The sequence below is a fragment of the Tiliqua scincoides genome, chromosome 10 (genome assembly GCF_035046505.1).
Source record: "Tiliqua scincoides isolate rTilSci1 chromosome 10, rTilSci1.hap2, whole genome shotgun sequence".
Lineage (NCBI taxonomy): Eukaryota > Metazoa > Chordata > Lepidosauria > Squamata > Scincidae > Tiliqua > Tiliqua scincoides.
The window spans coordinates 25,479,774-25,551,036 of NC_089830.1; the positions used below are offsets into that span (position 1 = coordinate 25,479,774).

At 47.2% G+C, this 71,263-nt stretch overlaps 2 protein-coding genes and 2 pseudogenes across 4 annotated transcripts; 2 read left to right on the top strand and 2 right to left on the bottom strand.

Moving 5' to 3' along the window:
* Window positions 1-5,485: 5,485 nt before the first annotated feature.
* On the bottom strand, window positions 5,486-13,084 carry ZNF574 (zinc finger protein 574). Of its 3 annotated transcripts, none has more exons than XM_066638443.1 (3): window positions 13,057-13,084; window positions 11,487-11,609; window positions 5,486-8,898 (listed from the first exon to the last, which is right to left on the bottom strand). In XM_066638443.1, the coding sequence occupies exon 3, from the start codon at window positions 8,873-8,875 to the stop codon at window positions 6,188-6,190; it is 2,688 nt and encodes an 895-aa protein (XP_066494540.1). In that variant the 5' UTR covers window positions 8,876-8,898; window positions 11,487-11,609; window positions 13,057-13,084; the 3' UTR covers window positions 5,486-6,187. The 3 variants fall into 3 exon arrangements, with proteins under 3 accessions (XP_066494540.1, XP_066494541.1, XP_066494542.1); XM_066638444.1 differs by lacking the exon at window positions 13,057-13,084 and adding an exon at window positions 12,572-12,638; XM_066638445.1 differs by lacking the exon at window positions 13,057-13,084 and adding an exon at window positions 11,901-12,040.
* Window positions 13,085-25,306: 12,222 nt separating this feature from the next.
* POU2F2 (POU class 2 homeobox 2) lies at window positions 25,307-53,083 on the bottom strand. Its single transcript, XM_066638587.1, has 16 exons — window positions 53,056-53,083; window positions 43,342-43,407; window positions 42,833-42,867; window positions 41,922-41,972; window positions 37,662-37,781; window positions 35,985-36,185; window positions 35,112-35,217; window positions 34,007-34,098; window positions 33,432-33,593; window positions 32,405-32,546; window positions 31,691-31,839; window positions 31,090-31,266; window positions 30,165-30,231; window positions 28,289-28,460; window positions 27,844-27,917; window positions 25,307-25,656 (listed from the first exon to the last, which is right to left on the bottom strand). Exons 1-16 carry the CDS (start codon window positions 53,081-53,083, stop codon window positions 25,307-25,309), a joined length of 1,992 nt encoding a protein of 663 aa, XP_066494684.1.
* LOC136662006 (5S ribosomal RNA) lies at window positions 35,491-35,607 on the top strand (annotated as a pseudogene).
* LOC136662043 (5S ribosomal RNA) lies at window positions 35,690-35,804 on the top strand (annotated as a pseudogene).
* Window positions 53,084-71,263: the final 18,180 nt, after the last annotated feature.

A 71,263-nucleotide genomic window follows, 5' to 3' on the forward strand; every position in this document is an offset into this window, starting at 1 on the left:
ACTCTCACTATTCATTCGCCCTTGTCCTTGCATTCTCTTGTGGTGTAGGTGTGTTGAAGGGGTGAGATTTCAAAAGAAATCACATAGTACAGAATGAAGTGATGAAATTTGCAATCACAGAACGTGGAAACAGCCATCACCGCAGAAGGCCTTAGAAGGGAATAAGGCTAGTTTGTCGGTGGCTATTACCCATAAGGAGGTAAATGAAACCTCTGGTTTCTTACCAACTACTGGTTGCTCAGGATGGAGGGAGTACCAGCCAGGTAATGCCGTTGGCTGAGGGGTGCAGATGTCAGAACCATCTCTTGGATTATGACTGAACACAAGTCCACATCTATACTTGAGCAACTACAGAACTCACAAAGCTCTTAAGACAGAATCAAAAGTTGTTGTTTTGGTTGTGGTTCAGGAGTGTTAACCTTGGTCTTGGATCAAGGATCCCAAGGAGAAGTTGGTGTCCTCTGGCTCCGTGAGAGGGGGACAGGAGGCTTGAGAGTTCAATGAGAGGGGGTGTTGTATGTTGTAATAATTTAACAGCGAAATGTGAGTAACTGAATACCGAGTGAAGTGTGTGGCCGAGGTTGTGTGGTTTGTGGGTCAACCCTGCTGAAGGGCAATATGTTTGACATCTCAAGGGAGTTGGGGGGTAAGAGTTCACTTGTTAGCCGCCTTGAGTGCTCTTTTCTGGAGTGGAAAGGCGGGATATAAATTCTGCAAATAAATAAAAACCACCAATTCACATCGACAACAGCAAATCACCAGAAATGCACCAGTAGGTCCCAATGTATCTTCTGCATTTCTCCTTCACTGAGGTTTGTTCAGTGGGCATGTGAAACAGGGTCTTTTTCAGCCGCAGCTTCCCCAACTATGGGACACCCTTCCTAGAGATGCCCGACTGACCCCATCGTACCTGCTTTCAAACAAGTAGTGAAAATCCATCAGGCTTTATGTTGTCTCATTTTCATCATTCTTTCTGCTTGGTTTGTCACAGCTGGTTTTATCGATTCCTCACCTATATTGGTTTACGTACTCTGATAGTTAACTGCAGTCGTTTGGGGCTGTCAAGGTAGCTCACAACTATTTTAAATAAAGGACCCATGGCAGGGAAGTGGGGGGGGGGAGAAAGAGAGAGAGAAAAGATAGTGTGGCTATGCCCACTGGGAAGTTTTATTCCCTCTATTCAAACAAGCACTATCATAAAATCATAGTTAGAAGGGACCTAAAAGGTCATCTAATCCAACCCCCTGCTTGTGGCAGGAAATTCTCCTAGAGGATCTCCAGCAGGTACTTGCCAACCCGCTGCTTAATTATCTCTAGTGAGGGAGAATCCACCACCTCCCCCAGCAATGTTTCACTGCCAAACTGCCCTTACATTCAGGAATATTTTCCTGATGTCCAACTGGAATCTCTTCTCTTGCAATTCATACCTGCTGGATCTAGTTCTACTTTCAGAAGGAGTTGAGAACAAATTTGTTCCTTCTTCCATATGACAGCCCTTCAGGTATTTGAAGAGCGCCATCGAATCCCAGCTCAGCCGTCTCTTCTCCAGGCTGAACATACCAAGTTCCCTCCATCTTTCCTTGTAGGGCTTGTTCTCCATCCCTGATCACCCTCGACACTCTCCTGTCCTCTCCACTAAAGATCAATCTGGCCTCAACTAGATATAAAAGCTCATTTATAATTCCTCTCTTAATGTTGACCTTGTCAAACTGATTTCCTTCCTTTCCCCGACCTTGTGCATTTTGCCCAAGAAACAAGATGAAAATATAATGTTTATGCTCCATCAACTGTCATGACATCCTCCCCCTGAAATCCTGGGGAGTGCAGTTTGGTGAGGGTGCTAAAGGTGCACCCAGATATCCCTCTGGTCTAACCCCATGCTACAAGTCCCAGGATTCCTGAGGGAGAAGGAATAAAAAACTAAACAGTTCTACAGTATAGATATGCTTTGAGAAAGACCAAAGAAAAACAACAACAACAAAACGGTGACTTTTGTTGGTGGTTGCAGATCAAGGTAGATCCTGGGTCTGAAAAGGTTGGAGACAACTGTTGCATGACACCTGGCACCATCTGGAGGGAGCTGCTGTAGGTCACCTGTGGTCCAATGATTGCAGACAGCATTATGACCTCTCTGCACTTGGAGCTTAACTCCAGGCTTAATTGCTCGGAGCAATAATCCCCAAACCTTGCAATTCATTAAATAATGAGAGCCCAACAAGCCCATCCACAGCAGAAGCTGCCTGCCAAGACCCTGCATGCATTCACTGCACCGACCCTGCCTCCTCCTGCAGTGATGGGTTTCCATGTCGCTGCCCCACATGTGGTCAGGACATTTGATTGCTCCTCCTGCCACCTGCTCACATGAGGCTGTCTGCTGCACTTCTGCTCCAAACTGCTGCCCAAGGCTTGCCTCCTCCGAGTCAGGAGCCACGCTCCATTGCTTGACTCCCACAGAGGATGAACTCCTCTGGCAATGGATACCATGTTGAACATAGTTCACAAGTGAACATGCAAAGTTGCCTCCCACCAAGTCTGGTCCATCAAAGGCAGAATTTGATACATTGATATCCCACCTTCTTCCACCAAAGTGCTACATGTAGTATCCATGTAGGATTACATACTCTCAGACTGTGTCCTAGTATAGGCTACACACCAGTTATTTTCGACTTCTCAAGAGCTGGAGCCTCCCCACCGACAACTACAATCCACAACACAGAACCCACCTTAGGAGACCAGCCGGGAGCTGAGAGGGGTGGGCAAGTGAGCAGCTACAGTTCTTCTTTTTCTACCAGGCAGCTACTGTGTTGCACCTTTTTCTTTCAGGCGAACTGGAGAGGGGGAAGAGAATGGAGCGGCAACAGTATTACCTTGGCTTTGGAAGGGAAAGAAGTGAGGCAAGGCAGAAGGCAGAAGGAGATGTGGCAGGTGGGAGAAAGCCTGATCTCAGGAAGAAAGAAAAATGCCTCCTTAACTGCACAATTAATATCGCATTAGCAGATCTTTTAACATGCACACTGTTGACCTGGAAGGTGTGTTCCGCCTTCCAGAGGTGGAGTCCTGGTGGCATTGAGAACACAGCTAAGCTGAAGAAGCAGCACAGCAGCAATTCTGTGGCCAAGTGGAGAGAAACAACCAGAACAAAATCCTTCCTTGAGCTGTTGTGACATCACCAAGAAAGGCTCATCAAACAAGCACCAAGGAGAAAGTGCTCCTGGATCCTGGGAGAATGGAGACTGTTCTAATGCACACTGAGGTGACCGAGGAGCAGGGCAGCTTGTGTCCCCAGCACCATGGCCAGCTCCTTGGGCAGCAGAACACTGGTGTTCTCCTAGGCTAGGGAAAGGCTCTTGGCATAAAAGCTCTTGGCATAAAAGCATGGCCCCAGCGTGACTCACAGACTCCTCGCCTCCCATCTGCACACACCCCATGCATGACTATGTGGAGATGAGCGGGTGGATATGGGAGGAAGGACACCTGCTCCAAGGGCCCCAGGCAGCCTGAGAAAGAAACTGCAGCTGGGTCTTCTTTGCTTCAGTGGTCTGTTACAGGAGAAGGAAGATAGCCATGTGGAAGGCTGTACGAAGACAAACAGCAAGAAGCAAAACCTGAGTTACAACTGAGTTTGCCCTTGCCGGAGAAGGCCCACGAACTATGTCACAGCCCACAACCAACACCACAGATTCCTTTCTTTTTAAAAGAAGGTAAGGAACTTTCTACCTCTCGTAGCCGCATTAAACAGTATTTATTTATTTAAGCCCACAAAGGCAAGCACTTTGTACCCAACAGCTGCCTCTGGTGGCTAGGGGATGGAACTTTACTTCGCTTTTCCTCTCAACACCCTTTCTCTCTGGGCCTAGACAACCATTTCCTGATTGAAATGTTCTGCTGGCAAGCCTCCCACACCGAAGGGAGAAAGAACTGTCCAACTCCTGCAGAATAAAAGATGCAAGTTCAGGAAATGCATGCAAATTTGCCAACTAATTTATTCCAACCCCTCAATTCAGACTCCCTGATCAAAGTAATTCAAGGTTTTTTGTTGCACGCAATTATCGCCTCCCTGCATGCAAGATAAACCAAGAGGAATATAGAGCAGGAGAGGAAGGATCTTATTCACTTTTCCCTAAAACCACCTCCGCAGGCAGCACTTGCAAGTGAAGCCAGGGCCCCACTTCATTGACTTATTTTGCCATGTCAACTACTTTGTGAGCTACTCTTTGTTGAAAAGCAGTATATAAATATTAGTAACCTCCTTGAACACCCCCCGATTTTGTGCTGTATTTGCCTTTTCCTTACAGAACGCAGAGGCCCTGAAGGTACCAATTGCTGTTAAAATGGAGTCTCTCCACCCTCAGTATATTATCTGAAGCTGATAGTAGAATACCAGGGGACATCTACCTCCATTGTGCCCTCCTTGTGACCTCTCTTGGGGCATTGGCTAGGAGGCAGATTGGTGGGCCAGGTAGATCTTTGAACCAATCCAGCAAGTCAGTATGAACTACCCCACCTAGTGGACATGATGCAAAACTGCAACTTCTAATGTCAGGGAAAGCAGAAGGAATGCAAGGGTCTCTCTCTCTCTCTCAGTTCCATATAAGTAGCTCTGCAGGAATAAAACCATCCTAAACAGTGAATTCCCCTCCTAAAGTCCCCAGCTTCAAACTATACTGGTCTAACAGACTGGGATGTCTATATACTGAACCCCTCCTCATACTCCGCCACTTCTTTTCCTCTGACACGGTAAATCAATCAAGTCACACTCTTGCTGGGAACAAGCTGAGGAGCCACAGCTCAGTAGCAAGGCACCTGCTTTGCTGGGTTCAATCCTGACTTCTCAAGGTAGGGCCAGGAAATAGCACAGACATCTTCCCCAAATGTGAAACCCCGGAGAACCACTTCCAGCCAGCTACTAAGTTGAGCTGGACACAAATGGCTTAACTCAGGAAAAGTTAGGCTCATTCATGGATACTCAGTTTTACTTTGTGGTGCCAGGTCTGTAGCCTATGCATGTCTACTCAGAAGCAAGTCCCATTATATTGAATGGAGCTCACTCCCAGGAACATGTACATAGGACTGAAGTCTTGGGTCAATTTTTAATCAATTAAAATTGTATAACTTCTGAAAAGTAAGGATGTTTTCAAGCTTATGCCTGCAGATGTTGCAAGAAGAATAATCTCAGAATCCATTCCTGTGCAGGTGATAGAGGAATGACCTTCAAAGGAGGTGTAAATACTTGTACTTAATTTTGTTTTACTCTTCTGCCCAACTAACCTAGGGTGACTTTTCAACTGCTCAGAGATTTCGAACCAATTAAATGTCATCCCTCTAACAAAAATGGAATTGATCAATTAAAGGGAAAAATGAGTTACACATTCATTCAATCATCTGGCAGTCCTACCCTTATGCCCACTGCCCTACACAGGGATCATCACCACACACGCTGGATCTTTCTCCACCTCACTTTAAAAGAACACACTTCAGGAGAATGAGAGCTTCGATTTCAGTTTAATTTTCATACGAAATAACAAAATGCTCCCACAGCCATAGGGAGGAATCCAGTTAGCAAGAAATTAAATCAATAAGCTGTTATGGATCGAGGGAGTGACTGGGTGGGAGATATCTGGGAGGCCAACAGCAAACAGGGAGGGACTCCCATAGTGAATTCGGGAAATCCAGTCAAGATATATTTACAAGCTGGACTATACCTCAGCAGGGAAGCTTGTTCCCTGCAGTTCTCTGTGAAGCAAAATAAAAACCCATTTAGCATTAGAGGGGCTCAGCTGCAGTGGGGCATTCCTGGGTAAGGGACTGCCCAAGTTGTAAAAGAAAAGCCAGATTTCATACAGCTGAAGAGGTAAGAACTGGCCAGCCCAGCAGAGTTGGAGAATCAGTTCCCAAGATGGTATGGAGTGCCTGAGCTGACAGCACTGCTGCCCTGGGGAAGTGGGGGGGGGGGGCAGTGGGAAATGGCAGCCATCCATTCCACCTGCAGGAGTGGGAAAGAAAATGATGATACAATCACATTCCAGAATGAGCCAACTGGAACAGACAGGATGTGAACAGCAGGAGCATACAGAAAAGCTAGCCAGTGTTGCAGCTACACCAGAGCCTCCTTGGGGGAGCCAGAGAGCAGCAGCTCCCAGTCCATGCAGCACAACCAGCTGCCCCTCCTTACTCCCCCCAGCCCAACTCAAACACCCCCAATCTGGACATTCTCCACCTGGATGTTCTCAAAGTGAACACCACCATCACTTGGGTAGATTTCGATGGTCTCCACCACGGGGATGGTCTCCATTATGGTAACAGTGTTGCCGTAAACTGGCTCGCTAGATGAGGAGGAAGCCGTTGATGTCGCTGTTGCTGATGCAGCTGCGGCAGCTGCGGCGGCAGCTGCGGCGGCAGCGACAGCCTCCGCCATGACCTCTTGCTCATGCTGCAGGCGCTGCTGCTGGTGCATCTTGCGATGCTTCCAGAGGTTGGAGAAGGAGCGGTACGCCTTGCCACAAGCATCGCAATGGTAAGGGCGCTCCCCTGTGTGTATCCGCTTGTGTTCGGCCAGGCGCACAGCAATGGTGAATGCCTTCCCGCACTCGTCGCATTTGAAGGGCTTCTCCCCAGTGTGCAGGCGTCGGTGATCCTTGAGGTGGGTGGACTGCCGGAAGGCCTTCCCGCAATCCGGGCAAGGGTAGGGGCGCTCGCCAGTGTGGATGCGACGGTGGACCTGTAGCGAAGTCTCCGTGCTAAACAGTTTCTTGCAATCACTGCACTCAAAAGTCTTGGGACAAGGGGGACGACGTGGCCGGGGTGGGGGTGGTTCAAGAACGGGGGGCTCCTCTTCAGCTCCTTCAGGAGTCTGGATGTCGCCATGCAGTCGCTCGTGGGCTCTCAGCTGCGCCGTCGAGCCAACCTTCTTGCCACAAACGGAGCACTCAAAATGACGGCTCATTTTGCCACACTTGTGCTCCTTCAGCTGCTCAGCAGTGACAAAGGCAGCCCCACAGCCGGATGTGCAGCGGTGAGGCTGCTGCCCAGTGTGGCTCAGCTGGTGGACCTCCAGCAAGCGGCGAAGCAAGAAGGAACGGCCACAAGTCTGACACTTGTAGGGGTACTCCCCTGTGTGGTGGTAGCGATGCATGAGCAGGCGGTAAGGCCGGTGGAAGACACTGCCGCACTCCTGACACTTGTAAGGATAGTGACGGCTGTGCACCAGGAGGTGCTGCTGCAAGGTGGATGACTGGGTGAAACATTTCTGGCAGATTTCGCAGCGGTAGGGGCGCTCGCCCGTGTGCGTCAGGCGGTGACGCTGCAGGTTGGCAGGAGAGTTGAAGCTCTTCCCGCACTCCTTGCAGTGGTACGGCCTTTCTCCGGTGTGGGTAAGGAGATGGTTGCGCATGTGGGACTTCTTCTTGAACATCTTCCCACAGGTCAGGCATTTGTGGCGGCGCTCCATCTTGTGGGCAAAGCGTTGATGGCGTGTCAGCTGTGCCTGCTTGGGAAAGGTCTTGCTACACATCAGGCACAGAAATTCATTCGGTTTCTGCTCTTGGACGTTGCTGTCAAGAACGGCAGCGTTGTTTACTGAACAGATGATGGCCAACGGCACAACCTCCGGTTGCTCCTCCGGGAGCTCAGGGGCTTCCGGCGGCACGTCCTCAGGAGGCTGGTCCTCAGAAGGGGACGGCGGCAACTCGTTTGCTTGCGTTGAATTGGCACTGTGAGAGCGCCGATGGTAGAGGAACTTGGTCATGTTGATGAAGGTCTTCCCGCAAGTGCAACGGTACAAAGGGTTCGAAGAGTGTGTGCGCCGGTGGGATAAGAGCACCGTTTCCGTGCCAAAGCCCAGACCGCAGTCCACGCACAGGAAACGCGACTCCCCGCTGTGCTCTTCCCGATGCTTCTCAAGAGCAGCTGGGGACGGAAGCACCTTGCTGCAGAGCGGGCACTTGAAGGTGCCCTGGCGGTGGTTCCTCATGTGGAGCTGGAGCTTATGGGCTGATGGGAACAGTTGCTCACACTCCGCACACAAGTGCTCCTTGGTGGCCGGCTTGGGTTTGGGAGGGGGCTGGTCTCCAGAGCTGTTCTTCAGCTCATAGCTGTGATCGGTGGCTGTGATGCTGGGTGCGGCTGGGGGGGTCACAGCCCCGTTGTGCACACCTGCCAAATTCAGTGGTGGGAGCAGCACCGGCGGCTCCTTTGGCTCCGTGGGGGTGGGTGCAGCCGGTTGCTCCCTGGCTCGCGTCTCTGGGGTTGGTGCGATCACCTGGTGTGTGGCCTGGTGCTCCAAGAAGTCTGTTGCCGACTGAAACAGCTGGAAACACTCACCACACTCATAGAGTAGCAGCTGTACAGCAGTTCCAGCTGCCTCGACTCCATCTTCTGGTTTGCGATACGAATGCTCCAGGTTAACTAGTGCCCGGCTCTGAGGGGGAGGGGCTGGTGCCTCTGGCGGCTTGCGATGGGTCTGCCGGTGGGCGAGCCACACATCCTGGCTAGTGAACAGAGCCTTGCATTCTATACACTCATAGTGGATCTGACTGGAACTCAGAGGTTTCACCACAGGCTCCAGTTCCTGGGTCACCATCTTCAGGTGCATCTCCTGGTGCTCCAACAACTGACTCGGAGACAGGAGGATCTGCCCACACTCCAAACACTGGTACTGGCTTTCCTGCACAGTCACGGTCTGATAGAGACCAGCCTCACCACTTGCCACCAACCCGGCTTCTGCCAGTCCCACCACCTCGTACTGCTGCTCTTGGGAGCAGACGTGACTCTGCTGGTGCACAAGGGCTTCCTCCAAGGAAGCAAACTGTTGGCTGCACTCCGAGCAGACATAGCGGTGTTCCACGTATAGCAGGGTTTCCTCAGCTGCATCAGCCATCACGGAAAAGGGCTCCCGGCCTACTGCGAAGAACAAGAGACAAAGAAGGAATTAGGAAGCTGGGAGATGTAGCAGACTACAGCTGCATTATGTGGCTGATCAAATGCCTTTGGGTCACTGAACAGCTGGGGTCACATTTTTCAAACAGATTTTGAGAGCTTGTTATTAAGATATTAATATTAAGATCGTTATTAAGATATTAAGAGCCAGGGTGGTGTAGTGGTTTGGGAGGTGGACTTAGAGCTGGAAGATCCAGGTTTGAATCCCCCCTCAGCCACGAAGCTTCCTGGGTGACCTTGGGCCAGTCACTTTCTCTCAGCCTCACCTACCTCACAGGGTTGTTGTGAGGGCAAGAAAGAGGGGAAGAGCAGCTGTGTACACCGCCCTGAGCTCTTTGGAGGAAGGGCGGTATAAAAATGTGAATAAATAAATCTAAATGCATAAGTGGCAGGTACATTTGTTTGCAACATCTAAATACAAAAAAACGAATAATCTTTTCCCTTCAGAACGATTATTCTTATCCATATGCAAACCTCCGATTTCAAAGAAATCAAATCCATTTTAACTGATGAATCGACTAAGCTTTCTTTAATGAAGCAACAACTCTAATCTAGGCTACAAAACAAATGAGGCAAAGGTTGTTCAAAAGTCCCCATGGCAAGAAGAAACAGAAATGGCTAGATCTGCAAACATTCAACAAATTTCAGCATCGCTCAACACATGGTTACCCAAAAGCCTCTCCCAGTGAGTTCCACAGAGCTGACTCCCACCTGAGTGGGCACAGGATTGCAGCCTTATGCCGGAGACAGCTACAGTGTTAACCAATTAATTAACTGGAAACACATTTTAAATTGATGGGGCTGAGATTTAAAGGATGAATTTTATGGGGACTGCTGAGATTTTAATATGTTGGCACAGAAGGGATTGAAAAAGAAAACATTAGGAGGCGGCCTTTCTTTGTAAGCGACAGTTTTCAATTATTTGACTCTCCCATAAAAGCACTTAATATGGAAGTTATGGCAATATAAGATTAGTGCTATACAAATGCCAAGTATCATTGAACGGATTTTAAAGTGACTTAAACGTGTAGTAAAGGCACACATGGCTGTGTGTTCTTTAAAATGAGAGGCTGCTCCTACACTGGCAGCAAGAGATTATACAGTAGCATGTTTTTGCAATATCCTCACTTTTTTCTGTTCTGTGCAATGCAGAAACTGAATCAGCATCACAGTCAACACCAGATGTCTTCCATCTTTGCACCTGTTCCTATTTCAGAATTTCCTACACATACTATTGTATTTCCTTCTGCCCAGTCAGAGCCCACCAGTCTCAACAGATTGTTTTAAATCAAGGTGCCCTGACTCATTATGTAAACTGTAGCAGAACAACCAAGGGAAAAAAAAAACTAAATTTAAATCATGTTTGAGGCCAAGATGCAAACAATCAGCGTGACTTCTCTAGGGGAAGTCTTGCATCACCAAACATTCAGAATGATCCGAGTGTATCAACAAGCATAAGGAAAGGGACAATCCAGCAGACATTATATCCCTGGACTTACAAAAAAAAAAAACTGCAACAAGGCAGCTAAATTACACCAAATTTTTCAGAATGCTAGACTGTGAAGTGCTCCAAAAGGATCCCTCCAAACTGGATGAATGAGCAACAAGAAAATAAGAACATAAGAAGAACTCCACTGGATCAGGCCAAAGGTCCATCTAGTCCAGCTTCCTGTATCTCACAGTGGCCAGCCAAATGCTTCAGGGAGCACACAAGATGACAAGACACAACCTGCATCCTCCCCTGCATTTGGCAATCTGAGGCAACTACCTCTAAAACCAGGAGCTTGCCATGACTTGTAACCCGTGATGAACTTTTCTTCCAGAAATTTGTCCAATCCCCTCTTAAAAGCATCTAGGCAAGATGCCATCGCTACTTCCTGTGGTTCCACACTGCAAGTACAAAGTGATGCACATTGGGGCAAAGACACCTTCCCATCTACTACCAAGAGGATTTTGAAAGCTGCGATATGGCACAGGTGACAGATTGTTCAAAGAAAATAAGTGAAGAATTCCACTGGGCTAGCACAAGTCATCTGGAAAAGCCTAAGCAACTCTTTGGATCCCAACCTAAATGCTCAAATCTGTCCAGAAACAAAGGCAGGTCATCATGGCAGAACAGTGTTTTCTTGTTAGATGGAAGGTAAATGTCTATACAGCTGGTTTAGTAAATATTCTTAGTTTCCCACAATGATAAACACAGGACAGGACCTGCTGTATCATATTTATAAACGTACAACCTCGGGACAGATACTTTCCCTCACTATTCAGTCTTTTACATCAAAAAGCAGACTTTAACTCAGTTTGCCCAACAGAGAACCATAAATTTAACTTTAAGATGTTTAAAATGCAGGTTGTTTGCATTCAAATTTAATATTCAAGCAGGTTATTTCAAAGAGACAAAATAGCTGGATTTAATAAAACCTTATTTAGTGAAATTATTTTTTAAACACTCATTTATTTTTATCCACTCTGCCAACAGTTGTCCCTGGGGCTCTAACATCAAGGGCTTCATTTCCACTGGCTTCATAATGGATCTGGTTTCTCTCACATACCTTACTGGTCTGAGGCCAGTGGGCAGCCCCAGAAGTCCTAATGGACCTAGAAACCCATCCAATCTGACCTGCTTCAGTACACCAATTCTTGCAGAAGGAGATTCGCTGAGAAACTCCGAAAATCTGAGTTTAAAAAAAAAACATAACAATTAGAAGGCAGGGGAGATGGCAGTTCTAGCATTCCCTTCAGAATTCTACTCCGAGTCCTCTGCTATAAACACAAATGGCCTTCTTATTCTTTCAGTCAGGGAATTCCACCCGACCCTCATCCTCTCACAACAGGGGACAGAAGGACAAAACCTCCAGTTGACAATTCCCTTTTCCTGAGTTTGAGAACCAGCCCACCCCACTTTCCTCTCACACAGACACTTTCCCCATCTGTCTGAGGGGCTCCCCTTTTCGCATCACTCTTACAGGCATGCTGCACTTCTGCCATTCCACCTTTCCTCCTCCTCGTGGTTTTAAGTACATAAGAAGAGCTCTGCTGGATCAGGCCCAGGGTCCATCTAGTCCAGCTTCCTGTATCTCACAGCAGCGCATTAGATGCCTCAGGGAGGCACACAAGACACTTGCATCTTGCTGCCACTCCCCTGCATCTGGCATTCTATTTACCCTCTCACCCTGTACCCCCCTTTTACACATGGTGGGGAGGTCCACCCCTCCCTCCCTTGCACTGAACACTTATCCACTCGTTGTGGCATGAGCTCCTGCAGCCAGGATCCACCCCATGACGTGCACCTTTCTGTGACCCCCCCCTGTACTGGATGCAAATTTATTGAGTCTGTCCCCCTCTCTCCCACCCCCATCTATTCTGAACCTGGACCCCACCCCCTTCACAGGGGTACAACTCCCAACCCATACATCCCCACTTTGCACATGGGGGGAGGTCCACACCTCCCTCCCTCGCACTGAGCACTCCCAGGAGCTGCTCCCTCCATCCACTCCCACCCCCCAGTTGCAGCCACCCCCACCTATTCTAATTCTGGACCCCACCCCCTCCACAGGGGTGTAACTCCCAAACCTGCACCCCGCCTTTGCATGGGGGGGAGAGGTCCATGCCTTTCTCCTTTGCACTGAGCACTCACCATGGCATGTGCTCCTGCAGCCAGAATGCACTCCCTGAGGTGCATCTTTCTGGGATCTCCCCACCCCTGCGCTCACTCGGTGCAGCATCAGTGTGCCTGCCCCTCCCCCACTGCACCCACCCCCACCTATTCTAACCCTAGACCCTAACCTTTGTACATGGGGGAGGTTCACCTCCCACCCAGTCTGAGCCTGGGCCCCACCCCTTCCACAAGGTCCCAACTCTTGTACCCCACTTTCCACCGCTCCTCCCCCAGCTGCCCCATCCACCCCCTCTCCCCAGGTGCGCCCACCCCAACTCTTCTGCTCCACCCATGCGCCCCCCTTGCACCTGGGGGTGCGCCCCCTTCCCTTGCAGCGAGCAGCCCTCCCCCACAGGGCCTCTCCCAGCCCCATGGTGGGGGAGCTCCCCCTCCCCCCTTGCAGAGCAGGGAGGGCCCCCTCACACCCCCCCCCCCGCGAGGGGCGCCCTCCGCAGCACCCTCACCTTCCTCCTCCCTTCCGCCCCGCGGCCCAGCCCCTCACTCGCCCTCCGCCCGGCAGAAGAAGCCGCCTCCCCATTGGGCCGCGGCGCCCGGCCAATCGGCGCGCGCCTTGCTCCGGGCCGCGGCCAATCAGGCCGCTTGTTTCAGCCCGCAACGCAGAGGCGGTTTCGCAGCGACGGCGCGGCGCCCGCCCCTCCCCCCTCCCCCCCGCGAGCACAGAGAGCGGCTGCGCAGTGGCCGGAGGGAGCTGGGCGGGAACGCGGCGGGCGGGCCGTACCACGCGGGGGGCGGGGGGAGCGACTGGGCCAGTCCAACGCCGCAGAGGGGCTCAGCTGGTCTCTCCTCTGCCCCGCGGGCGGTGCAGCCCAGCCGCAGGCAGACACGCTCCTCAGCTGCTAGTTAGGTTACTCACTAGCTACTACTAGTAGTCACTTACTCATCAGCTACTAGTAGTTTACTAATCAAACTACTAATTAATTACTATGGCTCAATCACTAATACTTATCTATAAGTATTATAGATATACTATATTATACGTATATATGTCTATATATTATATATACATTATAAGTATTATAAAGATATAAATAGATATATGTATAGATTATAAGTATCATAGATATTAATTACTAATTGAGTAGTAGTAATTAGTAGTTTCATTAGTAAATTAGAAGAAAATGAGTTTTTTTGTAATTAGAAATTACTCCTACTGAATCACTAATTAATACTATTAATTAGTAATTGAGTAGTAGTAGTAATTAATTAGTAGTTTCATTAGTAAATTAGAAGAAATTAATTAATTTTTATTCGTAATTAGAAAATAATTACTAATTACTAGAAATCACTAATTAATATTTATGAATAAGTATTAATGAGTAATTGAGTAGTAATTAATTAGTACTTTAATAAATTAGAATAAATTAGTTTTTAATTAGAAATTAATTACTAATTCATTACTGCTACTACTCAATCACTAATTAATACTTATTGACAAGTATTAATTAGTAATTTAGTAGTAATTAGTTTGTTTAGTAAGTTACTCGTAATTAGTTGATTAGTAATTGACTACGAGTAGTAGTCCCAGACTCCCACCACCTCGCAGCAAGACCAGCAACGCAGCCTCAGCTGGACAGGCAGAGCTCCAGCGTGCACTTTCTTCGCACTCCAAAAAGTCCTCCTGTCCACCCTGTGCCTCTTTCCAGTGTTTGTCATGTTGCCTTCTGCCTCCCAAACTGGAAGTAAGTGGTAATAGCATCATTGCCAATGACTTCCAGCAGTGCTTCCAATAGGAGGACCATGTGAAGTGGTGTGGCGGGAGGGCACACATTGAGAGCAGCTGTGCTGGGGATGGAGTCCCTGAGGCTTGACAAAGTTTAGAGCAGGACTGTGAACTCGGGACACAAAACCTCCAACTCCAGACAAAATCACTTCCAGTTCCACCAGTTCTGGAGTTGGAAGCAATTTTGGGGTAGGGTTAGAGTCTGAGGTTTTGTGTATCAATTCAGTCCTGGTTCAGAGCACTGATGGAGGGACGGGACACTAAGGCTGCCCTTTGCTGAGTGTTCCCGCTGGCCTGAAGCCTGCTTGGATCCCCAGTAACATTTCCTCCTCTCCTTCTTTTCCCTTTGGCCTTCCCTGAAATAGTAAGGTCCTGGGGAAGGGAATTCTGCTACTACACCACCTATGTTGATGGCACTATCCAGATAGCTGTGCTTGGTATCAACTTGGTATCAACACATAGTCAGTTTGAACCCATACGTACGGTTCTGGAGACTTGCCAAAGCCCATTTGGGCATCTTCTTGAAGGAGGGTTGCCAGCCATCTTTTTATTTTTATTTTACTTTCTTGGAGCTTTCTGTGCAGGATCAGCTGTGACTGTATAAAGGGAGAGCTGCTTGGAATAGAACAATGTAATGCCCATCCTTCCAGGTGCAAGCAACTTGTGAATCAGTGTTTGACAGGAGCATGAGTGCTCTTAACTCCAGAGCCCAGGTCAACCAGGCAGGCAGACCTGGGCTCCCAGTTGAACGTCTGCCTCTGTGGCTGAGGTTTGCTGGGTTGGTAATACCTGGGCCCCCGTCCAGACTTGGGAACCCAGATTAATTAATTTTGTTTGGGGGGGGGGGTGTCAAAAATTTCTGGGCCCTGGGTCTAGCTACACTATTGGCTTCTTCTCTTGTATTTTTCCAGCAAAAAGGTAAGGCTGCAACTCTATCAATCAGTGTTTTAAAACTTGTTTAAATTTCACTTGGTTTTGATGGTCAGACAGGGGTAGATTACAAGACAAGTTTTAGGAATTAGAACATCTGTTTTGCCCTGTTCTCAAACAACTGAAGTGATTACTAAATATACTGTATATTAATTGGTCTGTTCTTCAGATCTATTCTGTGCCCTTGATGTTTTTAACAAGAGCAACAAAGCCAATATGTGTTTTCTTCTTTGCTGTTATTATAGTTCGATATTGGATAACATTTTATCTTCTTTTGTTTGTACCCTACAGCAATTTGTATTAGGAATGACAAAGAATCTATCTACATAGTACTCAGGAAGGAACACAGCTAAAACTTCTGCTAAAGGCATTAAAAACACATCAGTATTTCTAAACATGAAGGGATTTGCTAATACACAGTACAACTTAATTTATCTGAAGTGCCTCTAGAGTGGTGAATACATAGGGATAATTATATATATTCAGCTAAATTAGATGCCATTTATGTAGGATTACACAGACACAATGCCATTAAAAAGACAGCGTTATTTCAGAAAATGGAGTTTGGGGTAACTGGATATGGGATGGGGAGAGCCCATCAAGTTTTCAAAAAGCAATGAAAATCTAATCAACACATTCTTCCCTCTGAGTGAATAAAATGGGATAATTAACTATGTTGGAAGGATATACACCATTGTGCTTGGCCCAGAGTCAAGCAGTGAGCTTCCTATGTAGTTCTGGTCCAGGATCTCCCAGGCAATGTACCATATATCCCCCCCCACACACGCACTCTTTAACTCAGGGCAGGGGTGCTCACACTTTTTTGGCTCGAGAGCTACTTTGAAACCCAGCAAGGCCCGGAGATCTACCAGAGTTTTTTTTACAATGTTCACGCCATCATAACATATCACATTTATGTGTACAATGTATGTTGGTGTACCTTGAGCCCCACTGAGTATAACAGGACTTACTCCTGACTAGACATGCCTAGGATTAGGCTGTGAGGCTGCAATCCTAGCCACACTTACCTGGGAGTAAGCCCCATTGAGTACAATGGGCCTTACTCCCGGCGTTTCCTCCCAGAGGCACCTGAAGGGGAGGGGGGATCGGCACTCCGCGATCTACTCATTTTGCCTCGCGATCTACCAGTAGATCGCGATCCACCTATTGAGCACCCCTGACTCAGGGGTTAGCAACCTTTGCTGGCTTAGGGGGCTGGATAGCTAATTTGTTGTGCACTGAACAGGGGACAGCAAAGCCATCTGCCCAGGCTCATGGACTCCCTCTGTTGTTTCCTGTCCAGCACATGGCAAATTCAACAAATGATGAAGCCTATGAAGCCGAGCTCAGTGCAGGTTGGATTACCTTGGGTGGTGGGCGAGATCCAGTCTGTGGGCCATAAGGTGCCAACCCCTGCTTTAATTGGTGACACCCAAGCCACTGCCTCTGCCAGTCCAGTTTCATGAGTTAGAAAATAGATGAACATAGGAAAAGATGAATGGTGGATGAAAGGAGAATAGTGGTCTATAATATTAAAGACTTGATGCTAGCAGTTTCTTCAAAACACATTAGCATGCTGCAGGCCAGCCTGGAGACTCCTAAGTGAATACATCAAGAACGCTCACTCTGTTCACTTGGTCATAAGAACATAAGAGCCCTGCTGGAGCAGGCCATAGGCCCATCTAGTCCAGCTTCCTGTATCTCACAGCGGCCCCACCAAATGCCCCAGGGAGCTCACCAGATAACAAGAGACCTGCAAGGCCTCCTGGGAATTGTAGTTAAGAACATAAGAACAGCCCCACTGGATCAGGCCATAGGCCCATCTAGTCCAGCTTCCTGTATCTCACAGCGGCCCACCAAATGCCGCAGGGAGCACACCAGATAACAAGAGACCTGCAAGGCCTCCTGGGAATTGTAGTTTAAGAACATAAGAACAGCCCCACTGGATCAGGCCACAGGCCCATCTAGTCCAGCTTCCTGTATCTCACAGCGGCCCACCAAATGCCCCAGGGAGCACACCAGATAACAAGAGACCTGCAAGGCCTCCTGGGAATTGTAGTTTAAGAACATAAGAACAGCCCCACTGGATCAGGCCATAGGCCCATCTAGTCCAGCTTCCTGTGTCTCACAGTGGCCCACCAGATGCTTCAGGGAGCACACAAGACAGCAAGACACAACCTGCGTCCTGGTGCCCTCCCCTGCATCTGTCATTCTGAGGCAGCCTACTTCTAAAGTCAGGAGCTTGCACATTCCTGTCATGACTTGTAACCCGTGATGGACTTTTCATCCAGAAATTTGTCCAATCCCCTCTTAAAGGCATCTAGGTGAGATACCATCACCACATCCTGTGGCAAGGAGTTCCACAGGCTAATTACATGCTGGGTAAAGAAATACTTTACCCTGTCCTTTACCCAAAGAAATACTTTGTCCTAACTCTCCCAACACTCAGTTTTAGTGGTTGTCCCCCTGTTCTGGTGTTATGTGAGAGGGAAAAGAGCATCTCTCTATCCACACTGTCCATCCCCTGCATAATTTTGTATGTCTCAATTATGTCCCCCCTCATAGCCCAATCCTATCCACACTTTCCTGGGAATGAGCCCCATTGACTGTAATGGAACTTACTTCTGAGTAGATATGCATAGGACTGGGCTGCCAGGTGCCTCTTTTCTAGATGGAAGAGCCCCAAATGCTGTAGCTTTTCCTCATAAGGGAGGTGCCCCAGCCCAGTCACAGTAGCATTTGCTTGAAAAAAATTACACCATGAGCATTTTCCAAATGCTCCTTTTTTCCCTGAATGTAATGACACTCTTCACAGCAGCAGTTGCCTCAAAGCCAGGACAAGGAGCTTTGGAAGGCAAACAGTTTCTGGGTTGACAGCCTGCAACTTATCTAACATGACAGGTTGAGGACAGCTTTCTGCATTGGGTCAACCAATGGGTAGAAATAAAAAGAACATGAAGGTAAATCCATCACTCCTAAATGAGTCTGGCTGGGGCAGTGAATATTGTAAAACTCAAAGCACAGGAAATACATTTTTCATTCCAGGACATGTTTCATCCCCAAACATGGACTACTGTCAGCAACAACCTCAATCAGTGAGCAGAATGTGACCTTAATTATTCTGACTCCATTAGAAATAGCCCTACGTCTGCATGCTGGCATAGTGAATAAATGTTATTTTGAACACGGCACATATGGTCTGGAGAGCCTTGCCTTGCTTGATTAATAACACAGAGAATCATCAGCTGAAGTCCAGAACATGTGGAGTGTATTGCCTTTGTAAACAACTCAGGCTAAAATCAACCAGAAGGAACCTCTAGGAAGAGCCAGGAACAGCCTCGGCTTATTGGAGGAGATGCCCATTCGTTGGAACAGCTGGATGCAAAGTGGCATTCTCAGAGGGGGGCACAGCACCAAGTTTTGCAGCCTGCTTCAAGGCATCCTGTAAGCTGCCCCTCCTCCTTGCTGAGAGCCATTCTGAGCAGTGAGGGCCATGACACAGAGCAGACACCTCCACATTGCTCTTGCTACCCGGAATGGCTCCAAAGTTTGCAAACCAAAAGTGCAACAAAAGAGTGCAAACCAAAAGAGTGCAGAGGGGCAGCTTACAGGGCACCCTGCAAAACTTAGTGCTGTGCCTTCTCTGGGAACGCTACTGTAGCCTGAAAACTCTTGAAGAGTACGACTAATATGACATCCAAAGTTTATAGTCTGCGGCACTTTCGTTAAGCATGTTTGGCCACCCTTGACATAGACGGTCTGCACCCTCATTCCATTTTGCAAATGTTTGGCAGAGGTCTGGTTTTCTTAAACACCAGGATGCAATCACCCATGGAAAGCAATGGGGTCTACTTCTAAGTAAATAGCGTTGCAACTACGTGTAGCTGTGCTTGCTCATGCTCATTCCTTGTTGCTTGTCTCTCCACTGTGAATTGAATTGCACACCCCCAGTTAGAGTTATAGAGCCTCTGGCTTAACATACCAGGCACTTTAAAGAAGGATTTGATCAATGGTTTCTACTGGTACATGGTTTACAGTGCATTTATTCTGATAGTGTTTACAAAAAGGTGGTGAAGACCAGAATTTTAAAAGTTAATGAATCAAAATGTATCTTCTGATCTTTTACTATATTTTTAATAAATTAGAGACTGTACAGTTCTTAGGTAACAATTACTGGCAGGTTATTTTTCAGGATTTGGCCTCAGGTGAAATCAGACAAAGCTATAGTCAGACACCCCCCTAAGTTTAATCCCTGACTTATATGAGGGTCATAGAAAATGCCATGATTTGGGGCTCAAACCTTCCCTCGACTTATCTGTGAGAACAACATGCTTGGGCGTATCACCCAGGATGGTTGATCTCTCCAGAGTGCAGAATGGGTTATGGGAGTGTATTCCACCACTCAAGCTGCTCACCTTACTGATAGGCTCTTTAATAAGTGGGTACCATCTGGTATTGACATTGGCGCCCTAATGAGGCATATGCACTGAGACATAGGTAGGGCATTACATAAAAATCCCCAAAAGAAAAGCACCATTCAGGAGTGGAGTGCCTCTCTTTCGTACGACTCAAACACTGAAGCTGAACTTTGTGTTGTATTGGAAACCTGGCACACTGAATGTCATCAAACAGCCCTGAGCTCCCGCAGCACATACTACAAGCCCCATGCTGTTTTCTTGGCTATGACATAGCCTGACATGTCAATGAATGAGTGGCAGTAGATTAATCCTTGCTGGGAGTGCGGTGAAAGGCAAGCGTCTGAGAGCATCTGTTGGAGCCAATGGCCTTTCAAAGGCTTCTTTAGCTGGATAGGATGTGGTCGTCTTAACAGCATCTACAGGACAACTGCAAAGCCAGAACTCGCATTGCAACATGAAAATATGTTGATACCTTCAAACTTTCCCACGCTTTATGAGTGCTCCAATTCTTGTTACAATCCACACAAATACACCCACACTCTCTGCAGATTGAGGTGGGTATTTTACACCTTTGAAAGCAAGATGGTTTCTCTCCTGTCCCACAATCCCCAGCTCCCTGTTTAGCACCAAGACAGACTTCTGATGCCCTTTCGACTCATCTTTGGTTGCAAGATTTTTATTTTGTTTTGGTTTTTTTGTTTTAATTTAAAAAAAAAAGACAGGGAAAAAAACACAAAACCACGACAGAACCAAATAAAAGAACAAATTAAAAAAATCACTCAGAATATTTGTTACATCATCATCGTCATCATCATCATTATTATTTTTTTCAAGTCACTTCTAAGCCCCACAGTTACAAATAAATTAACGAGACAGGATCAGACCCCGGAAGATTAAAAATTAAAAAATTTGAATACTAGGAACTAACTACCTTTGGCAAAGTTATCACACGATTTTTCCACTGCTCCAGGGTCGGCTACAGCAACAGGCCCGTCTTGTTGGGCTGGTGGTGGTAGGGAAGTCAGGGGCTGGTGCAGCACCCCTCATGCAAACGCCAGCCATGTGATCCACTTTTCCAGGGCTACCAAAATGTGGTAGACGCCTCCTTGGTTCAGAAGTCGCATATGAGATTCCCTTTTTTTCACAACCCAGAAACAGGCAAGAGACGACACGGAAAACACCCAGAAGAAGGCAGAGGAGCAGAAAAGGGCAAACTCTGCTGAGCCTTAAGTGGGATCCACGTTCAAGATTTCTAATGTATGAGATGGGAGAGTGCCAGTATGTGACACGTTCCCATACGGGCATACTCTTGCACCATAGCCGTGCTACAATTTACACTGGTGTAAAAAGGGCCCTGGCAATAGGGCAGAACCCACTTTATGTAAACAAGGCCCACTCAGCTTCATTCAACCCCAGTGACTCTCTCTGACTTCTCCTTGCGCCTGGTCATCGGTCCTTTGCCCAATCGGCGGAGTTTCTTTTTCCACGACTGTGGCAAGAGATTCTTCAAGAATCTTCACAATTTTAAGGGAATGGATCACATTTCCTGAAGCCTTGACTGTCCTCCTGATTTCCCTCCAAGGGGGGTGAGAGAGGATGCTGTGCCTGACCCCCACCGCCCCATACAGACCCGTCCGGCACACACCCTAATAAAGCTTTTCTATTTGGTTTATCATTAAAGTATATGAGGTATATGGCGGGCTATCTCCAAAGAGCCTTGTGGTGGATGTCTTGGCACTACAAAAGGAGGGAGGGGGTCTAGCCTTCCCCCCCTCCCTTGTGCCCTCCCAACCCCGGGTCGGGCACTGGCACGGAGGCGTGTGAGCAAATATTTGGTTTTACAGCTGTAGTTTAAAGCTTGTTTCCTTCCTCATTCTAAAACTCCCAAGAGTGGGGAAGGTCAGTGGAACAGAGAGATGCAACTATTATTCAAAGCATGGGAGTGGAACATCTCCCCAAACCTATGTTACCAGCCACCTGGGGAAAGATATGGAGCATGATGGACAATGGACCATCCTGCTAGATTGAATCAGCAGCTGAATCAGAACTGAGTCTCAGGTAGTTTTGCTTCCAACCAATCATCACTAAGCCAGGAATAGTTCTAGCTCCAAATCCAGTCCTCCAGAACCCCCTCTGAAACACAGTCGCAGATTTGGGAGAGGGGAGGCGGTGGGACAACCCCCGTGGCTTGAGTTTGCAATTGCAAAATATACAACCTCCCACCTCTCCATCCCTAAAGCTGGAAACCGGCAATAGTGAGGGAGTTGAGAGTGGTCTGAAAGATGCATTGCTTCTCATGGTGAACACAGTACTCACTTACTTCATTGATCCCATTGTTATCTCTGGTCAAACAGGTTTGACAGGTTTACCAAAGCCTGCCAAACCTATTTACCAGAGGTGCATGTTAGATGAGTATCAACAGTAGCAGCAGCAAACTGCCTTCAGCTCTCCAAGAAAAACTCCCAATGTCCATCTCCAGCCTTCAGCAACCTTTCCGACTCTCTGTCTTCCTACGCTTGCCCTATAATATTTTGGCTGTTCTCCTCCATGCCATTCACCCACCACTTAGCTCCACACATGGAGATAGGGTCATTTTTGGTCTAGAATCAATTTTTTTTAAAAAAAACACATTTTGGTTTTTGTTTCTTTTTTTGTTGATTTTTTGTTTAGTTTTTTTTTTTCCTTTTTTATCTTTTTTTTGTTGCAAACCTTTAGCGTTTGGGTTTGGGTTTTTTTTTTGTCTTTTTTATACAGTAAGAAGCAATAAAGCAGAACATAGAATTTTCTCTATAAAAAAAAAATAGAAGATACCCCCCAAAAGAAACTTTTTTCCAAAATGAAAAAAAATGAATAACAAATATCACTAAAACAGTTACATTCCACCTAGTAACACGTTCAGTAGCACATGAGAGAGAGAGAGAGAAAGAGAGAGAAAGAGAGAGAAAGAGAGAGGGAGAGGGAGGGAGAGAGAGACCATTGACTTCCCAAATTTCTTTTTCTGATGTCCTCAATAGCATGACTGGAATCATAGAGACAGATAAATACTAGCCAGTTCTCTCTCACTCACGCACATAATGGGATGAAAACTTTTTTCTTTAAGTCAGTCTTCCAAAACTAGGTGTTTCCTGTTTGTTTGTTTGTTTGTTAGTTTGTTAGTCTCATTTTTGGAAAGTTTCACAGTATTTTTTATTCTTTTGCTATCTCAAACCCACCTGAACGCTATTAACACAGCAAAAGCAGAAGATAAAATGAGGTCGAGGTTTTCTTTTTTTTTTTTCCTTTAAGAAAAGTTTCAAAGTCCTTTTTGTGTTTGTTTCTGTTTGTTTATCTTTTTCACTCTGTCCTTCTGTTTGGTTTTTGTTTTCTACCAGATCGCAGGTATGCCATGGCTAACTTCCTTCTCTGCAACAGCAAGACTTTGGTTCACAGGAGTTGAAAATAAAAAGACAAACATTCAAAAAAGCCCCCCCCCAAAACCACAACTCAAACCCCCTCAAATACTGTTTTGTTTTTTAAAAAAAAGATCCCAAACCAACACAGAGGGGAAAAAAGACTTAAACCGGCCGAAAACAAATGTACCGAAAAAGTTTAAAAACAGAAAGAAAATCAGTGTTTCAAGAAGCCATTTTTAAAGCTTTCCAGACTTCTGGGAGGACGTTTCAGGATCCTCCCCCTCCCACTTCTGTTGATTTGGTTTATTTAATTTGTCTCTTTTGCCATTTATAAAATCTTGACTTCTCAACGCAACTTTCCATGAGGTATTTTTTTTTTCAGGACAGAGAAAGACGGTTGAGCCATTTGTCTAACCAGAGAAAGTATAGCTGTCCCTTTTATTCCCACGTTTTCATCCTTTCTTCTGCAGTTAAAAGTATATGTGTGTGTGTGTTTTAAGCTTTCTTTGTTCACTTGATTCTTTTTGGTTAAAAGTTTTTCACTCGCCTCCGAGTCTCTATGATATCCACACAAAAGGGGGAGTTCTATCCCTCTTCTGTGGTTTTATTTTATTTTATTTATTCCCCAGTGGTCTTCATTTTAGTAGTTTTCTGTAGTGATGTCTATTAATTTTTGGTTTTTCTGAAAATGTAAAGAATGCTGAAATTCCCGTTTTGTTTTGGTTTTTGTCAGGCACTGGAATATGAGTATTTTTTTTTTCAGAACACAGATATAAAAATAATAATAAAAATTACACATCCCCTGTTTTCAGAAAAAAATAACCCCTAATACTGACCTCGGGCAAAAATTAATTTAAAAAGAAAAGAAAGTTATACTTATCAGTAGAAAAATTAAATTAGCAAAGAAAACACTCAAGCTGATAAAATAAAACAGAGAGGTATTTAGCATGGCCCCTCCTGAAAGAGATGAAGACTGAGACTTTCAAGGTCTCTTGTCCTGCAAAGATGTAAGTATTTACACTTTGTATCTTATAAATAGCCCAGCTGACACGAATAAGATTTACTCCTAATGGGTGTGAGTAATTAAATCTGCACTGGAGCAGAACAAAGGCAGGAGCAGGCAGAGGTGGGAGTAAGCGCCAAGTGCCCTCTGTCTATACTTGATTCATGAACTGCTCCTGGCCTGAAAACACCCATTCTTTTGATCATCTATGGCGAAAAAAGATCACCTATAGGCAACCAGGCAGCAAAATGTTGTGAACTGATTCTTTATCTCCGTACCACTAATATTCCACAAATGGCTAACATGTGGCAACTTTTGGGAGGTCATTGCAAGGCTGAAAGTCTGGTGGCCAAGTAGAAGCAGAGCAAAAGTCATTGCAGGACCATGAATTAGGAAGCCAATTTCCACCACAGGAACTCAGTGCCTAATTGACACCATAGACTTTGAAAATCCTAGTCTTCACATGTAATGAGAATCCCCACAAAATTATAAAATTGCTTATTCATTTCCTTAAAAAAAAAATAATAAAACAACCCCCAGTTCTTTGAAAGGAAAAATAATATTTGTAGCAAAGTTCTGAAATTAAACAGATCCACCCCAAACCCTCCCTGCCCAACCCCTTCTGGATGTCAAATAAAAGAAAAATACGAATAAATAAGAATAAATAAAAAGAGTTTTGAAAGACATTCGACCAGACACAGAAGTTAGAAAAGTCTGTAAAAAGCTTTGGGTGAAGCTAGGACTGGTGATTTTTGGTGTGAGATTAGTTTTCCCCTTAAGGATCTTAAAGGTTTTTTTCTTTTCTTTTTCTTTTTCTACAAAACAAAACAAAAACAAAAACAATCCCCATTTATTTGTTTCCTTCCTGAAACTGTCCAGGAAACTAGCAGATGAAAAATAAAGATCATTTTAAAAAATAAGGTAACACCATCGACCAAACCACCTTTCACAAGGTGTTTTGTCCTGAACATCGGAGGGGAAAAGAAAAAAGGAAAAGAAAATGAACGTCAAAGGTTTGGGGAATTCTTTTTGGTTTCTTCCTTTGTCCCTTTTTGCTTTGTTTGGTTGCTTTGGGTGTTTTTTTTTTTTGGTTGGTTTTTTCGTTTGGCTGTTGCTGACAATTCTTTGTTTGGTTTTTGTTTTTTTTTTTGGTTTCACTCGTCGGTTTGTACGTCCACTCCTTGCTACCCTCACCACGCTGGGAAAGGCAGAGAGGGTGCTCCTCAGCCCTCATTCCGTCTTGGCATCTGGCTCAATGGATCCGGGGCCAGCCTGCCCCAGAGTCTGCGCCACGTCGCTGGAGGAGCTGCATGAGGAACAGGAGGAGGAGGAGGAGGAGGAGGAAGAGGAGGTGGTCAGGGTGGGAGATTTGCTGGGCATGGAGGCGGCCACCGCGGCGGCTGCCGACACCAGCCCCACGCCTCCCGGGGCAGCGCTCAGCAAGGGCAGGCCTGCGTGGTTGAGGAAGAGCGGCGAGGTCACGATGCTCTGGCTACCAGTCGTGCCTGCTGAAGTACCCAGCACCAAGTTACCACTGGCATCAAGGCTGGTAATTGGCAGGCTTCCACCACTGGCCAATGCTACAGAGGGAAAGAAAAACATCATTTAGGGCATGTTCACACCAGTTTTTCACAACTGCTTTTGGGTCAATATCCCACAGGCCCAGAGGAATGGCAATGCATCGGGGTTCTCCTTTCAAGGCTGCCACATTGTGCTCCAGCACCACCTCTGACGCTGATCACACCGCTACCATCCAGACTGAGCTAGAAGCACCACTGACTCCCATCTAGATGTCCCAGACTATTCAGGTTATCTTCTGAGGTCCTTCTCTGGGTATCCCCATCCCTTGAAATCAAGCAGGCAGAGGCCAGGGAAAAAGCCTGATTCTGAATTTTTGGGCAGCAGGTGAATACCCTTTTTATTTACGCCAGTCATTTATCATGTTTCTTAGATCTGTTTTTTAATGCTCCTGTTTCCTCTCTCTCACTTTGCCAGTAATCGTTTTGTATTGTTCTATATCTTGGATGGTTTTAATTCCAGGTGAATTACTGACACCCTGGGAATTATCAAACTGAAGGGCAGAAAATTAAAATGTTTCAAATAAGAGTGGAATTGGTGTGACATCCTCCCATGTCAGAGCATACCTATTCTCTTAGAGACCTTCTGGGGCTTTCCTCCCAAACTGAAATGCATGCACAGCCAGCACTGAAATGACACCTTCCTCCCCTCAGTCCCACATCCCCATTCCACATACCCCCCAGTATGTTTCACACAGAACAGACACATGATATGTGGAGAAAGGGTGAATGAAGAACAATTAGCATGTAAGATGCAAGAGATGCATGTTATGAACTATGATGCTTTTCTACGATAGGTGCACTGAGAATGGGATGGAGAACAGACCTCAGTAGGAATGAGAGCAGGTTCTGGGGAGGGGGTGCTCCACAGACTTGCCGTACCCTCACACACCTGCACACAGGCACCCTCACCCAGACACGTTTCACACTTGGAAGCTGGAATGGAGGGGCACACAGAACCCTAATCATCTCTTTAGATCAGAGCTGCACTGCTTGCGCCCCACCAATGCCAAACAGAGTCTGCCAGCCATGTAGGCTGCTTCTGGCTTTGAGGAGGAGCTGAGCTGTTGTGCAATGGGAGTATTCTCTTTTGCACATGGAAGGTCTCAGGTTCAACCCCTGGCAGCATCTCCAGTCAAGCTGGGAAACAAGCCCCGCCTGAAACGCTGGAGAACCCCTGCTTTTGTGTCTGGCAGGACACACTGGGAAAAATGGGCAACTCTCCACACACATGGCATAAATACTGCCTACTGCTGATAGTCAAGCCCTATCCACACTAAGTACCTACGGGATTCAAGCCTGCCTGGAAATAGCCTTACAAATATCCTTAAATTAGCAAATTATACAGATTTGCAGAACTCAGTTTTGCTTCACACAGAATTTAAACTTTAAAAAAAACTTCAGAGTTTACACACACACACACACACAGAGGCCCCATCCAAAGTGCTTCTCTTTTAAAGAGCTACTCTAACGTGTTTCAGGGTTTCAAGGCATTGGGGAGTTCCCATTCACTCATGACTACTGACATTCTCACTATCAAGCTTGACTTGGTCATCTCTTAATAATGCACACTCATTCACTTGGTCAAAAACCTTTACAGTAAGGCTGCAGCAGTTAGTTGGTTTATATATATATATATATATATATATATATATATATATATATATATATATATATATATATATATATATATATATATATATTTCAAAACACAAGTAGTGCTAACAAGGGTAGCTTAGAAGAGGCATTCCCTGCTATATGAGAGAGGAGGGGGACTGCTGCTTCTAGGACGATGTCTCTGTGACTCAGGCATGCCAACACTGGAGGAGTCCTTAACTGTATTTTGTCATATGGAAATGTAATTGATTGATCATCTAAAACATGTATTAAGAGATGTCCAAGATTCCTTTCATCAGGTGACACAGCCTTACTTTATAGGCAGACACATCCTCACTCACCTAGGTGTTCCCACTGGTTTTTTCAAATTGCACCAGCCACTCTCATGTCATATATATGTACACTCTCCGGTCATGTATACGTACACTCTCCGAGAGGTCACATTCTGTCTGCGTATACAGCCGCTCAGTTCACACATATGCATCCATTCACAAGCACACAGAGTTGCACACAAACAGGTCAGTGGAGTAAATGGCAGTGATGGGGTCATGTGTGGTCTTCGTTTGCACGAACCTTGAATGGTGGCCAGTGGGTTGGTGGCCATTAGCGCTGTGTTTAACCCCGCATTCACCCCTAGCACTGTGCTTCTGAAATCAAACCAGATGCAGCAGGTTAAAGGGGGGGAGGGTTTTACTGCAGGAAATACCAGGCTCCCCCGGGCCACGCAGCATATCTTCTCTTAGATATGTCCAGGATTAAAGTTAAGAGAATACATTTTAAAGTGTCCTGAGATCAATCTAAGTGGATTTCATCATGTTCCCTTATGGTTTAGAACATGTAATGGGTCCCCCTCTGGCACTAAGGATGTGAAACCAGCCAAGATCTGACTTCTCCTTCCTACTCTTGATTTATTCAAAATATTGGTTCTCTGGCTTAGTCCACTAATGAGTGTGGTTCAGTCCATGGAAGCAGCTTCTCCCTCCCTCCCCTCAAGAAATTTCTCCCCCCTTGAACTTACCCCGTACTGGGATTCAGGCCTTGCAAGCTGATAGCCGAGTGACTGCTGCTCTGGGGGCTGGGATTTGTGCTGTTACTTGGGGGTGGCGTGACCGAGTTGAGGGTGGTGCCCCCTGCTCCCACCGCTGTCCGACTGGGGGTCAGGGAGCAGACTGTTGGGGACAAGGTAGTAACTGCCCAAGAAAAGAGCACTGGGGGTTAAATGAAGGTTTCCAAAGTTTCACTGTAAAACAACTTCTGCACATGGTCAGAGGCAGGAATCCACAACTTTGGTAGCTAGCAGTTTCGAGGACATCACTAACCCTGCCTTTCTTGCACATGGGGGACTTCAGGGAGGGACAGAATGCTGTCTCTGATTTCCGCTCCCTCTGGGCCCCTTCCCCTCCTATTGGGAAATGAGGTCCGGGATCTCTGGTTGGCAGTGTGTCCTTTTCTAAGCCATGGGTCTCACAAGTGCCTGGTTATGCTGGCTTTTGACAATGGGTCTGCTTGGAATTGTATCAGATCAATGAGAGGTGAACAAAGGCTGGTAAGAACAGCTTTGCAGGACGATTTGATCTAGCACAATTTTCCTAATAGCCACCAGTCCAATGCCTCTGGGAAGCCCACAAGCATGGCATTAAATCAACATTCATCAGAAGCTGCTTGATCGTGGCAACTGACAACCTGCCTTTGTGCATGGAGGTTCTACTTACAATTCCAGTAGATAAACCTCATCCCTTCAAAGGTAACTAAGCTATGGTCATGACCACCTCCTGTGACAGCAAATTCCAAGATACGTACACATCGCGTAAAAACCCTTCTGTGTTGGGTTCAGTGGGTCCATTGGTGTTAATCACTTTAAGAACAACTTTCACACTCAGCCATTGGAGGTACTCACCAAACCCCAGGTATGCTGTAGGCAGGTGCACTGCAGCAATATTTTGGGATAGATCCATCTAATAAGCGCTCGTATTGGATCCAAGTGAGCTGTGCTTGTGCTTCCAACCCCTGCAGTCCAAGCCTCCCACCAATCTATAAAGCATAGAATGCAGGTTGTGTACCCTGCATGGCTGACTTCTTACGCTCACCAGAGGTGTCCATCTAGAGGGGGAGGCTAGTGGCTTTCCTCCCTGCACCCAAGGTGCTTCCTGCATGCCTAGCTGCTTTGCTAGCTTAGATTGCTACAACTCTATGCATGAAGATATCAGGCCGCACATAATCCACTTTATCCCACATGATTTCTTCCACATGAACCGGCCCACCAGTTAAGGTCTTCCCTGGAGACACTTCTCTGAGAGTTTCCCCTCTGGAGACTACATGAGTGGATACTGGAGAGAGGGGCCTTTCCTGTGATGGTGCCCCAGTGATGGAACTCTCACCTCAGACATGTTCCCTTCTATCCCTTAGGCACTCATTGAAGCAGGCCCTGCTCTCTCAGGATCTCTCTCCTTTTCTCTGACAGACGTCAGTGTCCTCAGTTGCTGGCTCTTAGGCCTTTTTATCTGCTGCTATTTATTTATTTGGTAGGCTGTGTTTGCAAGCAAAACATACTGTATTTGGTGTGGGGGTTTTTTTGCCACTTTAAGGCTGCCACAAGTGGCAGAAATGACAAATAATTGAAATTTTTTTTTTTTTAATCATGCTGTTCTGACATTTATTTGGTAGGCTGTGTTTGCAAGCAAAACATACTGTATTTGGTGTGGGTTTTTTTTTGCCACTTTAAGGCTGCCACAAGTGGCAGAAATGACAAATAATTGAAATTTTTTTTTTTTAATCATGCTGTTCTGACAAGCTCAGTGTCCCAAGTTCTCATTAGTAGGTTTCAGTTGTAGGAGGGCAAATGGAGGAAAAGAGGGTTTCAGGGAGAAGGGTGCATGCAATCAAAAGAGAACTACCTGTTGTGCTCAGACTACTGGAAGCCTGGGAGAGGGGCAGACTTGTGCCGGTGCCTGGGCTGGTCACCTGGGGAAATGCAGGAGAGAAACAGACGATCAAAGACACAACAGACAGACCCACAGAAAAGTGGCCCTCTCTCCTCCATGCAGTTACACACAGTGCATTGGCGACTACCCTAAAGCGATGGGGATGTACAACAAAAGTGGATGAAGACATTCATGAGTCGTGTGAGGGCTGGTGGACAAAAATGCTGTAACCAGAGCAAGAAGAATGTAACAAGTGGAGGTTGTATGGAGGTTATATGGGGGAGACCAGTGGAGGCTGTATGGAGGGGACAAGAAGCCAGAGGGAACAAGAAGGCATGTATCACGTCAGAAAGCTGGGATGAGGCCGTGAAGTTGCTATGTGCCACCAGCAGGCTTTATCAAGGGAGGAGGTAAGCAGATATATACGTACAACTGCATTGGAATGATAGTGAATGGAGATAAAGTAAGCAGGCCAAGTTTTGTATGGGAAGGTATGAATCATGTAAAGACTGTGAGGGATGATAAGTCATGCACCATGTGGAGGAAGAGTAAGACAGGGCACAAGCCTAACCAGGTCTACTCAGAAGTAAGTCCTATTTTGTTCAATGGGGCTTACACTCAGCGTGGTTAGGATTGCAGCCACAGTCAAGGACCATCAAGAGATTGTAGCGGGGTGTGTGTGAAGTAAGGTGTATAGGAAGGTACCGTACGAGAGCTACAGCAAGGGAAAGTAACACGAGCACGTACCATAAGGAAGATTTGGGGAGGAAGGATGTGTGCAAGGCGTAGAAACAGAACACGTGAAGGCTATCGCAGGGAGAGAGAAGGATAGGCACATGCCATAAGGGGGCAATGCCATAAAGGAATGGACTTGCAAATGGGGCATGTAGGGACATACCATGTGAGGGCTGTAGCCGGGAGGCTTGCCCTGGGCGGGCAACATGGGAGCAGAGCTGCAAGGGTTGATCCGTTTCTCCTTCTGACGGCGGTTGCAAAACCAGACACGAATCACTTCCTTCTCCATGTTCAGTTGCTCGGCGATAAGTAGGATCTCCTCTGAGGTAGGCTTCTGGTTCTGTAGTTGCGGGGGGGGGGGGGGGAAGGCACGGCCACGGTGAAGGAAACAGGGTGGTGTGACAATATGCAGACATTGGGACTGGTATCACGCAGAGCCCCGTGAGAATGAAGGGTCACAATAACCCAGAAGACGGGTTAGTCAGAGATAGCGACTGACCCAAGGCAGCTCAGGGAGCACCTTGTCTGAGCAGAGATTTGAATTCATTCCTCTTCCCACAATACTACAGCGTGTGTCCCACTCTATCCCGAAGCCTCAAAGAAAGTGACGTGCTCTACAACAGCTCTGAGACAACATTTACATTTTGTCCTCCACCCTACTGTGTATCCTCAGTGCATCTTCTATTATCCACCTTGGGCTGGGGAGCTGATATCCCTCTGCAGCTATGTGGGTTTTGGAGATCGGACACTGGGGAGAGCCTCACCGCGAGAAAGCTTTTTTCCAATGCGAAGCGGACATTGGTCTCAATGCTGGTCCGTTTCTTGCGGCGCCGGCCTGGCAACCCGTCAAAGCCCAGGTTGGGACTGTTCAGCTGGTTGGGGCTGGGAAGTGTGGAATCCACAGACATGGTCTCTGCAAAGAGCCAGGGTGGGGGAGGCAGGAGAAGAGCCATTTGGTCTTTACTTACACAACACCCAGCAGCACCTCCCAGATGTGCTACCTCCACCTCACAGCGCCACCATTTTCTTCAGTGTTCCCTCAGCCAAGCCTAGTTTCTCAGCCTTGCCCCCTTGCTTTTCTCAGAAAGTGGCCCCATTCCCCCCCTTCTCTTTCATCTCACTGCAGGGATCCCTCCTGAATGGCTTTTAAGCAGCATATACATAATTTGTTTCCTAGTTCATGCATAACTGATTTCTTCTGCGTGCACATGTTACATGCACACCTGGTGATGTGGGCTGGTGAGGCGTCCTAGCCCACGCCTAGTCCTAGCGCATGCCTGGTGATGTGGGCCTGTTCTGTGTTTCTCCTCCACATCTAGAATGTGCCCTTCTCTCTCACCACCAGTCCCATCCACTAACACTCCCCTTCCCTTCCCATTCCACTTTGCCACCTCTTCCAAGTTCCAGACCCCCTCCAAGCCTGACCCTCCTCCAATAGGTCTCACTCAGCTTCTTCCCACTCCCTTCTCTTCCCTTACCAGCGTCGTTGAGCCACTTCTCCAGCAGAGGTTTGAGCTTGCACATGTTCTTGAAGCTGAGGTTGAGTGCCTCAAAGCGTGAGATGGTTGTCTGGCTGAAGTCGTTCCCATAAAGCTTCCCCATGGCCAGCCCCACATCACCCTGAAAAGTACAGTGGGGGGCAAAGTGAGAAAGGAAGCTCACTGACACCACAAGCATACTTTGGACTCATATGTTCCACCATCTCACACAAACCCAGAGCCTTTGGGGCAGCACAGCGTTCAATGCCCTGGGAATCTTGGCTTTCTGATAACAAAAGTTATAGGTTTTCTAGCTTCAAAGATCAGCTTGTGTACTCAAAGCTTGAAAGGCTGCTGCTGGTATTAATGAGAGGGGCCACAGGTAGGGTGCTTTGCATATAGAAGACAGCAGCTTCAATCCCTGGCAACACTTATGGGTAAGCCTGGAAGGGACCCCTTCTCAAACTTTTGGAGTTGCTGCAAGTCCTGCATTAGATGGACCAATGCTCTGACTTGGTAAGGCAGCTCCATAGGTCAGGTGAAATCTTATACTGGGCACAGACATGCAGGAGCAATCAGGGGGGATTTGGCTCCCAAGAGCTAAGCTTGGATTTCCTCCACCTTAGCTACTCAAATGAAGGCAACACTAATTTCCCTCATCTGTTTGCCTCCCCAACTTACCCCATGCAATCCCATATCTGGAGATTGCCTGCCTTTTGTTTGTTTGTTTGTTTAAAGTATCTTTCGTACTACTGCACATTTAAACAATTATATCATACTTGGATTTTTTTTTCCTTTTAAAAATAGTTTTCACACTGAAAATGTGAACTAGGGAGGAAAAGGGAAAGAGGTTTCATGATGTCACAGAAGCACAGTCAATCAATGCTCTGCACAAACTGGCAGAAACTTTCAGGAAACAAAATGGTGTTGCAGAAGGAGTGAAAGGCAACAGCTTTTGCACTGCAGTTGTAAGCAAAGCCAACAGTTCACCCTGGGCTGGATCTCAGTCTATCATCATGAACTGTACCTGTGTGAAGCCCAGCTTGATACGGCGCTGCTTGAAGGTGCGGGCAAACTGCTCCAGCTCCTCCAGGTCGCTGGGCTCCTCAGGGTGTGAAGGGGTCTCCAGGCATTTGGGTGGCTGCGAGTGAGCAAGGTGGGACTCGGGGAGGCCAGGCCGAGTCACTTGCTGGGGAGAGGAAAGGAGCCACAAATATGAGGACTGAGGAGTACAGTAGTAGCAGACACAAGCTGAAGTGTGTACAAGATCTCAGTAGAGCAGGTGGAACAGTCCAGCACTTCTGCCACCCACCGTGCATTTGATGGTCCAATCAAGATAGGGGGTACTTTTTGCTGAAGCTTTCAAATCAACCCCCTCTTTCAGTGATTCTTTTCAGGAGGGTTAGCAAAAAGGGGTAACCATGTTTGCTTCGAGGAGAATGGTAAAATGTGGGCTAGATGGAACTGCTGCTAGGTGGGTCCAGAGCTGCTTGAACAACCATTCCCAACGATTGCTAATAAATGGTTGCAGGTGGAGTGCCACAGTGATGTCCTGGCACCACTGAACATTGCACATGCAGAACCTCCCTCTTTTGCACTCACCTGTGCTGGGAGTCCTGCACGAGGCTGGTTCGGCAGGAGACTCCCTGGGTTTTGCTGAGGTAGCTGAAAGAGATTTGGTGTCGGGAGCAGCCCTACGGAGGAGAGACAGGAAACAAACAGCTTGTCTCAAGTCTGCAGAGCCCAAGCATCACCTTGCCCAACTGGGTGCAAAATTAGAGTCAAGCCTAAAATAAAAATCTAAATTAGCTAGATTTCCTTAAACTCCTAAAAAAATTTCCTTTTTCTCAGACAGCAGGTGTCTTTTTTTTTCTTTTTAAATGAAGCAAGTTCCTAGACCTCATGGGCAAAATACATGCAGCTGGAGCATCTGTTGAAAACGTGGCAATAGGAAGGAAACCCAGCTGGGCATTGTAGTGGTCAGAGAGCAGAGCCTTTCTATTCTGCACAGCTCTCTGCCTTTGCTCACAGGCTCCAAACTGAGAGCATGCAGTACTTTATGTCGAAGCAATGTGGCTTGGATTCATGAGTGTCCTTAAGCCTGGAAGGTTCTTTATCCCAGAAGGATTGGAACTGACTGTGGTTACTCGGTGCTAAGGAAATGGCACTCTGCAAATGTTCAGAGGCACTCTTACTATTCCTCAGCAGTTCCTGGTACTTATTTTATCTTGCTCTCTTTTTGCAGGCATTAGCGGCAGGTACAGTGTTTCTTTCAGTAGTTGATAATTGCCATTACATTTCCCTGCAATGCCCCTGAAGTTGTATTGCTCTGGGAACATTATGTGGAATGGCAGTAGCCACAAAAAAAGGCAGCACACTCTGGGAGCCCTCATTTTTCCCCCCACGATGCGCAGCATCACACTACATCCAGGGCATCAAGGCAAAAGCAAAACAGCAGCAGCCACTGACAACCAGTCCTCCCCATAGAACACCACAAGTAAAATTGTGATATCCCTTCCTGGGGAACTGAGGCCAGGAGAGCTACCTATGAATGTGCAAATGAACATGCCTAGAACATTTCCAACGAAGTAATAGGAGGACACAGGCTTGCACTGAACTTTGCAGAATTTCATTGCCTCCTAAGCCTGTTTCCACGTGCAAAATGATGGTACACAAAACAATGAAGCACACATGGCACATTTCTTACCTTGCTGCCCCTGCTGGGCCTGTGGCAGCAGGAACTGTGCAGGTGGCTGGAGGTGGTGCCCTGGGACGAGGACTAACTGCTGGAGCTGGAGCAGCTGCTGGATGTCCTGAAGCAGGAGAGCAGAGAGAAAGAGAGTTATGGATGCAGTCGCATGGCAATGGATCCCAGCTTTGAGCCTGTTCACAATGATCATGACTTCCCCCAAAGGATCCTGGGAACCACAATTTAGGGACAGTGCTGAGAATTCTTTCATACAGAACTACAATTCCCAGGGTCACCTGGAGAGAGGCAAGGACTATTAAACCACTTAAATCTGTAGTGGAGACGAGCTCCACAACTCAGGCCACGTTCACAGAGATTTCTTTTTAAAGAACCTTTAGGCAGTAACTGTTACCCGGCACATGCCCGATCTCGTCTGATCTTGGAAGCTAAGCAGGGTCAGGCCTGGTTAGTACTTGGATGGGAGACCGCCTGGGAATACCGGGTGCTGTAGGCTTATACCATAGTCTTTCGAGACTGAAGGTTGCCAACCAGCCAACCAACCATTGCAAGCAACCATATAAATTTACAGTCAGACCACCACAGGATATGTTACCCTGCACATGCCTGATCTTGTCTGATCTCGGAAGCTAAGCAGGGTCAGGCCTGGTTAGTACTTGGATGGGAGACCGCCTGGGAATACCGGGTGCGGTAGGCTTATACCATAGTCCTTCAAGACTGAAGGGTTGCCAACCAGTGTGCTTTAACTCCTGCCCAACTGTCAGACTGAACAAGAATACGGTTCCACTGCACGGTGACCCTGTGCTTCTGGGCATCTCGGTCCTACTCTCCCTAGACCCCAGCAAACTGGGATCGTCAGGTGCAAGCCCTTACCTGTGCAGTAAGCTGGATAGGCTGTGAGAGAGCAAGCTGTGGCGTTTGGGGCTGGTTCTGTTGTGCTGGCAGCTCAGCCCCAGGCTGTTGAGAGGAGGCCGCGGCAGCAGCTGCATTGGACTGCTGCACAGCAGCTGCTAGGAGCTGTGCCTGGGCCTGCTGCAGAAGCAGCTGCTGTTGAGCGGGCATCAGGGCTGTGAGCTGGAGGGAGGCACAGCAAGGGTGGCAAGGCAGGTGGCAAGGCAGGGGAAAGGGAATGCAGGCAGGAAAGGGGAGGAAGAAAGGGTGAGAAAAGGGAATTAAACCAGGCAAAGGAAAGGAAGAAGCAAGTTAGTTGGGTCGCTCCCCCCTCCCCACCAGCAGAGGTGCCAGACTGGAATGCCCAGCAAGCCGAAAGCGAAGCAACAGAGTCCTTTGAGTTGGCAGCCATTTTCCTGAGAGACTCCTAAGCTTCTAAGGCAGCCATTTTCAACCACTGTGCCATGGCACAGTAGTGTGTCGCGAGTGGTCCACAGGTGTGCCACAGGAATTTGGGGGAAAAGATCATTTATTAGTAGGGCCAACGGGGATGTGAGCCCCCCCCCCCCACTGGCAGCATGCTGCAGCATGCTGTGCCTTGACAATTGTCAAAAACCTGATGGTGTGCCTTGACAATTTTAGTGCCTTGTCAGTGTGCCACAAGATGAAGAAGGTTGAAAAACACTGTTCTAAGGGCACAAAGCCTAACCAGGTCTACTCAGAAAGCAAGTTCTATTTTGTTCAATGGGGCTTACTCTCAGAAAAGTATGGTTAGGATTGCCGCCTAAGGGCCCAATCCTATCCTGTTTTCTGGTGCCGGTGCTGCTGTGCCTATGGGGTATGCACTGCTTCTTGTGTTGGAGATGCAGTTACAGAGGTCTCCTTAATGTATGGGAACATTTGTTCCCTTACCCCAGGGCTGCATTGCAGTTCCACCGGTGCTGGGAAGTTGGACAGGATTGGGCTGTAAGTCACACAAAACAGGGAAAAATTCACCAAGAAGAGGATGGGGGTTTTTTTTTTATGCACGTCACGGAGTTTCAAGGATAGAAAATGCTGCGCCTGATGGATTTCTCTTTGTCATTCTATCACAAGGCACAGGAAGAAGAAAGGCAGGGACAACTCAGATGCTCTCCATTGCACCCCCATTTACTGAGGAAGTACAGCTAGAGTCTTACTAGGGCTGGCGGGTGGAAATGTAAGCCTCATTCTAAGCATCCACAAAGAAGCAACTCCTATCTAGCATCTTGAGAAATCCTAACGTCCCTCACCAGATCTCCATCTACCACGGGCGAAGCAAGCTGAGAGGTGGCATTTCAGAAACTATCCCTCTTCCTGCTGAGTATTCACTTGCTAGCTGCATTATGTAGGAGACAACCCTGTATCTCTGTGGAAATGGAGAAACCGCTTGCCAGAGAGGTTATTAACCCCAATATTTACATAATGGAAAATCAGATTAATTAAGAGCCAGTAAGACTTGCGGTCTCTCCACCTCATCTTGGTTTGGTCCTTGAGGTTGAAGCAAGGCTAAGGGTTTACATTCCAGAACAACCAACTATAGAGACAACCTCCCCACCATGTCATACATTCCCACCCCACCCTAGAGCCACTTCCACCAGGCTGCAGAATCTGGATCCATCCACTGGGGCTTCCACTTACCCCGGCCAGCTGGCTACCAGCTAACATAAGCTGGGCCTGGGGTAGGTGCGGTTGCTGAGCTGGGGGAGCTGGGGCTGGGGCTGGAGCTGGAGGCATTTCTGCAGGATCTTCAGCTTTGATCTGCAAAGAAAAAACAAGATGAAAGAGAATGACTACAATTCTCTTTCTAACTCCATGCAAGGACAGCCTGCTGCTCTTGTTTTCAAGTCTCTTCCTTGGCTTCTCTGCTTATTTTTAGACACAAATTTCACAGCTTCACCCTCCTGAACTTTTCTTTTCTGTACCCCCAACCTCCCTCTCCCATAGCTAAAGGAAATAACCACTGTCTGAGCCATCCACCCGAAATAAGCACTGAAAGAGGAAGCGGAGCCAGTGGTAAGAGGTCGCTTTCACAGGGCAGGCTGAGCTGATTCTGGCCAGAAATATCAGGTGTAAAGAGTGCTGGCAAAAGATATTCATGTTAAATAAATGTTTATTAGCTGCTGTTGGACCACGATGGTCCCCAGAAATAAGAGCCACGTGTCACCACAGAGAGAGGATAGTGACTCAAGAGACTGGAGGATCATCGCTGGACAGGGTGTGGTGTGCCTTGCCTTAAGCAAAAATAAAAATAAAAAAACCACACCCAAGGCAAACCGAATTCACCAAGCAGAATAAATTATGCTAAATGGGCACTTTTGCACATATTTCATTCATTCTGCTGCTGCAAGCTACACAATGAGGCAAGGAACACTGCAAAGCACCAAACTGCCGCCCACTGACCACTGGAGGCTTCATTATCTCTCTTCGACATAAGAGAAGCTGGCTGGCTTCCTGTTTTGCTGCTGGCCTGGGGTGCAGGGAATTCCCCCCACAAACCAACCTTGATTCATGAGTTCCTACCACACTGATAACAAAATGCGCTGAGCAGCCCACAGCTCTGCCCTTCCCCATCTCCCATCCAGCCCTTTTATTTCTTTCTTGTATATTTTATTCTGCTCTGGGTATTTTTCCCCCCTTTTAGGTCCGGGGCCATCCTAGCTACCAGCTGTTCAGGGCAGTTGCATTTTAGGGGCTGCCATGAAGCGTCTTGCAACCTAAAACATGCATCTCTTGCAAAAACTGCAGATAGTGCAACTTTTGGGTGATACTGACACTTAAATTGTAAACTTATCTCACACTTCCTTCAGCATTTGAAGGGGGGGAAATGCACATACCGTATTGTGGTTCTGATAACTTGCAAATGTTTTACATGTAATCAATTGATCAAGATGATTAAGCAACTAAACATGTTTTAATCCATTCACAGACCTATGTGTCATTTTTTAATACACTGTATATAAAAAGGCACTCCGAAGGCCCTTCTTAGAACCACACATGCAGATAGTCTTGGGAAATTATACATAAATAAACAAACAGACCCAGATTCTTGACAAATATGTTTGCAGGTTTCTGTAGGATTTTAAAATTCAGTTTAAAAAATCTATTTGATCAGGGATTCCGCGAAGACAGAGAACAAAACGGATGTGCTGAGCTATGGGCTATGCTGCCCGTCATTCATACTGGTTTCAGGTCTCCAAAAGATTATTTTCTTTGTGCATAAGAACAGCCCCACTGGATTAGGCCACAGGCCCATCTAGTCCAGCTTCCTGTATCTCACAGCGGCCCACCAAATGCCCCAGGGAGCACACCAGATAACAAGAGACCTCATCCTGGTGTCCTCCCCTACATCTGACATTCTGACATAGCCCATTAATAAAATCAGGAGGTTGTACACACACATCATGGCTTGTAACCCGTAATGGATTTTTCCTCCAGAAACGTGTCCAATCCCCTTTTAAAGGCGCCCAGGCCAGACGCCATCACCACATCCTGTGGCAAGGAGTTCCACAGACCAACCACACACTGAGTAAAGAAATATTTTCTTTTGTCTGTTCCAACTCTCCCAACACTCAATTTTAGTTGATGTCCCCTGGTTCTGGTGTTATGTGAGAGTGTAAAGAGCATCTCTCTATCCACTCTGTCCATCCCGTGCATAACTTTGTATGTCTCCATCGTGTGTCCCCCAAGTGCAAGTTTTGATCATACAGGTCAGATGTGTGTCGATCCTCTTGTGGGATTCATGCTGAGAGCACAGGACCCAGTTACAACTTTAAAGTTGCCTGTGAAAGCTTGGGAGCACAAGGCTAGCAAGCCAAGATGAGACTGAACTATGAATGGGAAATATATGGAGAAATGGAGGGTTCTATGAGTCTCTCGCATGGAACAATACTTGTAAAAAACCCCATTGGAAAATGGGGTTTAAGATCAGCCTGCCTTAAACTCCACTGAATCTATGAGAACGGTGATATATACAGTAATAAACATAAAATTAATAAATAAAGCTAAACAGGAATCAGCTGAGAAGCCCCAGCTGAGCCACTTTCCATCAGAGACATGGAAATACGTATACTAAAGATAATAAAGGGCTCTCTTTGATCTGTAATAGTGCATACTCTTCCTTAGACACAGCACTGACAGAATCTAATGAATAACCACATTGATTTAAACAGGCCAGTGGGGTGTGTGTGTGTGTGTGTGTGTGTGTGTGTGTGTGTGTGTGTGTGTGTGTGAGAGAGAGAGAGAGAGAGAGAGAGAGAGAGAGAGAGAGAGAGAGAGAGAGAGAGAGAGATGTGGGAGGGGAACAATACTTCTGTTTTGCTGGGAGTTGGGTACTATACCTATACCAGCACCAGGTATCAGCCAGAATGTCAAACTAGGGTTGAGGAAACATGAGTTCAAATTCCCACTTAATCACGAGAGATCACTGGGGCACGATGGTCACTGTCATTCACCCTCTCACTTCACAAAGTTGTTGTCAGGACAAAAGGAGGAAGAATGATGTACTGTACACTACCCTGAGCTCTTTGGAAGAAGGGTTGTATCAAAACGTAACAAATAGTACAGTGGAGGTCTCTAGGCTTAAGCTGGAGGAGAATAATATAGGTTGTAGTAGTCTCCATGGCAAGCATCAGAGGCTGATGTAATGCTCCCTCTGGTAATACCTGGTCATGAATGTAGCTAGAGGCTGCCACCACATCTAACTTGTCTCCGTGCCCACCAACAATACTAAAAGGTCCTAAATTAAGCACTAGAGGCACTGCAAAATCAGAAGGGCATTTCTTTGGAAACACCAAATTCCAGACTGCAGTATTATCAGTCTCCATTCCTCTAGACCAAGCTGTGGTGACTACGGTTGTCAGGTAGAGGTCTTCAGGGATAGAAACTTGACTCATAAAGACTTGACTCGAGTCGCGAAAACATGTGTTTTTCATAACTCGTGTTAACTCAAGTCACGGACGTCACTGACTCGGATCAGTGACTCACAGCCAGTGACTTGAAAAAGAGCCATGACTCAAATAGACTCGAGTCCCAACTTGCTTTTGTATGTGCTTGTGACCCTATTCTGTGTGTGTGTGTGTGTGTGTGTGTGTGTGTGTGTGTGTGTGTGTGTGTGTGTGTATGCTTGCTTACTATTTTGGGGGGCTACACCCGACTCGTGCTGTGACTTGTTTCTCAAAATGACTCGAACTTGAGTAAAAAATGACTCTACAGGGGCTCAAGATGAGTAGCGACAGCCACCCATTATGACTCACAAGTAAGTCAAACCAAGGGGGTGAAGATTCGCGACTCAGCTTGGTGACTCCAGCACACCCCTGGTGTTTTACCTGTTGTCAGAATGCGTGGATGTTGTTGGAGGACATTGAGGTGCTACATCCCTAGGAAATCTAGAGGCTTCCTCCCAGAAAAGATGCTTCCTCCCATAAAGATGCTTCCTCACAGAGCAGACTTGTGGGGTCTAGACATTCGTGAGTGGTGGCTCCTACTGACAGAAGTCATGGTTACTGCAAGCACGTTTGTGAAACTGGCTCCCCCTCTTGAACACAACGGGTACTGCAGAAATGATTCCTGCAGAAAGCTGATTTCTTGAGAGGTGCGCCACCAGGGATTGGCATGGCAGAGCCAATCTAAAAAAAACATCTCAAGAGGGACAAGAGCACAGGGGGTACCAAGAACTTCCCCCATTCCAATAAAAAAGGATACTGCAGTATCAATTTGAACAATTTGAAATTAAATGTGTTGTTTTCTCTCTAATACCAAAGCAGATGGACTGCCCAGTCGGGGATATTTGGTAGCTCTGTCTCCTGAGAGGGAGAGAGAGGATGGAGGGACACTGGGAAGCAACAGCATCCTTTGCTAGATCCAAGCAGAATGGCAAGCGGGTGTGGAAGAAGCACTTACCTTGGTGCCGGTTGGGGATGGAGAGAACGGGGAAGGTTTGTTCTGCTGGGTCTGCAAGGGGCAATGAGAAAGAGGCGGTCAGCATGGGCAGTGTGAGATTGTGCAGCACCTTTGGCCTGCGGCGCACCACAATCATTTGGTACCTGGGGCTCATAAACTTTGCCATCCCCCCCATGACAAAATTATTTCCAGCAACAGTCATGACATGAAATAAATAATAATAATGGCCAGAGAAGAAGTGCATACAGTGAACAATTTGTTTTATTGAACCGTGTGTGTCTTTATGTGTATATCTATATGTATATATAGTTGTGCGCCACTTAATGAAAGGGATATGTTCTCCAATCCCCGTTGTTATGCGATTAGGTTGTTAAGCAAACATTCAGCCCAATCTAGTGCCTCTGTTGTGTAAACAGACACTCCGTGTCAGACACTAGCTGGCTGCACAGGCAACTGAAGATAATTGCCTCTTCTTTGCATTTAGAGCTTCTTTGTTGTGTAGACAGACACACTGCTGCAGGCTATGACAGACCTGACTACTTCATTAAGAGCCCCTTTGTTGTGCTTTGACCACCCTCATATATGCAGTCCATCGTTAAGCAAAGGCTGTTAAGTGGCTCGTTCTTGTGTGTGTGTATAAAACTTTGTAAGTTTGTATATTTATATATAACTTTGTATATATATAAACGTGCTTTTCCAATAAAGCGTGCTTTTCTTGTGGACAACAGCAGCTGCAGCCAGGGTGGTCACCCCACTGCTGCCACCATCTTGGGGCGGCCTCTTTGACATCTCCCTGCAGCCTGGCACACAGCACTGGGGCACCCTGGTCACCCTCTTTGTATGCCATTGCCCTTGGCCACAACACCCTCCCTCCCTCACTATACTTTCTGCCTCTGCCTAACTTTTCTCACCTGGTGGTTTCTGTCAGGTCCATTACTTTCTGTGTCTGAAACCAGAGGAGAAAAATTCATCATGAGGTCTCCATATAAAGGTCGTCTTGAGAATTCCCACCCTCACACCTGTCCCCTCCCCAGGATCACGTTCCTCCAGAGGGGCCCCAGGGGATAGAACATGACTATGAGACGTCCATTTCTTCCCAACCTGCCCCTTAGAAGGCCTGTATCTTTCTCAGCTGCCCAGTGTCTGGCTGGACTGCAGTACTGGCCACGAGGTCTCTTTATGATACTGCAGGTCTAGGGTTGGTTGAGCCGAGCCATTGAACTAAGGCCTTGACTCCGCAAGCAGCAGGCTAAGTGAGGCCATGAGTCCTGAGGTGGAAGAATGAGTGGGCTCTGGTACGTCCAAGTGCAGGCAGGGCACTCTCTGCGCCTACCAAAAGGGCTTGCAGAAGGGTGTTTCACTAATTAACAAATCACATGAAAACAAAAATCTCCATCCCATCCCCAGGAGGTGGTGCTACCTGTGTGCTCCTCGTGCAGCTCCAGCCGTGCTTTCTCCAGCTCCAGGGGCTTAGACATTCTTACTTCTACAAGAGAGGAAAAGAAAATGGGGGGGGGGTGAGCACTAAGCGACAACCAGGACCCAGAGCCAGAAATGTTGCGATGAGAAGGCCTAAGGGCACACTGAATAGGGGGTAGGTTGGAATCGACACAGAACTTTCAGAACCTGGACACATCAGAACACAGCAGGTGATCCCTGCAGAATCAGACCAAAGCTCCATCAAACTAGCATCCTGCTCCGCATAGGGGCAAACTGCTAGAGGAAGCCTCCGCAAGCAGGGCATCAAGCCTGACCCTTCCACAGCTAATGTTCAGTGGTTTGCTGTTGCCGCATGACTACTAGCCAAGGGGAGACTTACTGCCTTCCATTGATCTATCTAATCCCTTAAAGTCATCTCAGTGAAAAGCAGGCCTATCACTATTTAACTGTGTTAAATATTAACACAGTGACATTTAAAAATAACAGCCTGGTCCCTTGGTGAGAAAACAGGAAGGCGGGAGGGCATTGGGTTCTCTGTGAGCAAGCGGGCAGGTAAACTACTTGCAAGTTTTCCCCAATATCTCCGCGAGGAACAATGACTAGAAAAATACTTACTGCTTTCTTTTCTTTTGTAAGTGAAAGCTGAGAATTCAGAGAAGGGGCCCGGAATATCTCCAGAGGACAGACCCCCATAACGCCCCCCCCCTTCTGTGGCTATGGCAGTGCTTGGAACCCAGGCTTCCTGACTCCATGAATCTTCACTCCCTTGAAAGGTTTTGTCAATAGATGTTACGTGATGACAGCCCGAAACAGATGGATGGATGGATGGATGGATGGATGGATGGATGGATGGATGGATTAAACAGGGATTAAAATGGAGTGATTGCGTCCCTGTTGTAGTGATCAAGGTGGAGGAATACATCTTTTAAATCCATTAAAATCAGAAATTATCCAAGTTGTGATTTGGATGACAGAGGGCCCGATTCTATCCAATTTTCCAGCATTGATGCAGCCACAGTGCAGCTCTGAGGAAAGGCAACAAATGTTCCCTTATTTTGAAGAGGCCTCCATGACTGCCCCCACATTGCAGGATGCAGCACATGCCTTGATTGGCACGGCTGCATTGGCACTGGAAAGTGAGAGAGGGTTGGGCTCAGAGAGCCTTACCAAATCTCTTGAAAATGAAAGGAGAAGCATGTTCCTAACCACTATAGGTGCAGAGAAATCTCAGATACATCTAGAAATATGAAAAAATATCTGAAACGACTTCCCTATTCAGAGGGGTACTTTTCTGTTTTGGAGGCTGCCTTTCTCTCCCACATCTCTATTCTGCACTACTGGTCCTCATAAATCTAGTGGTAGGCACCTTGTGAAGATGGAGGTTCCATCATGACTAATAACCACTAATAGTCCATGTTATCCAGCATTTATGTATCTAATTAGTGACCAACACCACCCTTCCACAAATGAATGACACACTAAGTGATGGACTTCTTTTCAATCAGAACCAAACGGCAACGGCAGCTGTTCTGGGTGTGTTTAAATGTGGGTCTGCTACAATAAAAAAGAAAAGGAGGTGTGGGCCCATCCTCAAGCCTCTGATGAGGAACACACCCTCTACCTACCCATGGCTCTCCTATGGCTTCCATGGTTGCCATATTGCCTCCTCGGGCACTAGACACAGCCACTAGACATAGCTCTACCCTGAGACAGGATCAAGCTGCTGCCATAAGTAGCGCATTTTTGACAAATTTTGTATGAAATATGCCATCCTTTGCCTGCTTAGCGGTGGCAAAAAGAAAGAGGTTCGGTATGGTGAAATTGTTCATTCCGCCCTCCTTTTGTCCTCACAACCAGGGCCTGCCTTGGGAGCTGCGGGGCCTCGTTGGAAACATTTTTTGCAGGGGCCCAGGTTCATAGCCAAGTCTGTAGAACGTTAAGAGATATAGATAAAATGTATTATAGACTTTCTATCGCTATGGTAGAATGGAAAGCAATCAAAATGTATCCTTAAAAAGTGCATGTGAGTTAATGGACCAAATGGCTCTAAGCACATTTTAATATAAAATTGCATACATGCAAGCCTACAAGTAAACAAACTAAATGTGTAGATTACCTTCGAAAAGTAAATAGTTACAAAACCACTTGTTTTAATGATTGTGAAATGATTTAATAGAAATATTAATTTTTTTATTTTATTTTTACCCTAGTACAGGGTCCCCTTATGCATGAGGCCCAATTGGCTTAAAGCCAACCTGGCTCACAACACCATACGAGGTAGGTTAGGTTGAGAGACTGTGGCTGGCCCAAGGCCACCCATTGAGCTTCATGTCTATGGGAGGAACTGAATCCAGGTATCCGAGTTCCCAGTCTAACCACAACACCACAATGACAGTCATGCCCAGACAGGCGGAAACGTTTTTGTGGTGTGATGCCATCTTTTTCCAAGCAGTTGTGATCACAACTTGTCAGTTCAACAGCTATTAGCTAGGATAGCGAAATAGGATACTCTGGCGCCAGAACTGGTATGTAGCAGGACAGATGCTGGGGTCAGACAACAAGAGGACACCTTGAGAACTTCCCACAAACCACTACTGTTGGGAACAGATTGCTGGATTAGATGGACCACTAGCCCTACCCGCGACAACTCCCTGAACGACTGGTCTAGACAGAAACATGCAATATTTGGGTAGGCACACACCCCACATTTTTATTAAATGATTTCCCAGACAACCATTTGTGTAATAAATTCTCAACTGATGCCACTTAGTTCCAGATCCTCAAGGCAGTGCATCTATTCTGCTGAAACCCAAATTTCCCAGAAATAAATTGCAATTGTTTGCATTCTTTTCCCCAAGCAGGTATATTTATTGCTGTTTGAAGTTTCATATACATCAAGCTGTGACTCAGTGGTTGCGCGTATACCACAGACAACAAGTGGCTAGTGCCTATGGCATCATTACTCAGGTTGTCTTCTGCTTTCCTTGCATCAGTGCCCTGGCATTTTGTAACCTCTTCACCATCACCATATTTCAGTTAATATAAAACTATACATTCCTCTTTTCGTATGCTGAACCACAAAGCTACTCTGTGTGAGAAAAAAAAAAGAGTCAAACTTATGATTTACCACACAGACAACATAGCCCTGACGCTGGCAATATAACAAGTTATTGCACTATGAATGCTAGATCCTGACAAACATGACTTTAGCATTAAGAAAAACTGCTTTCTGGGGAGGGTTGTTTGGAAAAGCCCTATTATGCAACTGGAACAAATTAAGCATTTTCCTAGCCATGTGAATCAGAAATTGAAACCCTGAAAATGGAGGTCTGCACCACCACCCCAGCTTCTCCAGATTGGGGACTGAGGTGGGGGTGACTAAAAATAATAATACCTTCTGCAGATCACAAGACTGTAAAGTCATCAGTTCCAGTTGACTAGCTTTCAAGATTCTCAGCACCTCAACAGATTCACAACACACTGAATCTGGACCGCCATGAATGTGCTATTAGGAGACGACAGAACCGAACAAGGTTCTCATTATTGTGAGAAGTCTGCAGGATGCAGAATCCCAGGTCAGTGAGGCACAGGGCCAGCTCCAGTTTTCAAGGCCTTTGGACAACTTGGCCTAAGAAGACTGCTTAACAGTTACAGGAGGAGAAAGTGGAAGCAGCAGTGGGGTACGTATTGCAAGCACCGCAATGGCCTCTGATGGCGAGAGTGGGAGAGGTACTTGCACTGCATGTTTCGGCACCTGAAATACTTACTGCACCGCCCCCTGTAGCTATGCTACTTGCATGAGTGAAAATTCCCCAAAAGAAAATTCCTTCCAAGCACAACCAGCGGACCCCAAGATCACTGCCAAGCAGCCTCCAAAAGGCATGTTTATTTCAGTCCACCCACCCACCTTAGCCTCCCACCCAGCACCTGGTCTGTAGTCACTACAGTAGGTCAAACTGGTCTAAAGGAAGGTGGAGCAGAGAAAGCACTATCTTCGCTCCAAGGGAGATCATAACAGCAAAAACAGCCCAGCTGGGCAGCACAGCCTCTAAGGTCCCCAGGCATGACTGGGCCTAAATATTAGCGGAAAGTGATAGAGGCCAACTCAATTCTGCCCCACCCTCTGCAATGGAAAGCTTGAGTGAATAGATTTCCCCTGCCTGCCTCTGTTCAGGTCTAATGCCTGCCTCACAGGCCTTTCTGCTTCCTGCCCCAATCTGGCTTTCCCGCTCCTACCTGGACCACTCTAGCATTCTGGGATGGTGATGGGCAAAGACGGCTGCCTTCCCCCTAAGCGGCTGCCTCCATTCCCACCCACACCCAGCATGCAGCCTTATCACAGCTACTCTGATTTGCATACACCTTGATGAGTCACACTCCCAACAAGAGAGATGCAGCCCTGTTGAACTAGGCTAGCCCTCAGCATGGGGCTGGGGTGGGAAGGGGGAGGAGAAAAAAACAGGGTCACCCCTTGGGTGTAAGGCATGCGAGAAAAGTGGCTGTTTCTAATCCAGCCATTTTCAAACACGGTGCCGTGGCACACTGGTGTGCTGAGAACGATCTCCAGGTGTGCCGCAGGAATTTGGAAGAGGGTTATTTATTAGTAGGGTCGTTGGGGGATGTGACAGCACTGTGTGCCTTGTCAATTGTCCAAAAGCTGTTGGTGTGCCTTGACCTCTTTAGTGCCTTGCCGGTGTGCCGTGAAATGAAAAAGGTTGAAAATCACTGTTCTAATCATCCAAACAACCAGCTCACCAAGGCTTTCTCTGCACGCATTGGCAACTGTGTGGTGCTGTGGTGAGTAAGATTACAATGCAGGATACCGGGTTCAAATCCCAGCTTAGCTATGAAGTTCCATGGGAGAATGTGCACCAGTCTCTCTCTCTCTCTCTCTCTCTCTCTCTCTCTCTCTCTCTCTCTCTCCAATTTCCCACTGCTAGTGCAGCTGTTGTGCCAGCTGTTGTACCCTGCAGTAGGGGGCAGTCATCGAAGCAACCCCAAGGTAAGGGAATGTTTGTTCCCATTCCTTGGGGCTGCATTGAGGCTGGACTAGTATTGGAAAGTTGGCTAGGATTCACTCTTATTCTCACACCCTCTCTCTCTCTCTCTCTCTCACAGGGTTGTTGTGAGTATAAAATGCAGGGTAAAGATGATGCATATATATGCCATTCTGAGCTTTATGGAGGAAAGATGAGATAATAAATTAATAAATAACATAGTTGACAAATGGCCACCTATGTTCATTGAATGCTCACTTTGTATGCAAACATGCGTTGAAAGGATGGGAAAATCTACCCTTTACTCTCTCCTTACTACAGTCTTTTTTGCTGGCAGCGTCCCTATGCCTTTAAAATCTCTGTGCCAGGCAGAAGTGCAACCCGTGCAGCTTTCCCCATCACTACATTTTCATGCTCCGATAAGGTAGCTGCTGAACTTCAGCCTGTCAAGCACCTATCAAAAGTACAGAAGGGAGTTGTCTGAAAAAAACAAACAAGTGACTATGTTTCTCAGGAAATACTGAGGCAGCCACCCACTTCATTCCTCCAGTCACCTCATACACACAAAGTTTCCCCAAGTAATGCAGCAGTCCCTGGAGGATGGCCCCACCCTTGTTTCCTGCCCTGCCATGCCCTCCAGCAGCCTCTAAGATGCCCCATGGTTGGCAACCTTCAGTCTCGAAAGACTTAAGCGCAAGAAGGAGAGCACTCTGGGTAGTGGTGTGTCAGTTCTGCTCAGTACTAGATGGCACCCATCCCAAGCTCCTCCATCTTGGAATGGACAGGGGGAACAGGTGAGTGAAAATGCAAACAAAGGACCTGTGTGAACTACAGGCTGGGGTCTGAGGATCCAAATCTATGAGGATGACGGTATGATGCATGTGCAGAAATCAAGAAGGTTCAAAAGACGTTTGGGGAATATACACAATGCACAGGAATGCGTATACACAATGCATTCCTAAGCAAGCAGGAATTAAGTAGGTGAAGCTTTCTCCTCCTGACACGATTTTGGAAGCGATAGGTGAAGCTGCACCTGATTAGCCCTGATCTACATGTCCTGCAGGATGAGAGGGTATGATGGCAACGGCCTGCACCATTTCAGGCAGCGGGGGAGGGAATCACCTATTTATGTGCATTAAAAACTGCCTGCAAGTAGAAAACTAGCGTGGCAGGGGGGGCTAAAGTTCCAGCTTTCAACAGGGCACAGAAATTTTTGTCCTTAATATAAGGGAGCATTTTAATGTAAGGGAACACAGCCACTTGATGTGGTACAGTTCACTGCCACCTCAAACTTCTACCTCCTCATTCTAAGCATCAAGCTGCCATTGTGGGCACAGGAGTTACGGGCACAAGCATTAAGCTTCTGTTGTGGGCACAGTATCAAGCATCAACCTGTCATTATAGAAGTAGGAGTATTGCTGGGGGAGATAAAGGTGACAACCATGTATACAGCAAGACTGTGTATGGCACCCACTGCTACAGGAAGCCCACAGGAAGAGGGGTGATAACAAATGGGGAAAAGGTCAAAAGTTTCTACAGTCTCTGATCAAAGATAACAGGAAGGCACTATGAACAAGTGAGAGGCAGAAAGTATAGCACCTAATGGGGTGCTATATTCACATACGACACAGAGATATCTTGTCGGTTCCAGGGTGTCACTTTGGAATACAACACCAAAAATGGAATCAAATTCAGATCAAATGCACTTTCTTCTCAGGAACACAGGAGGACATTCAAATGCCATCATGTGCATCACTAGGCATCACTAGTGAGGACTGGACTTGGATGAACAGACTCATTCTAGACCTGCCATATTTTTTTTCCTAGCAAGGCTTCTGTGACAGGCAAAAATTCATCTGGTGAAGTTTTTCCCTGGCACCATGGGGATGCCATGATGGGAAAACCTCTCTCAACTGAATTTCTGCCTGTCGTGCAGTTCCTAAAATGAAGAGACAATACACAGGAGTAAACCCTGACAAATGTTAAAGGCACAGAAGTCCAGTAGGGGGAAAATAAAAGGCAAACATAACCTGTCTTCTCCCTTCACTTATGCCCCATTTGAAGTCCTCTGGGGTTAAAAAAAAAAGTCCTTTTCTATGTTCTGTAGAGGGTGTTTATGCAGAACCAGGAAAAACAGAAGTTCACCTGGTAATGCCAGTGTCTTCATACTGAGGAAAAGCTTCACCTATGGAACTTCTGTAAAGTTCAGCCTTGCTTTAAGTGTTGTCAACACAGATGCTGGACTTCAAACAGTGACTTGCTACCTGCAACCCGGCCGTGCCCTGACCTAAACAAGGATCTCATCACTGGTACCATCTCTATTGTTGCTTGTTTAAGATTACCGTGAGAGAAGGAGGAGAGAGAAAAAGAAAAACAGAGTGAGCAGGAGATTTGTGGGGGGGGGGGGGGGGAGAACAAAACAAAGAGAGAAGGTAGAAAAGAGAGAAGAAAAAGGGGCACATAGCAGAACATGTTGAAAATAGGCCACATTTGCAGAGTAAAGCTGAAGTCTTTAGCTGAAAAGGGTCTGAAAAGGCTCAAAGCTGTTGCATTCTTTATGTTACATAGTTTTTAACTTGCCTTTCCATTTATAAAACATCAGCAAGGCAGCTTGCAAACAAATTTTAAGATAATGCAACAAATAAAACAGTACATAGAAAAGGATGAAACAACCATCTTAGGGAACCTGAGCTGTTTCCCTTTGGCTCTGTTCCTGGGTCTCTAACAGGAGTCTGTCATACCGGCATTTGGCAAGCGAAGACTTGTCTGACACCGGGATAAACAGGGGCTCCGATCGTGGCACCTTTCCCATCAGTTACTGGCATGCCGTGCAAAGCTTTACTTGCTGAATATCTGCTGTGAGGCTGTTCTTAATTTAAAAAAAACACATAGAAGCAGGGCCAGTTAAGAAGGGGCAGGGGGATCTGGTTGCCAAGTTCAGGCCCAGAGATGGCTCCTGTGCCTTGAAGAGCTGTGTAAAAGGGAGGCTGTCCAATGCGGTTTCACCTGGCTGAACGCTCCCTTCAGGGTCACTCTTAAAGACACAGGATCTGGACCTGACAACCATTAGCAAATGCGAGGTGCTGCTTTCCCAGACTCTCCCCACCCCCAGTCAAAGTGCTCCAAACTGCCGGCTACCCCTTGCCGGCTTTCACTTCTGCTTCCCTTTCACATTTTTAGATGATTTAAAAACAGCCTTCGATTTACTGAAACCCTGGCTAAAAACAGAAGGCCAGTAACCAGCCCACTCAGCAGCTCCAGGCATCGCTCCTCCCAGTCGCCAGCTAGTGGCTTTTATTCTCCTGCCTGTGTCCTCCGCAGTGCTCCCTGCGGGAAGGAGGTGCAATCAAGACAGTTGGGTGCAAAGGAACACAGGACCCCCATCCATTCAACAGCTGCACCACGGCTGCAATTCCAGCAGGTGGGCTTCCCAACTGCCCCTTCGCATGCCAAGGTTCCCTCTTCCAAGCAACTATCAAAGGTGGAAGAGCCCTGTCCTCTTTTGCTTGCGGTCACCCACAGGACAGAACAGGCTTATTTGTAACACTGGTCTTGAGGGAGAGAGGCCCACAGGCACCCAGTGAGCCTTCTGGGTGAATGGGAATTTCAATCCGAGTCTCCCCAATCTCAGTCCAACTTTCCACCCATCGCTGCACACTAGCTTGGTGCATTAAGCTCAGCACTGATCACAGCCCGTGCCTGTAACACCCCTTTGCTCTGCAGAAATCAGCAGGTGAAGTCTTTTCACAGCACGGAGATGAACACCGCCTGCTAACATCTGTGGATCAAGCTGCTGTGAAAGGCTGAGGAGCAGCAACTAATTGCAGTGTTGGCAATCCTAATCTGCACCCGTGTCTAAGATGGTGTTTATGGCTTTTGACAGTGGCAGACAGACATTCTGTAGGTGTGGCCTCTCCCCTTCTCTGCTGGAAAAAAAGATTTCCTTTTGGATTTCTGCCCAGCAGGCAGCTCTTAGGCACGGGGAGCCCTACCAGAGAATAGCCAGTGTGGCCTCTCCCCTCTGCATCTTCCTACTTGCCAGTGGGCTTCTGGTGCTCCTCTTCCCCCTTGGTCCATGACCTGCAAGAATGGCTGTGCCCACCCTCTCCTCTCCTTTCACCTCTGTGGTTTCTACAAACAGTGAAGGTGGGGTGACAGAGGCACCGTTGCTTGTGGTGCCTGCACTCATTTCTTTGGTCCCACCACTGTCACGTGCAAGCTGATGAAGCACCAGCAAGACCTTTGCAACAGAGACAACCGTGGGGTGATTGCAGATGCCACCCCAACTGTCATAACAAGGTCTGCCTGTCTACAGTCAATGGTGTCCTCAGCTACCTGCAGAGCTGCCTTCTAGTGGGCCAGGTGCTTGGTCTCATGTTGTCTACACAGGTTGGCAGTGGCTCTCCTGAGTTTTAGAGAAGGGTCTTTCCCAGCCCTACATGGAGAAGCCACCAGGGATGGAACCTAAGACCTTCCACATGGAACAGGGGTTCCCCACTGAGCAGGAGCATCTCCCTTGTCGCTAGGGCTGCTTTGTTATGAAGGGAATCTGTCTCTGTACCAAAACCATGATGTGCAGAGAGAGAGAGAGAGAGAGAGAGAGAGAGAGAGAGAGAGAGAGAGAGAGAGAGATGGAGAAAGAGCAGCAAAGGGAACAGAGAGCTAAGGCACACGATGAGCACACGATGAGCACTTACCAGCTGCCCACAGGCCTGAGTTCACCATGGCTATGATGCTCCTGGTGCAGCACAGAGGGCATTGGAGGACCCTGCCTGCCTGCCACTGACAGCAGTGTCTATTCCAGAGAGGGGAAGAGCGGGTGACAGGACAAGGAAGGGCCTCTGAGCGAGGGGCAGGCCTAGGGGAGTCCCCTGGCGCTTGTGAAGCAAGAACACAGAATGTGGCAGGAAGCAGCTGGGAGGAAGCCATGGCAGGGCATGGGGGGGGGGGGAGTGAAGAATGCTGCTGGGACTGGCACAAAACAAATACATGTGTGAGGTGCAATTGCTCCTCTGTCTACAGATGCTTGCTTGCACTCGTGTCCACTGGGCCAAGGGGCTGGGACACACACACACTCCAGAACATCTAAATCCGACATTGCACGAGGGACTTAAGCAAAATGCACATGCCACAGGCTCGCTTGCCGTACCACAGGCTCTGGCTTCCCTGACAATTTCCCTTCCAGCTACTGTAAATGTGACCAGGGCCAGTGGTGTCCTTTTTGGGCCCCCGAGCTAAATGATTAAACAGCAAAACCTGCTCCTTCCCCAAAACTGTACACATATTAGCTTGTGCTACTCCAGTGTGGAGACCTCACCCCAAACACTGCCTGCAATCTAACAGTGGTTCTCAAACTTTTTAGCACCGGGGCTCATTTTTCAGAATGACAATCTGTCTGGACCCACCTTAAGTGATGTCGTTAACCTGGAAGCGATGGCATGAATGGAAGTGACGTTATCAAGCAAGAAAAATTTTTACTACTCCCATATGACAAAATCAAATCCATTAAGTAAGTAAATTAAAAGTTTACAATAAATGTAAGTTTAAAAAAAAATTTAAAAAATCTTTAAACAACTTTTTAGTATCTGTTTTTTTACAGACTTGGGGCTTTTATAAAATTGCTGCTCTTGCTCTTTTTATTCTTTGTCAATAATACCTTTATTGGCATATACTCTTTTTATTCTATTAACATCTGATTGCTGTTTTATAAGATGCTACTTATTTTGAAGGGTTTTAATATTTTAATTTGTGTTTTTATGGTTTTGTATTTTTATTCATTGTTGCAAGCCACCTTGGGTCCCTTTGAGGAGAAAGGCAGGATAGAAATGCAGTAAGTAAGTACGCAAATAAATACATACATACATACATACATACATACATACATACATACATACATACATACATACATACATACATACTCTCCTAATCCTTCCAAGCAGTTGCTGATCTGTTTAAGAAAATTCCCCAAACATCCCAAAGGCTACAATCATAATCACACCTACCCAGGAGTAAGCCCCATTGACTATCAGTATCAAAAGCATATACATAGTAGCCTGTTAAAAGTACAGACCTGTAACAATTCCCCAAATGCAGTCACATACCATGGTATCATCAAGTCTAATAGATTAAACATAAAATACATATTGAAATGAATGGGGACCCACCTGAAATTGGCTTGCGACCCACCTAGTGGGTCCCAACCCACAGTTTGCTGGTCTGTCATGCTCCTAATGAGGTCCTCCCTCATAACACACCCACTTTCTACAGCTTCAACAGTCAGTCAGACAACCAAGCCTACTGGGGTCTCCAAGAGGTCTGCTCTCCTCCACACCTCTCCATTAGCTTTAGCGGGTGGTTGTTCATCCATCCATCCTTGATGCCAGCCAGGCTCCCCTGGTCCATCTGAACCCCCTTCTCTGGTTGCTGTTGTTATTTGTTACCTGTTTCTTGACACTTCCACATCTTCCACTATAAAAGTATGATGTCCTGAGTTGCAGAAACACGCATATCAACACACTACTGGGACATGAAACAGAGTTCCATTGCCTGCTCCCGGAGAAGCACAATCCTAGGCAACCACCAAGGCCCTCCAAGCAGTAAGGTGGGTGTAAAGAGACAAGGCACTAAGAAGGCACAAACGCGCTCTCCAGGTCTGGACATGGCAATCCTAACCCCACCCCTCCTCCTACTGGAAAACCCCCTGATGATTTTCTAACTGCACCAAACATTCTTATGCAGGGGGGCCATTTAGGTCATTGCAGAGAGTGCTAGACAATGAAGTTCTTGCTCTTAGGATCTCAATGCAAATACTCAACAGAGACTAGGTACTCCCAAAGAGATCTAAGCCTCCTTTCTGTCCATACAATTGGAAAGGCAGCAGGACAGGTAAGAGATGGGCATTTCCTCCACGTTTTCAGAGCTGGGTCATGTAAAGTAGGGGGCGCCAACGTCAACTCAAGTGAGATGCGATTTAGGAGTTGAGTTTTACTCCAGATTAATCTAAGTTATTTAAAGGGTGCTATCTTGCATGTGACATTATAGATATTCCATCTGAAAACAAGGCTTGTGGTAGCAATGATTCATTTCTAAAATCAGAATTGTCAGGGTTCAAGCCAGTGTGGATGAAGCACCTTTCACCCTGGAAACCACCACCCTCCAAATACCAGGTGTACGGGCGCCTGGCTGTGGTCACATGGTGGTGAAGGAAAGGCACCCTACTCGTGCTTTGATATACTGTTTTATTATTTCATAGGTTCTAGAGCTGAGCTCTGGCATTTAAAACAGTTTTTGGAGCTAAGCTATCGTAAGCCTTGACTCAATTTAATGCCTGCAAGAAACGCAGCAACATTCAGTGGCTGGATGGTAGAAATATTTTTTTTGTCTGTCCTAACTCTCCCAACACTCAATTTTAGTGGATGTCCCCTGGTTCTGGTGTTATATGAGAGTGTAAAGAGCATCTCTCTATCCACTTTATCCTTCCCATGCATAATTTTGTATGTCTCAATCATGTCCCCCCTCAAGCATCTCTTTTCTAGGCTGAAGAGGCCCAAACACCTTAGCCTTTCCTCATAAGGAAGGTGCCCCAGGCCAGTAATCATCTTAGTCACTGTCTTTTGCACCTTTTCCATTTCCACTATGTCTTTTTTGAGATGTGGCGACCAGAACTGGACACAATACTCCAGGTGTGACCTTACCATCGATTTGTACAATGACATTATATTAGCTGTTTTGTTCTCAATACCCTTCCTAATGATCCCAAGCATAGAATTGGCCTTCTTCACTGCCGCCGCACATTGGGTCGACACTTTCATGGACCTGTCCACCACCCCCCCAAGATCTCTCTCCTGATCTGTCACAGACAGCTCAGAACCCATCAGCCTATATGTGAAGTTTTGATTTTTTGCCCCAATGTGCATGACTTCACACTTACTTACATTGAAACTCTCACATAACACGAGAACCAGGGGACATCAACTAAAATTGAGTGTTGGGAGAGTTAGGACAGACAAAAGAAAATATTTCTTTACTCAGCGTGTGATTGGTCTGTGGAACTCCTTGCCACAGGATGTGGTGATGGCATGTGGCCTGGACACTTTTAAAAGGGGATTGGACAAGTTTCTGGAGGAAAAATCCATTACAGGTTACAAGCTATGATGCGTATGTGCAACCTCCTGATTTTAGAAATGGGTTATGTCAGAATGCCAGATGCAAGGGAGGGCACCAGGATGCAGGTCTCTTGTTATCTGGTGTGCTCCCTGGGGCATTTGGTGGGTCGCTGTGAGTTACAGGAAGCTGGACTAGATGGGCCTATGGCCTGATCCAGTGGGGCTGTTCTTATATTCTTATGATAAGGCCTGTATTTTTGTGTGCTTGCCACTGGGGGGCAGCAGAATGCCACCAATCTTCACACTCACCTGTGGCAGTGAAGACCACTACAGTCCATAGAGATAACACAGACATCCACGCATCCACCGACTATAACTTCTTGTGCATTTATATCAGAGAATGCACCGTGCACATGGGTTCTCTTGTAACATAAGCAGCCAAGCCAAAAGGAGATGGACCCACACAACACAAACAAAGCAACCAAGTTGTGGATACAACCCCAATGAGCAACTAGTTCTGCCAGGAAGGCCACTTGGGCACAGAAGATAAAAGACCCAATTCATCCCTGACCTCCAAGTCTTGATGCCTCGCATGGTCTTCATCCAAAACCCACTTTTGCTTCTGGACTACTTGCAAGTAGGAAGCCAGATTTTGCACAGGGAACTCCAGTTATGGGCCCCTAATATAATCTCTTTCACACATAGATGGAAAAGCAATCACACACCCCACTGTCACAAACACCCACTCAATCACACCTACAGTCTGTGAACACAGCAAACAGAAGAAAAGTTTACCAAGATGCAGTTTCATGGAGTCCGTCTCACACTGTTGTTCTCATGCATTTAATGTTATCTTATGCTATTCAGAAAATCATTCACAGCCCAACTAACAGGCTCAAACCCACAGGGTGTGGAGAAACTGTATGCAGTGCAGCTGCCTGTGTACATTCTGGGCAGTCTAGCACTGGGGTTGTGCTCAAAGAGGAGGGCGGCACACGCTGACACACAAGCACACAACATACACATTCTACCAGAAGTAGGAGAATACAGCCCAGTGGAACATTGAGTCCATGAAGCTGCACACAGAAGGCTCTAGTAAAATCCCAGCAACTCCAGGTGAATGATCTCAAGGTACCAAGGCTGGGGAAAACCAGTTTGGGACCTTGGAGAGCACCTAGTAGACAACATAAGGCTAGCCAGACTTCATAAGACAACTTCCACTTATTCAGTTCGCGGGACTCAGAGAGCTACTTCTGGGGAACACAAGTTAAAGAAAGGGGTTCATGCTGTGGCCCCCGATTCAGCCTCAGTCCTTTCTCTGTAAAACGGGAACAGCACCCTGTCTTTCAGGGTTGTTGTTAACAGTGAACAGAAGATCATAAAACACATTTACAAATTTAGAAGTGTCATACGCTTGCAACTCTGCTTAGATGAAAGAAATGGGGCCCAGCTAAAAAATTCTGTTGGTGAATTATGGGAGCAGGGAGAGATGTTCTCAAAAAACCAAAGATGCAACTATAACAGCTTCATTCTGTGCATGCTCACTTGCGTGTTGGCAACCTTCAGTCTCGGAAGACTCTGGTATCGCGCTCTGAATGGTGGTTCTGGCACAGCGTCTAGTGTAGCTGAAAAGGCCGATTCGGGAGTGACAGTCCCTTCCACACCGGGAGCAAGTGCAGTCTGTCCCTGGTCTGTCTCCCTGGCTATGGGCCTGCCTCTTAGCCTCAGAGTGTTGGCCAAGTGTCTCTTCAAACTGGGAAAGGCCATGCTGCACAGCCTGCCTCCAAGCGGGCCGCTCAGAGGCCAGGGTTTCCCACTTGTTGAGGTCCACTCCTAAGGCCTTCAGATCCCTCTTGCAGATGTCCTTGTATCGCAGCTGTGGTCTACCTGTAGGGCGCTTTCCTTAAGTTAGTCTTACTGAGTTCAGAGGGGCCTATTTTTTGGTAAGGGTGCTTAGGATTGCAAGAGTACAGCACTAGCGCAGAAGACAGGGAACCCGGTAATTATGTTTACAGCAGCATCTGGTCTCCACCCATGGCCACTATCAGCAGCAGTTTCTGAGCAGTAGGGTGAACGGAGGCAATCGTGAGGACGTCCGGTCTTCAAGGAAGGAAACTGAGATGGTGCAAGGTCTAGACATCAAGCCCTATGAGCAACAGCTAAAAGCACTGGGGGTGTTTAGCCTGGAGAAGAGGAAACTATGATAGACATCTTCAAGAATCTAAAGGGCTGCCATGCAGAAGAAGAGGAGAACTTACTTTCTGTGGTTCCTGAAGGTAGGAATGGAACCTCTGGGTTGAAACTACAGGGAAGCAGATTTATCTAGACAGGAGGAAGAATTTCCTAACTGTAAGAGCTCTCCGGCACTGGTACAGTGCAGGCTTTTGAGCAGAGGCTGGACAGACACCTGTCAGGGGTGCTGTGGCAGTTGGACCTCCATGGTCCCTTTGGACACTGGCATTCTATGATTCTAAGGCCAAGCCAACTGCAGGCCAAGCTTCTGAGATGGGGATGAGCGTGAGAATGAGACCCCAAGCAGGCTTTCCTTGAACTTGAGGTTCAGCTCTGGAACATGTCTTCAATGCTCAGGTTCCAGTGAGTTACAAGAGTACCTCTGATCATGTGCAGAGTACATCTCCCTTTGCCTTGCTGTCACAAACTCCCAGGTCAGAAGGGGTGGCTCCCAAGTATCTCGAGTACTGAAGCCTCATTACTCTGGTCTCTGGCCAGGTGGAGGGCAACAGGTTTGCATTACATAAGCAGTGCTTTGGGGGGGGGGAGAGATTCATTAAGGAACCAGTCATTCTCCCCTCATCCTCCCCAGTGGTGTCTATGAGGAACTTGTGGCTGGAATAGCAATAGGCCTTTGGGTCAGCACTGAGGGGCAAGAGCCAAGCCGCCCTACCCGGTCCCTGTCTCCCTGTCCCCGCGGCTGGCTGAGGCGGGCGGTAATGAGAGGAGACGGCCAGTGTCGCGGGCGCTCCCCCGGGTCTGTGGTTATTGTATGTGACGCGCCGGCTCCATTGCGCTGCTCATATTTCTCCCCCGATCAATACTTTTGACTCCCTACAAGACAATAATCGCTTGTCCGCGGCCGCCAGTCGATCAAATACATTATTAGAGTGCGCTCCCGGGGGAGCAGGGAGCATGGCGGGCGGGGGAGGGGAGCAGCAGGAGGGGGAGAGTAAAGGGAACGTGGCAGGTTGGGGGGGGGACAATGGCAAAAGGCAGGACAAGTTGTGGGAGGGGGGAGGAAGAGGAGGAAGGAAACTAATGCTCACTCCTATCTCTTTCTTTGCCCATATAAAGGACCAGCAACTTGCGCATGGAAGTTCACAGGTACGCATCATGGCCCATGCTCTTACTTGAGGTTAGAGAGCAGGAAGGAGGACTGTGGCCCAGGGAGGTGCTAACCTCCCTCCGAGGAGCCTTGCTACTCACTAGAAACTTTCCTGACTTCCTCCGTAATTTCTCAGCAGTTCTGCCTGAGGATAAACCTCTGAACAAGCTTCAAATTTCACTTTAGATGAAATCCAGTGACAGCCTTGGAACAGGCAGAAGGCTTGGAGAAACTTCATCCGTCTTATCAAAACCCTTCCCTTGGAATTGCTGGGACGTGGCACCTCAGGTGGGACACACACATCTGCTCCAGGCAAGGCTTCAGTGGCAAAGCTCCACCTAAGCCCAAGATATTAGCAGTTGCTCCATCCTACAGCGTGGCCTCCCGTGACGCAGCTTCATGGTGCCAAGGGTATCAATGCAAGGTCGTCAATACAAGTTAAGGATGTCCTCGAGATCTCAGCATCGTAGTCTAGTCACAGACATGTCAACCTTGCAGCTCCATTCACGCCAGGCGAGTTTATTGGCAGGGTTGTTTTTTACAGAGTTAAGTGAAGCAGTCACCGGGACAGTGCCTCTGAGCATGTGCAAAGTGTCCCTGAACATTTGGGATTAGGGAGGCAGGGTGAACAATGACCGGTTGAAAGGAGGAGGCACTGGGTTTCTGTGACTTTAGGACAGGGGTCTCCAAACCCCGGCCCGGGGGCCAAATGTGGCCTGTGACCAGCCTCTATCTGGCCCACAGCCAGCCTCTGATCCCTTCTGACCCAGTTGATCAAACACAACTGGAGTTGTGCTTGTGGGGTGGGGGAATGGGAGTCAATTTAAGTGTGTGCTTTATTTCTTAAGCTGTGTTGGTGCTTGGCGAAATCCTGGGCATTTGAACCCATTCATTTATTCATTCATCTAAGTTCCATCTCTAATGTATTTATTTAAATTTTATTATTTAACTTTTTCCCGGCCCTCGACACTGTACTAGATATTTGATTCAGCCCTTCGGCCAAAAAGTTTAGAGAACCCTGCTTTAGGAGTTACATCAAAGACAGAGAACTTTGGTCCGGGCAGCTGCCCTCTTCATACACAACAAGCAGCACCTCTCAAGGAGTCCAGCCCTTCACTGTAACTGGGCACCCCAGTACTGGAAGGGCAGAGGTCACAGATGCCTTCCAGGGGACAAGGCATGTCCACAAGACAAAAGAGGACTAGGGAGCTCCTGGACTTTTAATAATAATGTGAAAGAGGGGAGTTTGAGAGGTCATGAATGACTCACCTTAGTCAGGGCTCCTTTAAGGTAATTAAACCAAAATGCATCTGCTTTCTACTCCAAAGGCCCAAAGTCAGCATCTCCAAAAGCAGATGGGAAAGAATCTTTCCCTGGCCCCCTGAAGAACTGCAACAAGGACATCTTCCTCTGCTCACACTTTAGCAGGAGGCAAAAGGCTTTTAGCCTTCACATGAGCAGAACAGGATAGAAGCCGAGGTGAAGCAGGAGCAAAGTTTCGTTCGAGGGCAGTGGTTCTCAAACTTTTAGCACCAGGACCCACTTTTCAGAATGTGAATCTGTCAGGACCCACCAGAAGTGAGGTCATGACCGGAAGTGACATCATCGAGCAGGAACATCTGTAACAATCCTAGGCTGCAATCCTTCCCACGCTTACCCAGAAGTAAGTCCCATTGACTATCATTGTTAAAAGCATAAACATAGTAGCCTTTTAAAAGTACAGATCTGTCAAATATCCCAAAGGCAGTCACACTCACTTTGCCAAGCCACAACACACAGAAGTGGGTGTATGAATCTGCTCAGGATGCTGAAAAAGTGCTAGGAGCTACACAGTACAGAGGAATGATATAGTCCCCAACTATCAGGCATATAGACAAAAGTGAACACAGATGCGCAGTGCAATCCTATTTTGCACTGGAACAGGCAAGCCAACAGCCCTGTGAGGTATTCAGTGCAAGATAGGGCCCCGAAGTTGCTCAGCCAGAGGTAAGAAGAAACTCTTCCCCTTACCCCTGGGTAAGCCACTGCAGCCCCAATGGGTCTCCTCAGACTTGCACCACCTCCTGAGGTGGCATAATTCCGAGGAGACTGGAGCAGCTTGCAGCCATTCCGTGCTGCTCCGGAATGGGGGCTAGGATCCAACATAACAAGTCCCGCCTAACGCTCCCCGCCCGCCCACCCTCAGAACCACCCTCCGCCTTCCCTTCCCCCCGCCCCAGAAGGCCTCCCTCCCACCTCCTCCCCACAAACCCCACAGCCTTGCGTCAGCCATCCTCAGCCAACACAAGGCTCTCTCCACAATTCAGCGCAGAGGCTGGATTCAGGCTCCACAGGCCAGCGCACATCCGTACACAGGCCCAGCCTAGGGGAGGCACAAACGTGCTTTATGGCGCAAATGTGCCTCAGGATTGCGCCCTTTGTTTGATTAAAGGGAGGCAAAGACCAGTGGCATAGCTAATAGTAGTGTAGTGCGATGCTGAGCTCAAAATGATGCCCTGGGGGGTGATGTCACAACCAAAAATGACATCACACCCAGGCTTTTTAAAAAGTGAAAATTGGGGAAAACCTGCCTCCTCCCCCAAAGCAGCTCGCCATCCACTTGCTCTGCCACCTCCCCACCACCACCAATGGCATAGCTAAGGCGTGTATCTGCTACCTGAGGTCAAAGAAGATTTTTTGGCCCACCCCCACCACGACAAAATCAAATTTAATTAAGTAAATATATTAAAACTGTGCCCCTTATTGGTTAGAGACACTGTGCTGGGGAGAAGAGGGACGGTTATTCTCCCCCTGCTAAATATAAAAGGAGTACCACTTTAAAAAGTGATTCTTCACCCAATTCCAGGGAACTGATACATGTATTTTTATACATGGAAATGAGAGCTGACTCATATTAACACCTTATTGGCTCCATGCTTTATTATCATAACATCTCATTGACTCTCAGAATAAACAGTCTCATAGATCAGTTCTGAGTTAAGGCAACCCACTTTTTTTTCTTCCATAAAGCAGTTGTGTTTTCATTTTCTGGTTAATTGGCCATAACTTTTGACAGAATACCAATATTCCAATGAAGTTTGTGCCACTGCAACCTTCGTCAAATTACTTTTCCAATAATATACAATATGATGGTATTATTCTTACATATCAAGGTTTTCACAGTTTTGGCCATAGTGTCAAGTTCAACTTGTTGCCCCCCTAAAGCCTGTTGCCCGGTGCAATTGCTACCTTTAGCTACCCCTGCATCCCTTTAGCTATGTCACCGGCAAGAATAAAGAGACTGAGGTTTCACTGGGAAGAAAATGTGCAGGGGGGAAAAAAGAGGGGAGGGGAAAAGACCATACCAGTCTAAGAAAGACTAGCTTTGAGGAGGAAGTGAAAAATGGCAGTAGGGGTCCTGAAAAAGAGCAACACAACTTCGGGAGAGGAGGACAAGTGCAGAATTTAAATCTCCATCTTAGATAGAGCTTTGAGAGGTTGCGATCTGGGAACTGTTCCTAAAGAAGGTTTGATGAGAGAGGCTACGGAAGGAGCATATATATCATGTTACTGTGGGTCACAAGACTTGCCACTGCTGCACCCTCAGTACCCTTGGGGATTTGTGAAAGGCTTTGTGGGTGCACTGGGGTTTTTTTTTCATGCCAGTGTACACAGAAAATATGAGCAACCATGTATAAAATGGAAGAGTGGCAACGAAGAGTAGTCCAACGGATGATATACTTGGGAGCATCCGGGAAAATTTCAGAAGAACAAGGTGTGGGCACCCATGTTTGTTTCATAGTCCCTGTGAATCTAACTGGAAGGGTAACTCTCTCTTGTCTTGCACGTGTGTTCATTGCTCTCTGCATTCACACACTCGCTCAAACCTTGCACGTTTCTTTCCCTCCTGTCTCCTTTTCACGCTCATCTGCGCCGTCTCATACATACACCCCTGTGTGCGGCTGCCTGCCTACCATTGCCCTTTTACACACATCTCCCTCTCCTCTGGTAGGAGCAGATGTAGTTCCGTTCTGCCTGTCTTCCAAATCTATGCTGTTCTTGCCCCATATCAAACATACTTCCCATGGTTCACACACTTACAAGGCGGGTTTCCTGCACATACACACACAGGACTGCAAGGTGCTAGACCTTGATTTCCCAAAGCATCCAGAGTCTGACCAACATCAGCCTTCCTATAAAGATGAAGTAAGTAACTGTGGGATTGGCTTTTAAAAAATGTGAGGGTCACTTCGTTTTCCCTGCCCCTCTTTCACTTCCCTTGTACCTTGTATATTCAGTCCCTTACTGTCCACCTTCTTTAATCTTGTTCTAGATTTTTTTTTCACGGTTTTTTTTCTTCCTAATACTGTTCTGCTTTATTTTTACAATTAAAAAAGAGAATGAAGACAGGAAGGGGCCATCAACTTGTCGTGTTTTATAACTGACACATTCTGCATGTTCTTATCTCCCTCCCGGACTCTTTCCTTTTGTCCCTTGTCAATACCCAGATTGTAAGGACACGTCACTCTTTAGATATTTGTGAAGCATTCAGGCTTTTTTTAGGACTAAAGAAATGATTCATAATAATCTCTGGCTCAACAAGGGAGCAAACTCTAGGGGTCACATTTGCACCCAGGGATAGAGACAGAGTTGATGGAAAGTCCAATTTAGCAGGTCCAGGGCTTGTAAGGCTCAGTACTGGAGTCTTGTTTTAATGGACAGGCTTAGTAAAATCAGAAACAGAATAATTCCGAGCATGAGCAAAGCACCTTTCTTCATCACTAAATAACCACAGCCACCTGCAAACGTCAGGCATCGCAGAGAGTGTGACTGTCACAGAGGGATTAGAAATGAACCATGCTGCGCGCATCCCATCTCCACAGGCCACCTGGAGCCACAGTGTCCACATGGTGAAATCCCCAGGTAGTCCATCCTGTATACTGGGGTGAATGATAGGATCAGCAGAAGAAGCAGGACCCCACAACAGAACGCTGAGCTTTCTACTTCTCACACTTTCACAAAATGTGTTGTGTTTTCTGCCCAAACTATCCCCACACACACTTTTGGTTATGCACCAATTCACTGTTTGCATAAGCACTCAATCGCACATGTCTTTTTTTCAGGAAAGGTGAAATATTCTCTCTTATTTTGGTGTGCTCCTGTGCTGATATTTGTGACCCACATGCACAAGCAGTCATGTGGATATTGCTTCTGAGCAGTGTTAAGGAGCAGCCTGGGGGTGCTTACCGTTGAGTAGACCTACTAGCACAGCTGCTTCCGCTCATCTGGGGATACAGGGAGCGCCCAAATGAACATGCGCTTGGCACATGTGAAATTTTACTTACGACAGAGGTAAAAACAAAAACGGGCCACAAATGTGCATTGAATGGCGAAAACGTATGTGATAGAGAAACATAAACTCTTTGTGAGAGAGAGCAGGTTTGTCAGGTAGCACATAAGTGTATTTTGAGGCTGTAGACACAGGGAAAACAAGACTGTAAACCACGTTGACTTCACTACATGATAAACAAGTTCGTGGGTCTATATGTTTAGAACCTTTTGGCGGATGGGGGTGAGTTGAACAGGAGGTACGCTGGAATAACCATCATACGAAGCTTTCATCCTGGCTTAACTGCATCACATATTAACCGAAAACGGTTGTACTGTGACACGTTATGTATTCGTGATTGTGAGAGACGAGCTAATCAGGCGCATGTCTTTCTGCTCTCTCCGCGCAAGGTGTACAATTCCAGTCTTAAGCATTTTGATTTTCTTTTCACTAATCCGTCGCCAAGTTCGGTGTTAGGGAGCCTCCCTATCCAGTGACACAGAACCCCTATCCTCAGTTCCCCCAAAACAGGTGCATCTTGTCCTCGTCCCTGACCTGAGACACATGGTATAGTCCAACCCATGAATCACAATGCACAGTCCGGTCCTATAAACATTTAGTCAAATTACATGCAATTGTCACTTCAGATGTCACCGATATCGGTGACACCGGTGATATATTTGGGGTGGATATATATTATATCCTCACCAAATATATGGTGAGGATAGAAGGCACATACCCCAGGTCTCCTCCTTAATTTTAACTTTAGTTTGATGAATTAGGAACTACTCTCAGACCCTGGTTCTGAGCTCACAATTCTCAGCACTAAATTCTACCCATAAGCGTGCGCCGAAAAGGTACGGACGAAATCCCATCTATTTTGTAGCTCTTTTAACAACCCTGATTGCAAGTCAAGGAGGATAGTTAATGTGCGTTAAGGAGTAACTAATCTATGTTAAGGGATCTAGAGTATGCCCCCTGCGATAAGGGGAATTTGACAAACATGAGGTGCAGAAGCTGGGGTGGGGGAAACCTTCCCATGAACAATGGTCCTCCTCCGTGAACTGCAGAGGGATGAACAGATGGGGACAGGGGGCAGAAAGAGAGAGAAATAGAAAGAGAGGAAGAGGGGACATTGGAATTTGCAGTGAGATATTATTTTGGAGGGATAAAACCGAGGCAGGGATGATAAATAGGATTAATATGATGGGGCGTGGGGAACCAGCCCCCAAGCTGCTACATCCCTTTCCCATCCCCCAGCGGCTGCGCTTTGTGGGGGGGGGGCATCCGTCAGCCCAAGCGCCTGACAATGAAAATGGTTTCGAGCCACGGCTGCCGATCGATACTGTGCAGGGGGAGAGAAGGGGGGTTGCAAGCTACGGCAGGGCCAGGCCTCTCGCTCACTTGCTGGCTCTCTCACCCTCCCCCCCACCTTTTCCACCCGACGATTTCTCCCTTCTCCTCGCTTCAGACGCATTTCATTTTCTTTCCTATTCCATTCCCTGGTTTCTGTGTTGCAGCAGACTTTGGGGGGGTCAGTGGAAGGGGGGCAGGTGACATCCCCACCCTGTCTAGTCTCTCTCTCTGTGTCACGATTTCGCAGTTCTCAGCATGGCTCGCCAAAGCTATAATAATAATAATAATAATAATAATAATAATAATAATAATAATAATAATAATAATAATTTTTTTAAAGCAATAACAGCATCAAAACCTGCGGGAACAGCTGGACTTCTACTCTCCCCCCCACCCCCATTAAATTAAAACCCAGAGTCGAGAACCAAAAGATAACCAAAACCGCATCTCTCTAGCCTCCAGGAGCCATTGACAAAGAGACAAGTGCGTCTGCCATCAAGAACCATACAGGTGGAGGCAGGTGCCTTGCCAAAGTCACAAGAATACAAAGGCTGAGCTGGAAACAGCGCATAAACTCTTAATTCCCATCTCATGCTGACCCCACATGGACCCACGAACACAGGCCGCTTAATCCTCCCAACCACACACTTTTCTCCCTTGAGACAGGGACTGTGGGGCACTTCTCCATGGTCCTGATGCCAACAGCCTCGCCAGGACAGTTTTTTCCAGCTTGAAGTAAGGAAAGGAATAAGGCCGGCCCCTACCAAGAGGCAGAGTGAGGCAGTTGTCTCAGGGTATCCAATCTGGGGTGAACATTCAAAAACAGCTAATTGCCAATTATTTAATTATTGGCTGTGCCTTTTTCACCGTGGGTAGGGTGCCATTTGGATTTTCTGCCTCAGGTTTCAAAAAACCCTGGGTTGCTTAGACAACCAAAGTACAAGGCTGCTTAACCACCATGGGAGAGGGTGAGGGAGCTCGGAATGTAGACCTCAGAGACTTGTCCACTGCCTAGTCTGGTTGGTGCTTTCTTAATAATCACATGTGGATCTTTATTAATTATTAATAGCTTTCTTAATAATCACATGTGAATAATCATGTGGACCTTTCCACTGAAGAAGTGAGGATAGCGCAAATCAGATTAGCGACTTCACCACAATCCTGTAAAGTAAGCCAGACCAAGCACAATGACTACCCAAGGAGATTCCAGTGAGTCTCAAGACTTAATGGGGGACCTGAACCCAAGTCTCCCACATCTAAAGCTAACACAATGGCCATTACACCGCATAGGTTCACTCAAAGCTAGGTAACTGAAAGCTCTGTTCTGTATCACAGCCCCTGACTTCACCTGCTTTTACCCCACATGGCCTTTCACCTCTTCCTCAAAAGAACCTTGCTGCCCAAATGGCAGGGCTAAGCTCAACATTGGTATTCACAGAACCCAAAGTGGGAATTGTCTCCAGGTGAGACACCTGTGCGCCAGTCCTACCCCTGCCATGGATTCAGTGGTATTCTCAGACAAGTAGCTCTTGTCTCAATTTCAGCTCCCCATCAGTAAAATGCCAACCAGGGAAACTTACCTTGCAAGGTTGTTGTGATAACAAAGAGGGTTTAGTGCTACATTCAAGTACTATATTAACACTCACCTTTCTTTCCACCTTTTCAGACTTTTTCTGGGGCACGGGGTAAAATGCAGCAGTCAATGGAAGACAGCATGAGTGTTCCCACAGCTGCCATCCCAAGGTTTGGATCCCCACCGCAAAGCCTTCTGGGACTCACTAAAGTTATTTAGGAGCATAAGGTGAAAAATCCCCACAGCAACCAAAGTTCTCCAGCACAAGCTTCACTGTGATCTTGTGCAATTCTTGTGCATTTCCACTGGATTGGCTTAGGAGAGTTCCCAGTGGATTGTGACCCCCCCCATATCAGATTTGTCTGACTCCATTGCCCCTCCTGAGGCAGCTACTTGACCATACATTATGGTAAAGCTGCCCCCTCCCAGCCCTGCACCCAAATTCTCCCCTTTCCATGCACTTTCTTGGTTTTGCCAGCAGACGCTCTTTTTATATATGCAGCACAGAAAAGTACCTGCGCTGTGCCCCATTTGTAAGGACACTCAAATGGGGGCAGGTGGGTGAGTGTTATTAACAAAACGATTGCTCGTAAGGTGCCACATCAGTCCACCCACACGTGTTTCTGCCCTGCACCCCGGCACTGAGTTTGCACCTCCTTCTACCTACATGCAAACCGGAGTTTCTGTGCACAGACAAGGATGTGAAAGAGATTCACCAAAGCACTGGCCCTCACAAGCTTCCTGTGATGGGGCCTCCTGCTACCCCCACCATACAATTTGCCCGATTGCCAGACCTGTCCGTCAGGCCCGCGTCGGCTGCTAGGAGCCATGCTGCGAGGTGGGGACGCTGCATCCTCAGGGGGTCAGGAGTAAGGTCGGGGGGGGGTCGCATCAACGCCCCCTCCTACAACAAAGAGGGTAGCCCCATCTCCACCACTCAACCAAAATGGGGAGATTTCTTACATCTCTGTCTTGCCGGGGGGGGGGGGGCAGCCTCTGACTCTAACCACTAGGGTATTAACCTTCCTCTCAGGAAAGCATGCAGAGTGGCCCTGGGGTACAGCGGCCTCTCTGAGAACCAGAAAACTCAGGTCTTATATTAAGACCTGGTATATTAAGAGTATTAAGAGCTGGTGCCACAGGAAAGGATTACAAGCATTTCAGATTGTTCTTGGTTCTAAAGGTTGCCACCTTTTTTTTTTCTGATCCCTCCCCCTGTGTCTTTAAGGGTAGTCTGATACACAGCATCTGAAGGTCTTCTCAGCAATGATCTCTATGCCAGCAGCAGCAGACCGCCATTAAAAGCCCACAAGTAGCCCCAAAAGAATCGATGGCAACCTGACTCAATAAACCTAACCATTCTGCACCCCAATGACCCAAGGATGATTTGGGACTACAATCAGAGGCCACCTTCCTAAAGTTGCTACAACCCACTCCCTAGAATTTCCAGGGTGACTTCTGAATACCAGGGCCAGAGCATTCAGAGAAACTGACAAATATTGGGCCTGGGACTGCCAAGGTGTGGGGAGAGGAAAGGAGGAGATTCGGTTTGCAGAGGAGGGGGTTGACCCCCAGCTCTCCTCCTCTGTCAGCCCTTTTCTGAGGCTGACAAGAAAACTGCACCCCGTCACCCCTGCTGGCAGCCAGGCCCTGTCCTTGAAAGCAGGCTCTGAGTTGCCAGTAATTAAAACCCTGTTAAACTTCATTAAGCAGTTCCACTTCCGACCTCATTAAATGATGATGAGGAGAACAAGCAAGGGAGAGGGAGAGAGAGAGTGCGCATAAGATGTGATCACTCACCAGCTCCTCAGCTCCACTACTTGCTGCTCTGCATTTTTTTTTCTCTATCTTTCCTTTTTTTCTTAATAGAGGAGTTAGTAACCCAGATGGGCTAAACTCACTATGCAATGGGAACAGGATGAAGAGAGGTGTGGCCACACTTCCTGCAGGAATTCGGTGCCGTTTTGAAGCAGGTTTAGCCTTCAGTACATCCAGGGCCAGGTTCCTCTTCCACAAGACACGCTGAGAATCCCACCATTCTATACAATGGCACTACACATTCTAGTCTGGGAATGTCCCAGCTCCAACATTCCACTCAGGTAACCTCCAAGTTCCAAATTCCAAACCTCTTGACCAGCGGTGCCCAAACTTTTTCTGACTTGCAGCTCCCTTGACCCACTGAGCCATTGGCCACAGCTCCCCGTTAGCACTACAATCCTATACATTGTATAGGACAGTGGTTTTTTGCAAGGATTCCACAGCTGCCTTAGCTGGTTCCCCCACTGGCAGCATGGTGTGCCCTGTCAATTGTCAAAAGCCTGATGGTGTGGCTTGACAATTTTAGTGCCTTGTCAGTGTGCCACAAGTTGAAAAAGGTTGGAAGTCACTGCACTAGACTGAAGGGTAGGCAAGCAGGGGCCTGGACCTCTAGAAGTTTTGATCTCCCCATGTCACGGACACCTGCCTCATACACAACTTAGCTCCTTTTACGCACACACGCCAAAGGCAAAGGGCATTTCATTCACATCCTGTCTGCAGCATGAGCAGCCACAGAGGCTCTTCCAGGTTCTCCCTTGCTACTCATTTTCAATTTCAAACCAAGACGGGGTTGGGGGGGGGGGGAATGGGAGCTGCTGAGATGCATTGGAGGGGTTGCTACCAAGGCCTCTGTGGCTGTTTACACCGGGGAGGAGCAAGTTAAAGAGTTCTTGGCCTACCCCTTGTCTCACAAGGGCATGGGTCATTGGGTGAAGCCAATGTGGCTGGCTCTCCTGGCTTAATTCAAACATGGCTCCTGTAAAAAATCAGCAGCTCACCAGGAACTTCTAAACACAGTATTTCAGATTTCTAAACCATCCATCCAAAGAACGGTACCAGAGAATGAGCTCACCTTTGCAGGACCAGCGTCAGTGCCCCACTGGTGGTTTCCACATTGCACCTTTGGTGCAACAGTCTTTATCTACCATGCGCATATCCCATCTTTCCTCCAAGGACTGGTTAGTTTACCTTGGTTCGTCTCATTTTGTTTGCATAACGCTCCTAAGAGATTGTTGGGCTGAGAGGTTGTGTCTGGCCAAAAAAAACACCCAGGAAGATTTATGGCGAAGTAGGAATTTGAATCCAGACCTCCTCCAGCTAAGCCAATACCCCATGTACTATTAAATATGTCTTTTAATACATTGCTTGGCTTTCATTGGGTCTGGGGCTTTTACCAATAGCAGCC

Excerpts from the sequence above, each read along its gene's own strand:
- ZNF574 (XM_066638443.1), bottom strand. The coding sequence starts at position 8,875 with ATGGCTGATGCAGCTGAGGAAACCCTGCTATACGTGGAACACCGCTAT.
- POU2F2 (XM_066638587.1), bottom strand. The coding sequence starts at position 53,083 with ATGGTGAACTCAGGCCTGTGGGCAGCTG. Across the intron at positions 42,868-43,341 it reads GCTGCACGAGGAGCACACAG|ACACAGAAAGTAATGGACCT; the intron begins GTAGCACCACCT and ends CTCTGGTTTCAG. Across the intron at positions 41,973-42,832 it reads GACCTGACAGAAACCACCAG|ACCCAGCAGAACAAACCTTC; the intron begins GTGAGAAAAGTT and ends TGCCCCTTGCAG.